Genomic DNA, 72,089 nt, shown 5'->3' with positions numbered 1-72,089 from the left:
ATTAGAAAACGGTTCAGGAGTAACTGCTTGCAAACTCGTGACCCTTGTCCTCGCCTATACTGCCTTCAGTATGAGATTTGTCATTTATTATTAATACAGTACATACACTACTTACCTAATTAATGTTGTTAGAATATTTCAGTTCATTATGTACTATGCCATATGGCATGCTGGAAATCAATCATTATCGGCAACGCAATCTCATGTAAATGATTTAGTTATTGTAGTGTTACTCCACTCCCATATACAATACATACATAAGTGAATTGTGTACATGGTATATACTGTATTTGTGGGGCAACATTTCATATGATTGTGTTATCAGTTATCATTATTACTAATGGCTCCTTGGTGTTCACAATCACTCAAAGCACATAAACTGAGAATCTTGTGTCCTCTTTATACTGACAAATTAGTTTGCTTGCACTACAAAACCATCCCCGAAAAATGTATGGGGGGAATACATTACAATACAGTTTAATGGAATTTAAGTTAGACGGTAGTATATGAATACTATTTATTTTTATTACAAAAAGTGTCGGACAAACACAAGCACAACTATTTCTAAACACATGAAGTAAACATTGAAATGTTTAAGTTTTGGAGGAGAGCTGTGTGGTTTGAATGAATCCAGGGTGAAGTGTTGAGTTTTGAAATTGACTTATTTAAACACAGTTGTGCAAACTGTAACCACTTCACATGTGCAAGGAGGGGAAGGTGTCATTAAAGAGAAATCCAATTAAACTATTGCTAGGATTGTTCTTGATTGTTATTTTATTGGGTAAAATTGCATTTTCAACCTCACACCTCTTTCAACATGGAAATTTTGTGTGTATTTTTATGGGTATCAAATGATTTTGACTTTCATTGCTTCATAAAAATAGAGCGTTTGGCCCCAAATCATTAAGTTATTAAAAACTAGTTTTTGGGTACTGTACTATAACCGTGTTTACGTAAATAAATGATTTAATTTCCAACACTATTATACATTTGCGACGAAAATGGTATAGAAGAAAAGTTTTTATAATAGCCTTTTAAGTATGTTACACAAATAAAAAATTATTGATTCTATGGTTGTGAAAAACTGCAATAATACCATTCACCCTATTTTGGGGCAAGAATACGAAAGAACACACACAAAAAGGTCTGTGATTAGGGGCAAACTCTCTAATAATACCCATTACTGGCATAAATCATGATCCTACACCCTTCTAAATAAGCTAACTCTCTGGGGCTAACTGCTATGGAACTATTTCTTGACCACGTAATTTACTATTCTAAACTAAACCTAACCTTGTCCTAATGGTAGGTAGGGTTAGGCCCTAACCTTACCTCATATGAATGATGCATAAGATAAAAATAATGTGGTTCAAAACGCAATATTACCATTTGTTTTCCCTGTTACACTTCCGTTGCTCCTTTGGGAAGGCTGAATGTTGAAGGCGATTATATATCAAAATATTTATACACTCAATTGTTTCACCCTACAAACATTTTATTCATGGATAACTTCTCTTTAGTACCTGTTTGCTAAAAACTGAATATAATTCCTATATTTAACATTAAAAGTTTTCTCAGGGATATGCTATACAGCTATAAGATAAACGATGGTGCTGCCATCTGTTGCTTGAGAACATTACTAAAATGGTAAAGTAATCAAACGCGAAATACGGCCTTTATTTTTACCTTCCACTCATTCTTAAACCCTCATTGGTTGTGTGTAAACAAGGCTGCCTACTAGTATGGCCCAATTTCCTTCATTATTATGTTCTTAAATTGAAATACATCCCAGAACACTCCAAATATTTTTTTTATTTACCGGTGTATATACTGTACTTGTACACTCGGTAAAAAAACTATCTTTACGATACTTGTGCGAAACAACTTTGCAAAACAAAGTAACACCATGAACAAAGGCTTTTGATAAAGGTCCATGAGGCATAACCTTGCATTGGTAGCTTGTGTTTTGAATTATTCAATTAAAAATTCATTAAAGCCATCATGAAAGATACTTTTTTTTTACCGAGTGTGCACACCCTAATATGCCTCTAATAATGATAGAGGTGAAATATGAGCTGAGAAACTTTAAATATTGAACTTATTTTTGCATTAGATTATCGTATCCACTTGCATAGCTACTGGACTTGAGGAGTAATGATAGTTAGGGAAGAGTAGAGACATTATTGCTTGGAGGTAGATGAGAGGTTCTCGGGGGGGGGGAGCTTCAGTTGACTTTGGTTGGAGGTCTTTCAATTCTTGAAGAATTTATGTAAAGAAAGTTGTTGAGTTGCCTATATGTTTTCATCATAAATAATTTTATAGCAAGTGATGTTTTGATGAAGACTGCTGGCAACAGTAGAGCTCCTTGTAACATTAGTGTCCTGCTGTTGTTTCTTCCAACTTCTTCAATAACTTTGGCAAGTAACTTTGGAAAATCACTGGTTGCCTTCATCATATCTAATAACTCTCCTGTCACTTTAATGTTATGTCAACCAGCTTGGGTTTTAAAGCTGTAAAACCATCCCAACCTGCATTAAAAGTGTCAACATTACCAGCACTGTTGTATGAGTTTATAGAACTTTCTATATGTTAATTGCCTATTCTTGAATCATGGATAGGCTGAGAGGGAGTAAGGTGCTGAAAGTGGTCATCCTTCCACAATTTCTAAAGCCTCTTCATCTCCTCCAGTCTACTGTACCATTATGTCCACAAGCTGGTGCCCCAAAACACCTCTTCACAAGTTTCATAGTTTGTTCCTTACCTTTCTTTATGTTTTAATAATGATCAAAACTCACAACTGATAGATGCCTTGCTCACACCCATCATAGCTTTCTATTACTGTACTGAATGTACTGTACTGTACTGTACAGGTACAGTTAGATTTTCTCATCAAAGGTACAGTAATAGTGGTGGTAAACTGTTCCTTGTTCCCACCAGGTGCAGTAACATCTCATAGTTTACAGTCCAGCAGGATAATATGAGGCATTCAGTCTCAGTACAGTATCCACAGCCAGTCATGTATCATACTGCACTACCACAACAAAAAATATCTCTTAGTGCATGTCAGTGGGCAGCCCCATCAAAGTCCAATGCATGTACAGTACAGTATCATCCAACATCCATATGGAACATTGAACAATTTGTACCATTGCAAAAGTATTGGTATGTAGCATCAGATGTTTGTGCAGTACAGTGCTGAACCTCAAACATACATTAAGTGTGTGCTATCTGTACCATATACAGACCTGTGGTGTAATGGTCAGTATTCTCGCCTCGCAAGCTAGCGGAGCCGGGTTTGATCCCCGTGCAGGGTGAAACTATGGGCAAGTTTCTTTACGCCATTTGCCTCTGTCTACCCACCAGTAATTGGGAACCTGGATGTTAATCGATTTGCGGATCGTATTCCGGGGTAATGGTTAGCCAGTGCAGTTGGCGAGTTGTCCGGTCTTCTCGGACTATTCCTTGACACTGGGTCACGCAACTCGTTAACTTAGGGTGTGGTTGTTGTGTTGGCGACGGCTTCTACACCTTAAACAAATTCACGCCTAGGTGGCCCTTGGGCCAGCCATCCTCGTTACATGAGGGGCAACCATTACATTATTATACAGTACAGTATGGTATATTGTTAAAAGTAAACGAATTGTGTTCGTTAACCGAGGGTTAACGAACACAATTCGTTCCACAGAGTCGTTCGTTAACCGAATCTATTATGTCAATGGGATATTGGGTAATTGGTTCCAGCTCACAGAAAAGGTACATACAAGGTATAAACAAAATGCAGTAAAGTACACTTACTTTGAGGTGTGCATGTAGAAGGCTCCTGGTTGATGATGATGGGAATTAGAATGAGGGTGGAGGAGAAGGGAGAAGAGAAGGCATTGGGGTGGAAGAGAAGTCACCCCATGTTGCCATTTCACCATAAAATTTTAGTTCACTTGGTGTAATTCAAGATTACTATTTTCTTTAAATCAACACTGCACTGCATTATATATTGTCAATATGTAAAATAAACTTCAGAATGATCAATAATTGTACCGTAAAAACATAAAAATAGTTTATGTTCAAGAGAGAGTGAAGCAAGAAGCTTCCTCCACTGAGCAGGGACACACAATGACGCCATTTTGGGTGTGTTGAGTGGCTGTTTGGCGTGCTAAAAACTAGTTCCCTGTACTTAAATTATGTTAAATAATTGTTAAAATGACTAAAAACTTTAATATAAGACTTTTAAAATTATTGAATAGTACAACCTTCTTGATATTTACTCAAATGGTAACGAATTTAAGCCCTAAAACCGATTACTGTATTGGCGGACTAATACTACAGCTGGTGAGCAGGCGAAAACATGTTGGGAAAAATTCGTAAGGAATTCGTTAACCGAAATTTTTTCGTTAACCGAAGTGAAGAATCTTATGGAAGGCAATTCGTGAACTGAGGGATCACTGTATGTATGTTGTGTTGTCAGTAGTAAGAGAAACAATTGAGACCCTGCAATTGTGTGTAAATGAGGCAGAAAGTTAGATCAGCAACCTGGGACTTGGTCAAAATTTTTGTGATGCCATGTGGCAGCAGGGTCCACCATTAGACAACACATAAGGCTTCCAATATCTTCCCAGGCGGTAGTACCTCCCTGTTTGGTAGCTGCCTACTACCTTAATGAGATAAGATTCAACAGAAACATTACAGTTATTTTATTGGGAACTTAAAATACACAATACATCTTCTCAGGAAGGACTCAGGGTGTGTAGTAAGACTCTTGGATCTCCTTTTCAGAAACTGAAAATCATTTGAAAATGTTTTATTTCCATAAGAAACTTAATTTGAAATTAAAAAAAATACAAATGTGGTGCCAGGCCACACAGGTATAAATAATACATAAATTACAAAGTTCTTCCCAATTTATTCATGAACAAACTCGTTCCAAGACTTGTACTGTACAGTACAGTATCTATGAGTAAATAGGAATTTCTGCTTCTGATACAGGTATAACTAAATACTGTACAGTACAGTTTGCAAATATCAATATTCAAGATTTTCAGTGTACACTATGGCATTTAAATAAAAGTAGCTAAAGCCAAATTGGCCAATCTTGTACAGTAGCTCTTAAGTATTGATATGTATATAAATCTAAAGATATAAGCAGTTTTAATTTTTTAAGACCATATTTACAGAACCAAGAAACAAAGACAGTACTATAACACAGTGACCTTACTACTAACTTACATAAGGATAAGAATGGAGGAAACTTCAGCGGGCCTATTGGCCCATGCTGGGCAGTCCCATTTACACCCAACCCCTATTGCTCATATATCCATCCAACCTATGTTTGAAGGTATCCTTCATATTCTAGTCAATAATGATGTTTGGTAACTTGTTCCACCCGTCCACTACTCTATTTCCAAACCAACGTTTTCCTATTTCGCACCTAAATCTAAATTTCTCTAATTTAAAACCATTGTTACGAGTTCACTCCTGGTTGGATAGTTTGAGTACCTTTGTTATGTCCCCTTTGTTTAGCCCTAACTTCCATTTATACACCTCTATCATATCGCCCCTCAATCTACGTCTCTCGAGGGAGTGCAAATTAAGATGCTTTAACCTGTCTCTGTACTCGCGGATCCTAATGCCTGGGATTAGTCTTGTTATTCTCCTCTGAATTCTTTCTAGGGATTCTATATCCATTCTGTAATACGGTGACCAGAATTGAACTGCGTAATCCAAGTGAGGTCTCTCAAGCTCAAGATATAGTTTCAGGATGACCTCTTTAGTTTTGGAACTAACACTCCTTTCTATGAACCCAAGTACTTTATTAACCTTGTTTCAAGCAAATACACATTGTTTACTTGGCTTAAGATTCCTACATATCATTACTCCTAAATCTTTCTCACATTCGGATTTCTCTATAACATCTTTGTTCATCTGTACAATACCAAGTTGATAAAATATAATGTAGCTATATTTTCATATATTATACCACTTTAGTAAATTATTGAAAGCAATATACATTACTGTAGTAGCCAAGTAGTATTTGAACTGAGGAGCTTATAATAAAATATTCCATTTTAGCTAATTATTGAAGAATGCAACATGCATATAGTACTGTAGTAGACTACCAATATTTGAACTAGAAAGGCTTATAATAAAATTGACAGGTACATTTTCTAGGATTTTTCAAACACAAAACCTTAGATTGGAATTAATGTATCAAACAAACAATTACAAGAACTTGAGTTACATAATTGTATTCGGTAATCAAAGTTGAAAAATTTCAAGTTGTTGTTTAAAAACATGAGTGTTACACCAGTGTCAACATTAAGGTGACTTGTATGTGGAGTGTATACAGTACAGTACCACCAATGGTGAATAATATTTCACTTTCCACTGATGATGATGGAGAAGAAAGATGGTTGTTTCCAAGGAGACTTAATGTTGCAAGTATGTACTGTATGTTCTTATTTGTTTTCCACCAATCTAAAGGAGTTCCATCACATGGTTGCAATTGTAATGTCTGGTATCTGCCCATTTCAGCTCTTGACAGTTGAAGTTGTTACACAATGTTTCTTACTCTTAGTGGAATTAGTGTTGAAGTAAAATTAGCTTCTTTAGGAATTTTGATTGTATATTTTTTACAGGTTTTCAATGGCTTTCTTGAATTTGTTAGCATGACTTGGTACCACAAAGATTTTTGGGAGAGAATCAATCTCTCTGTTAAGCTTAATGCAATCAGGAAATTTTGTTTTGTAATTTTGTTTGTACTCATTTTCTGTGTTGAAAATTTTGAAAAACCTTCACCAATGTAAGGACAAATTTTAATTTCACCTAGATTTATAGGTCATTATTTGTGAATACCGTAAGGACGAATTTCTGTAACCTAAATACGTGTTGGTAACGGGATGCCTGTATCAGGCATTGTTTTCAGCACACATATACTCAAGTTGTCTTGTAGTAACACCTTGCTAAAGCTTGGCTTCAGTTCTTACCCACAATAACACCCCTGAAGAATAGATAAGAAATGAGAAATATGTAAACCGGGACTTCATACAAATAAGAATCTTATTACTGTACCATTAATTTTATTTTAGTTTGCACAGTGAATATTTTACCCAGGCAATGCTGTAGTACTGTACTGTACTGTATTGTAGTGTGGGTAGGAAATGTGGGTTATTACTTGTCAACATAATACAGTACAGTAGAGGGACATTATCACCTTAACGTTAATATTCTGAGTGGGTGATGTGATTCAGAGGAGTTTTCTCTCATTAAACTTTGTTTAGATTTAATACTGTATGGTGTAGGCTCAGTACAGTCGCCGAATATAGTTTGCTCTCCTTGGTAAAACCGAGTCACGGAAACGATTCTCCTAACTTATCCTGACTGTCGTCTGGTGAGGTTGTGGTGTTTTATCTCATTTGGGGTCGATGCTGCTTCATTTAGGGAGGGAGCAATCTTTTGACCGTGATTATATTTGTAGTGTACTGATATACAGTACTGTACCAAGTCTTCCTTGGAGATAGAAATATAGACATTGTTTTTAATAACCTGATGCCAGTTTGAAATACCTTTTGAATATATATACTTGGTCTTTTCATTGTTTTCTTGATAAACTCCAAGGCCATGGTGATGTGTGGTCATCTAAAGATACCTCGCTCTAACAAACAACTCGATAAAAGAAAAGAGATATAGAGATTACAGGTCATGATTTGCTCTCTAAATTTTGGCCAGCCACTTTTCTCATCATTCTGACTAAACAGGTTATTTTTAATCACAATGAATAATAACACATTTGATATAGCTATGATAGAAACTAGTTCTTCTCTTTCTGAATGATTATAACACAAAAACCCACATAAAACTTCCCCATTGCTAACAAAACTCCAATTCCAGTTATGTTGTGTTTGGTCGTGTTCCCTAAGATGGCAAGATCATAAAATCAGGTGGTGCATTACAGCATGTGCAAAGGTCTGTAGGTAACTTGACTTTAATTAGACCTCCTGCCTCGAGAAGTCATCTGGTGCATCTGCTCTCTCACCTTTTTGAAAGGAAGGGATGGCCTTAACTGCAGTAGGGGGTTAAGGGTTAATGGACTAAATCCTACATTAGGCATGACCAGTAACATGGGGCTTATGGCTTCAGACTCGGTGATAAAATAGGATTTCAAGATCATACAGTACAATACAGTACTTTTAAATCTCAGGGCTTTTCTTCAAGCTGTTGTTTCATGTAAAGCATATCCTCTTCTATATATATATATTTTTAGATTGGGGGCTAGTTTATTGGGCACCCCTTCTCTATATTAACCAGAAGCAGACAGTTCAACTCCTTTCAGAACTGTTGAATGTACAGTAGTTGAACCCCTTGTGTATGGGGACCGCTCTATGCTGAATAAAATTGTCTGGCATTATCCAAATGGAATATTAAAAGTAGCATCCACATGGTGAAGGTGTTAATATGAATTGAACTAATTTGTTGTAGTTTTTGTATTCCTTTCTCTTTTCAGATATTTTATACTGTAATTTTTATGCTATACTGTACTGTAGGCTGCAGTGTTACAGTACAGTAAGTATAAATATTAAAAGCATTTTAGAGTGTAGGCAAATATCTTTCCTCCTCTCTTTAGATAATTTTGTTATAAATATCACCTTTAGCCATAAGGGAAAGTACTGTACAGTAGACTGCTGTTAAAAGTGTTTACATACAGCAATTATTTTTTGGGGCAGGAATTTAAGGCTTGATGTCTGAAAACCAAGTTTATTACTGATGGATTTTACTCATATGATTTAGTGTTCCAGTTTGTATTACAGTACAATACTTGTTGACTCACTGACCTTAGCAAACACCACCTTGGGTCATAATCCCTGGCTCAACTGGGTGAATGGCTGTTTATACAGTGTACATCATTTACATCTATTCTTGTCTCAGTGATACAAATTGCTCCTTGGACAAGGCAGGTTCAGCCTGGGGTTGTTTGGGAGAGCAGCCTCACAAGTCACTTGTCAAATGATGATATACTGTACTGTACTTTAGAGTATATTGTACAGTATATATATATATATATATATATATATATATATATATATATATATATATATATATATATATATATATATATATATATATATATATATATATATATATATATATATATATATATATATATATATATAATCAACACCTCAACCCGCCAGGATTGAACCCACGAGCCCATGACTGTGACCCGAACTAACCGTTGGACTAACTGGGATATAAAAAGCAGTCCTAGACTCTGTTATATTTCACACAAAGCCTGTTCAACGAGCTTATGGCTCCATGAACCTCTAATGGGGACTACCAGTATCACGTAGGTGGTCAGAGTAACGTTTTACTAAATCTGGCTGTGAAATATAACAGAGTCTAGGACTGCTTTTAGTATCCTGATGGTCCAGTGGTTAGCGCTCCTGGTCACAGTCATGGGCTCGTGGGCTGTGGGTTCGAATCCTGGCGGGTTGAGGTGTTGATTGTATGTAGAAGTCCGTTTATTGGGCTAATGAAATATATATATATATATATATATATATATATATATATATATACAGTATACACACACACACACACACACACACACACACACACAACACCATGAAAGGAATTTCATACAGTACTTTAGTTCACCATTTTAAAAAAATGATAAAAAGTTTGCTTTTAATGATAAATAATTATATTATTTGTATTTCAGGAAACACAATGGGTGACAGACAGCGTAATTTTATGCAGTATGCCACAGCCCTGAACCAGTTCTCAAGTAAGTCTCATGGCCTTATAAAGAATACAGTACTGTAGTTTACACCTTACCAGTACAGTACAGTACAGTACAGTACAGTACAGTATTAACACTTTCACCACACACACACACACACACAGTATTTTGCTTTCAAAATTGTACAGTGCAATCTGTCTGATAGTGAGTGTTACAGGCTGCATGACATACTGAAGTGTTACAGGTTGCGTGACATACTGAAGTGTTACAGGCTGCATGACATACTGAAGTGTTACAGGTTGCATGACATATTGAAGTGTTACAGGCTGCATGACATACTGAAGTGTTACAGGCTGCATGACATACTGAAGTGTTACAGGCTGCATGACATACTGAAGTGTTACAGGCTGCATGACATACTGAAGTGTTACAGGCTGCATACATACTGAAGTGTTACAGGCTGCATGACATACTGAAGTGTTACAGGTTGCATGACATACTGAAGTGTTACAGGTTGCATGACATACTGAAGTGTTACAGGTTGCATGACATACTGAAGTGTTACAGGCTGCATGACATACTGAAGTACAGGTTGCATGACATACTGAAGTGTTACAGGCTGCATGACATACTGAAGTGTTACAGGCTGCATGACATACTGAAGTGTTACAGGCTGCATGACATACTGAAGTGTTACAGGCTGCATGACATACTGAAGTGTTACAGGCTGCATGACATACTGAAGTGTTACAGGCTGCATGACATACTGAAGTGTTACAGGCTGCATGACATACAGAAGTGTTACAGGCTGCATGACATACTGAAGTGTTACAGGCTGCATGACATACTGAAGTGTTACAGGCTGCATGACATACTGAAGTGTTACAGGCTGCATGACATACTGAAGTGTTACAGGCTGCATGACATACTGAAGTGTTACAGGCTGCATGACATACTGAAGTGTTACAGGCTGCATGACATACTGAAGTGTTACAGGCTGCACATACTGAAGTGTTACAGGCTGCATGACATACTGAAGTGTTACAGGCTGCATGACATACTGAAGTGTTACAGGCTGCATGACATACTGAAGTGTTACAGGTTGCATGATATACTGAAGTGTTACAGGTTGCATGACATACTGAAGTGTTACAGGCTGCATGACATACTGAAGTGTTACAGGTTGCATGACATACTGAAGTGTTACAGGCTGCATGACATACTGAAGTGTTACAGGTTGCATGACATACTGAAGTGTTACAGGCTGCATATACTGAAGTGTTACAGGCTGCATGACATACTGAAGTGTTACAGGTTGCATGACATAATGAAGTGTTACAGGCTGCATGACATACTGAAGTGTTACAGGCTGCATGACATACTGAAGTGTTACAGGCTGCATGACATACTGAAGTGTTACAGGTTGCATGACATACTGAAGTGTTACAGGCTGCATGACATACTGAAGTGTTACAGGCTGCATGACATACTGAAGTGTTACAGGCTGCATGACATACTGAAGTGTTACAGGCTGCATGACATACTGAAGTGTTACAGGCTGCATGACATACTGAAGTGTTACAGGCTGCATGACATACTGAAGTGTTACAGGCTGCATGACATACTGAAGTGTTACAGGCTGCATGACATACTGAAGTGTTACAGGCTGCATGACATACTGAAGTGTTACAGGCTGCATGACATACTGAAGTGTTACAGGCTGCATGACATACTAGCTACTTTCATTGCTCTCTTTTGATTGACCATCTCTTGTTTTCTCCTACATTAAACAGTTAATCATAAATAGCATGACAATAACTTTGTAAATAAATAATGTGTATTACTTTTGTATCAAACAAATATTGGTGCATTTCAGGCTTTAATAATGACGGAGGTGTGAACGAAGCAGTCGCGATCGTGGAGATGGAAGCGGTGGGGTCTGCCCTGGCAGTAACAGCGGGCAGTGGTGGCAGCAGCGGTGCTAGTCATGGAGGGACAACAGCTGCAGGGAATGCTGCTCTGTGGGGGGAGCTGAGTAGATCACTCCAATACAACAACTACCCAGGGTTCGGTTCTGCTTGGCAAGGTGGGTACTGTTCCCTCACAGAAGATCACATGAGTGGCATTGTGGCTCTTTCAGGTTGACTTACTGTATAGTCAGGAATATAACATCTGACTCAGTCAGTAATGGAGGATTAAATATTATTATAAAATCCCAGTTCGTGGCTAAAGGCCAACTATGGTTTGTGACTACAGTAGTTAAGACTGGGCACACTGAAAGACCTGAGGGAGGGAATGTCACTGCTAAAATTCCATGAAATAATAATTCACTGATAGGCTGCAGTGTTCTAGTGAACAGAGGCAGTACAGTACAAGATTCTACTCCCACCACGTGGACTTTTTGAAGGTAAACTGTATGGTGATATGGTACAGTAGTTGGCTATTTGACCATTAATGATGCAGTACTTTGTCTGGACTTGCAGCTAGCTCTATTATATGAACATTCTGAAACTGTAAATATAGAACCCCACCCATAATTCACCAGTCTTAAGGGTGCCTTACACAGTCAGTATTTATTGACACTGTAATTGATGGTGTGAGGATATTGATGGTACTGACAATGCAGAATATTAATGGAATCTGGATTGATGTGTTTCAAGATATTTCTAATATTGTCAATAAGTATTGACTGTGTGAGGCTAATATTGTTCATACGTCAGGCAATCCCTACAAATGCCAGTACTCTTTGTCCTGCCCAATGCGACGGGTGTGCTTACCCAAACATAAAGTGACACTTGGGATGCGTGATTATGATTTATTCGTGCATATAAAGAATTGTCAATGTTATGGGATGTCACATCAAAGTATTATATGGACAAGGTAAATAAAAATGCAGCTTATGACACGTTGTTAGTTATTCTCAAAGAAAGTAAGAAAGATGCGGTTCGCCACTCTTTCACCCACTTATTCCATTTATTAAATTTTTTTCCCTTGTGCAGAAGCCAAGATTAAAGCTTCACAAGTTTTATGAGCCGACATTTTTGTCTGCACTCACTTGATGACGGGTTGACAAGATTGTCCAAAATATTGAACATGTATGGTGACTATAGTCAATAATAAAGATATTGACTAAAATATTGTCAATAAATATTGACCGTGTAAGGTGCCCTTAATGCACTCTACTGTAGGCTCTAACCGTTTGGCAGGTGGGATTTCACACCTCAGTTGGCTGCTGACTTTTATGGAGTGAAGAACTAAGATCTGGAATGGTTAATAATTGGAAGGCAGAGGTGAGAGAGTAACAGGATGATTGATTGTCCCTCAGCTTGAAATAATGGCCACCTGTCATGACTCATACAATTGAAGACCAACCTCATTTTTTCCTGGGATCACGCAACCCTGGTCAGTGTAGTATCAATGAGATGTCGTGAGATAAAATTTTGTATAACGGTCGGAAAATTCATTCTAGAACGAATTTTGGGATGTTCCCTTCAGACAGTACAAGTATAAGATGAGGAACTGTAGGACAAGCACCTTTCTTGTGCAGTTTTATGGTGAGTGTACAATACTGTACAGTATAGTTGCAGACAACTTTTTCTGTTCCCTAGACAGTTGGTAGTACAGTATCTGGCACGTGGTACTGTACTGTACAGTACACTGTACCCTCGGTAATTCAGATTGTTATAATTTGGATTTCAATAATAATGATAATAATAATAATTAACAGTTTATTGAAAGAGCATGGCACGCTGAAAGTATACATTAATATGTAATTTTTTTTATTGATATGTTTTATATTTTCAGAAAACACCAAATCTTACCTTTTCTAGATTTTTTTTTTGACATACTTTATATTATATACTTGACTTGAAGTGTGACTGTGTGAAAAGTACAAGTTCAGATTAATGGTAAAAAATAATGTAGCTGCATTCATACTGCTCATGAAAGATATAGTGAAGAATGGAAACTTTATGACACACACACACAGTATATATAAGGACTTGCCTGTAGAAGGTTGTAAGTGCCAAACTGACATTTTGAGACGGGTATCTCTCAAGATCTGAACGTCCAAGGTACGAAAATTCACTTACAGTGTGTTTATGAATTTCCTAAATTGACACCACTACTTCCTGTTACAAAAGCTTTATCCGCTTATATGAATATGGGTCCCAGCAAAAATTCAAATTGCGTGCCTCCGGGAGTCAGCTGGGGCGGATTCCCCCTGGCGCTCTCTGTACCAGTTACATGCATACACATTACTATGGACAGAATGTTCAGAAAAATAATCATGAGGTCAAAAGCATAAAGGGAATGAACATTTCTTGGTGCAGCAGCGAGAGTTAGGTGGATGAGCTGGAGAGAGTTATGTTATGATTATTTTTCAACTCCTAGTGTCTGATAGATAAACTTAACTTTCTTCACTTTTTTACATAGTTACATGCACAGACAATCCTACATACATAATGTGCTAAAAAGGTAAAAGAAATAATTATCATAAGGTCAAAAACATAAAGGAAATAAACATTTCTTTGTGTGTGGAAGTGTTGCTGGTTGGCAGAGGTGGCCGGGCTGGTTGCTGTAGTGTTGCTTGAGGGTGGTCAAGCATGAAGCAGCCAGTGTATGCAAATGGCGCTGCTGGCGGCTGTGTTAAACTTTGATTTAAGCTGTACATTTTCAAATAGATAGTATTTTATTAATGTTTTTAATGTGTTAGTAAAATACAGTACAGTACAGTAGTTGTGTACTATTTATCATTAGGTAGGTTTTTCTTGTTTGTGAACTGATTTCATGTTTTGGGGATATGATATTGCGGTATTTATGTCACTGGGGAACCGAACCCCAATTTTCCCAATTCGAGATACGAAAATTCACCTAACGAATGTTTTTTTGATCATAACCTATTTATATCTCGAGGGATACCTATTTGGACGTTAAAAGATTAGGTTGACACAGCGTCTCGCACAAACTGACATCCGTTGCTTCTCTCATGATATATTTTCATGTTTATGTTGTAATGTGTCAAGTTATGCCTTCTGTATATGGTACAGTTTGTACACATGTTGGTATTTGACAAGATGAACGGTAGGGCAGAAAAAGGGCCAATAATAAAATGAGCACCATTGACATGGTGAAAATTATTTTATCATTAATACTTGTGAGAGACTGAGAGTGGAGAAGGATGGTGATCTGACACTAAGAAGAACCAGAATCACTGGCTCTCATTCTTCACATTTCTCATTTGTTTTATTTGTCCCATATATGGTGAAGAACTCTTCGTGGTATCGTTGCAAACTTATCTGGTGAATGGTGACTTTTTTTTTTTTTAGTTTCCTGGACGGCTCTCTCTGTCTCTTTCCCTGTCAACATTTGCCCTATGTTTGTGGAGATAATCATTCTGCTGATTGAAGTTGTTTAACTTTAAAACATCACCTTGCTGTGAGCCTCTCCAGGCCACCACCATCCTCTGTGTTGATAGATGTGCCTAGCTGAGACTCCACTGCTTTATGATCTTGTTTACAAGCCAAGTTTCAGAGTTGCATGGGCATTTCTTGGCACCAGATGGTGACATGATGGACGAGGAAGAATATAAGGCCCTGGTATTGATTCACTAATCCACTAACATCAACAATAAACGAACAAAAACAGACGGTAATATCCCTTCACTTGCGTGTGGGAAGATACAGCAGTTAACTGGAGTGGTTGGGCAGCATGGGTTGGGACCACAGTGCAGTGATTGGCTGAAAGCAGGGTATGGGGTTGATGCTGAGCATTCATTAGCTGATGTGAGGATTGTACATTCCTTTAATGCAGCAACTTGAACCCTTTCATAATCCTGGGACAATTATTTAAATCTAAATTACATAGTTCCAACATGATACAGGTGTTAGTACTGGAAGGTATTCTAGTCAAAACATAGAAAACGGAAATAGCACACTCTCAAAGTGGCCTTTATGGCACGTACATCCATCATATAGGCAAAGTCTATAAAATACATACCAGAGGTACAGAGACAGAGAGGTAAATATTAAGTGTGTCTGTGTGCATGCATGCACGCAGACATAATAAAAATTTTATGCCTTTGAAATAAAATAAAATTTCCACATTTATCCACTTTGTTAACTTAAGTTATGATTTTATGAAATTTTCATTTTAGGAATTTAGTTTTGCTACATATTTTTTTCACGTTTTTTGTCTGATATATGAACTTGATAGTTTTGGGAGGTAAAGCCCAAATAAAAAGAAATAACACCTTTGTTTTTGGGTGGAGAATGGAAACTTTTTATGAAACTCCCTGATATGTACAGTATTGTACAGTAGAATCCCGGTTATCCGGTATCCATGCAACCGGTAGACTTAACTAACTGGCACCAAAATGAAATCATAATAATAGAATAAAAAATTCTCCAAAATTAACTAGAATCATAATTTTGAATACAGAGCAATGGGGATGAGCTGCCACATTTATTGTTATGATAAAAAATATAATTGATACATAGTGAATCATAAAATACAAGAGCACATATTTTATGTACCAAAAATAACTCCTTCCAAACTTAAACCATCATCTAAGTGACACCACAGGCAGTCAACCAGCCGACTCACGGATGTGCGGCTGCTGCCGCGGTTGTGTCGTATACCGTGATGGGAGGGAGTGTGGCCACGCATTTATAGCCCAGTAACCCTCAACACACATTCACTTCCCACATATACACACTATGCTCTTTATTTTATAGTTTTATATTATAATTTCTTTATTTCTTAGCCACATTAGAGTATTGTAATGATTTTTTCACAAATTTTTATAGGTTTAGTGCAACAATATACGAGGCGGCTGGGCTAGCGAGTCGGCAGTATAGTTATAGCCCACCGCTTCCACACACGTTCACTTTGCATGCACATACAGCCAAGCTCTTAATTTTTCTTATTTTAAAGTGTTTTATTATACTATATTTTATTTATTTCTAAGCTGCAGCTTTTATATTGAGTGGAATAAGTGTTAAAGAAGTCTGGTTTTTTTTTTAGATACAAATTTGTGAGGTCAGCCTGTAGCACTATGCATTGTAAGATTTATTGGGGGGATCCTAAGAGTTAGATTCAACTAACTGGAAAAACTGTTTATCCGACACCTCTCAAATTCTCATAGGTGCCAGATAACTGGGATTCTACTGTACCATTCAAAAGGTTAGGAAAATAATTAATATATTAGATCTTTAAGCTCAGATGAGCAGCTGTACTTGCACAATGCCAGATAAAGGATTTTGAGGCTTCATTTGCCACTCACTAATGGAAAAGTCATCACTTTTGGTTCTCTTACATACCTTGGTACAGTACAGTAATATGCTATACTGTACATTATAATTTATTCACAGCTTTAAGGACAGCCCTCCTTCAGATATTTTCTGCTACTGGTCTATAATTCTCATTGCAATCATTGGAAAATGGATGTAATATGAAAGATTTTATATATGAAGAGGTTTTATCAATTGTCTTGTACTGTTCAGTGATCCAAGGATGATAAACCCAGCATAATATGAGTGTGAACAAGATATATAAATATCTTATGGGGTTAGGATCTATAGCATGACAGAAAGATGAAAGGTTTATATATTAAGGTCACTGTTTTTTTAGCATGATTGTAATAAGATATTCTTAGTCTATAATTTTTAGTAAAGTGCCCATCTTAAGGTTGGAAATGCTGTACACATGTGAGTTATGTGTTTATTGTGTACCAATCTTACCATAAGGCTACTTACAGGTGGCAGTGGTGACATGCGGCTGTACGGCTACGGTGGCTACGGAGAAGGTCAGGTCGATGGCCGCGCCGAGCCCCGATCGGAGAGTCGTGGAGAGGGTCGGCGGGTACCCAGCAAAGGGGAGACAAAAGCCACACCGCCTTTGCCTCCTGGGATGACAGCTGGTGTTGGGTCAGCTCTGGCCTCATTGCAGCAGCTGGTGGCTGGTGGTGGGGATGCTGCTACTGTGTACCGCAACCTTCTGGCTGCACGCCAGTATGCTGCCGCTGCTGCTGCTCTTGGGGCACTTCCAACCCCTTCTTCAATTAACCCAGCTGCCTTACATGCTGCTGCGCCACTTACTACTCATCACCAACAGCAACAGCAGCAAAGAAGACAGCAGCAACAGCATCACCAACAGCAACAGTTACAGCAGCATCATCAACAGCAACAGCAGCACCAACAACAGCTTCATCAACAACAGCAACACCAGCATCAACACCAGCAGCAGCAGCACCAACAGTTGCAACAGCAACAAGCAGCTGCATTGGTTACTGCAGCAACTGCTGGGCTCAATGGTGAGGGTTTAGCAATGCATGGTGCTTCTCGCATGCAGCAGGTCTCTCCACAAGGCAGGAAGCACAGCTCTGCTGTCCCAACAGAGATGAGACATGATGACCCACAGCCTTCACCGGGTAGAACACGATCTCATGCTCTGAGTGTCAGTAGTCAGGAAGTCCTGTGCACTCCTGTGAAAGGAAAAGAAGTAAATGAGGTTGCAGGTGTTGTTGATGGTAGTGTTGATGGTGGCAGTGATGGTCGACGCGGTGCAAAGTGGAAGTGAAAGTGAGGGCGATCAGCGAACCAGACACCGGCGTAAACAGGAACAGCCCAGACGTCAGAGTGTCATATACCCGATCACGGCACAGTCTGAAGGGGGAGGCGGTGGGGCGGAGACTCCAGTTCAGATGATTCTCAGGGGTATGATGTCTTATTGACTAGGAGTACCGTGGACCACAGGGATTCTCCTCACGATTCACCCAGCAATTCTCCAGCTGATCCTGCCGTGCGGCTGCCACCTTCCAGAGAGGCATTTCCCAGTCAGGGTATGAGTCAGGCCATGAGCCATGCCCTTGCCCATCCATTCTTAGCAGCTCATCTAAATGCCAATCAACTTCTGCAGATGACTCAAACTCCAACAACAGGTAAGGCAGATGCCTCCCTCACTCCCAGCCTTTGCATCAGTTGCAAGTCCGGACAGATCTCCTTGAGCCGCATCCCAAGGAACCGGACACCTACCCTACACAGGAGCCCCAAAGACCTCTTTCTCAATCTCAAATAACAATGCAAGAAGTTGAAATAAATTGTGTAAGGACTCCTCCTAGTAATGCTTCAGTAGAAGGCACTAATGCACCTGTCAAGAAGCGGAGATGCTCTCCAAGGTACTTGGAAAATGATACCACCAGTGTAAGTGATTCGTTAGGGAACAGCACAAGTGAGTTAGGAAGGAGTGACAGGGGGGAAAATAGTGTACCAAGTGTAAGTGTTAACTTGTCAGGTGAAAACAGTACTGCACATACTTTAAGCCCTAGCGTAGAGAGCACTCCTGTGAATGGTGTTAGTGCAACTAGTGAGGATGTGGTGAAGAATGCCAGTAGTAGCAGTAGCAACAGTCAATCTTTGTTAAGTGTGAATACAGAAAATTGTGATTCTGAAAATGTCATACATAAAAGTTTAGGTAAAAGTGAGCAGGATTATTTTAATGGTGATCATGAAATGTTTGATTGTTCAAGGAAAAATAATAGAAAAAGAAAATCAGAAAGTGATTCAGTGACAGAAATGGATTATCAAGTTGTTGATGGGCAGCTAGAGGAGTGTGGGGATACTAAGAGAAGGACTAGGCAAAAGAGGGCAATTTCATATGTGGAGGATGGCACAGATCCTGTACTGGAAATGAATGAGGACTCTTCACCCGATGCAACTCCATTGAAAAAGAAAGGTCGTCGATCAAAAGATGCAAAGGATAGGTTGGATGGGGAGAGCAATCCTAGCCCAGAGCAGCAGGTTCCAAGTGAACCTCCAAGTTCTCCTTCAACCCACTCCTTAGATGATTCACCTGGAAAGTCATCTCATAACTCTCCTATGGGTATTAGGCGTGGACGAGGAATCCTTCGTGGAGTTCCTAGAGGTAGCACTGATGGCATCGAGTACCCAAGAATTCTCAAGTGTTACTGAACCACTGCATGTGGACACAACATTGATTCATGAACCAGATTTAAGAGTGCCTGGCCCACCACCCATTACACCCTCCTCATGTAGCCCAGATGTTTATGACTTTAATGACACTGACAGTGATGGTGTTGGTCGGGGAAGAAAGCGTGGTAGAAAGAAAGGAAGCAGCCCTAAAAAAAATGCAAAGTCTCCACTTGAGATGGCAAAATCAAGTATAAGTCCCAGACCAAGAGAACCACATGCAAAATCTCCCAGGTCGCCTAAGTTTTTTTCTAGTTCTCGTAGTCCCATTACAGAGAGGAATAAGGAATGGCTTCGAGGCATCTCCCCGCCTATCAGAGATTTGTCAAAAACTCCTGCTGATATCCCAGTGCCTGATGGCACTGCAACACCCAATCTTTTGCAAGAGAGTGTTGTAGATATCAGCAAGACAATTTCCTTGTCTGAAGAAGTTCTTATACAAGATTCTCCAACTGGTGACACTCCTGTTGCAGATAATGCAACAAAGCCAGATACAGATGTAGTATCTCCAAGAAGGAGTAGTAGGAGGAATAAGACTAGAGATCAGGAAATTGTAAGTGTTAAGGGTAATGAATCCATGGACTCTAGCCTTCCATCTTCTCCGTCTGGCAACTCAAAAAATAACACATGTTTCTCAGGGCTCATCTCGGGCAATGCACAAAACAAGGAAGATAAGGAAGAAAAGTTTTTTGATATGGCAGCTGTGGAGACACAACCAGTTGATGGAGTAGGTGATTCTCCAAGTAGTAGAATGAGAAAAAGAAATCGGAGAAGTACAGAACAAGCTCCTGACCAGCAGACAGATAATAATGAAACACAAACAGTTCCCACACAAGAAAATGATGAACCAAAAACTGCAGTGGAGCCTGTCAAACTTCCAGAAGAGGCCCCAAGCAAGTGTGAAACAGAGTTAGCAACAACCTTAGATAAAAATGCAGAAAAATCAGAAACGGCTTCAGAGGATGGAGTGAAATCTTGTAAGGGAACAGAAATGAAGGATTCACCTTCAAAAAATGTGGGAACAAAGGCAAAGGCCAAAGGAGGGGAAGGGAAAAAAGAATGCTGGCAAATCCTTTAAGGGCAAAGGTGCTCTAAAGAAGAATGATGTCAGTAAAGTAACCAGTGTGCTTCCACATGAAACCAAACAGTATCAACATGTACCTGAAGATGCATTTGACAACAGTAAGACTCCTAGTGGAACAACAACCACTGAAGGAGAGCATTCATATATTAAGGATAAAGCCCCTGTTCAAGAATCAGGCACAAGCATACCTATATCTTTAGTCAGTGATGCTAAGAAATCTGATACTACTCCACGTAAAAGTAGGCCTAAACGGGGTGCCGACTTTCAACTGGTACAAAACAACTTCCTATCTATTGATGGGACTTTTAATGGACCTGATTTGGCATCTTGTCACAATTCCTCAGAAGAAACTACAACTGTGATAACACAAGCAATGGAGGAGATGGAATCTCGAGGAAGAAGACTGAGAACTAGAAGGGCAAGTGCCAAACAGGATGCAAAGTCTGAAACCCAAGATGCAAAATCTGAGGCTCAGGATGCAAAATCTGAGACAGTGGATGTGAACACTGAAGCCAAAGATACAAAGTCTGAGGCATCAGATGCTAAATCTGATGCCTTAGGTGCAGAGACAGAAACACAAGTTGCAAAATCTGAAGTTAATGACACAGTTTTGGAGATGGGGGAAATAAAAATAGAGACTCAGAATACAAAAATAGAAACTCAGGATGTACAATCCAAAACCCAGGATGTAATATCTGAGACCCAGGAAGCAAAATCACAGACCTCAAGCACAAATTTAAATACACAAGAACCATCAGACAAACCAGAGATGTCATGTCCAGAGAACAATTCTGATGTAGGCCCAAGTGCTGTAGAGCCAAGTAAAAAGTCTACTGTTACATTAGATACTCCAGAGGTATCAAGTATGCCAGTTATTCATCCAGAAGTCTTGGAGGTCCCTCAGGGCACTGATGTAGATGTAGATGCAGAAACTGTTGAGAATATAGCCAAGTTTCTGGAGGAGACTGCTTCAAGCATTCCTGCATCTACTGAGGAAAGTTATGTAGACAAGCGCCCCAAAAGATCTTCTCGTCCACCAAGGAAGATGGATGAAAATGAGATGAATGATCTTTTGATACTTCTCAATATGGAGGATGAAGAGAGTGAAGATGAGGATTATGTCCCTAAGGACTTGGAGAATTTTGACAGTATGGCTGAAAGTGATGATGGGGGAGATAGTGAGGGTAATGATGACGGAGAGTTTGATGACTTTGATTCCAGTGATGATTGTGAAAGGGAGAGTAGAGGAAGTGGTACCTTAAGTAATCTCCTGACTATGGCTAGTGATATTGGTGATAATGACTTTGTGCCAACAGCCCTGAAACATGGTAAGGGGGGCCCTACCAAGCAGAAGGGACTCAAAAAAGACAAAGGTAAAAAGATGAAAGCTGATGCTTCTAGTGCCAAGAAAGGAAAAGTAATTAAAGGGAAAATTAAAAATAATAAGTTTAGAAATGATGATGTAGAAGTAAGAAAAGAAAACGAAGAGGGGAGGAAGAAGAGTGAAGTGTATGAGAAACGTGGGCCATTTATTCGATTAGACGAGAGTAGATGTAGAGAGGTAATTGTCAACGCCCCTCATAGAGATGAGGATGAACTAGAAAAACCAATGAGGAAAACAAATATCCAATTTTACTGCAAAATTGAAGCTAAGCAGAAGACTGCCAAAGTAGGTTATAACAGTACACTTCATAACAATTATGATGCCTTCTCCAAAGATACCTCCTGGTATTGCTCACTGTGCAAAAACTTTAGTCATTCATGTAAGCTTGGTGACTTGTATGGCCCTTATTTCATCGAAGGTCTGACCCTGTTGAAGAAGCAGTACCCACAAGTGCTGGAGGGACAGGTGGTGGAGTCGTCCTCGCCGTCTGAGTTGGGCAAGCTAAAAACGACCCAGAGACGAGAGTCCACATCTGACGGCTCACTGGAAAGTAGGAAGGTGAGTTTTCTTACCCATTATATTTTGCTGCTTGCAGTTTGTCCTCACTTCACTGGTTGCTTGCTCAATCACTTGTTTGAAATCTTCTTAAGTTGAGCAAAACATTTGCTTTAGTCACTTGACATAATGCTTGCTCAATCACATTTTATTGGTGTGGTTATTCACAAGTCTAATGCCTATGTCATCAAGAATATTGATGTGCAATGGACTTATAAGTTTCTACCAATTGTGTGTTTTAAGATTACAGTCCTTCATAGATGAATTACTTCAAATTAAATAATATGGCCATGTCTTATAAAGCTTTTGATTACATATAGAAGTTACTTGGGTGTTAGTTAAGGTGTGTGCCAGTGGGAGAGAGAAAAGTTACTCTGAATTGGGACAAAATTTGCACCTAGGTTGATTATGATTTTGATGTCAGTGTGATTTACAGGTATATGTTATATTTAAAGATTGGATTTTTCCCCCTGTATTTAGCTCTTGGCATTTAGCATAGCACATATGCATTAACATGCATATGGTCAAAGTTTACAGTTGGCTCTTATAGTATGGGAGGAGTTTTCAGAAATGATACTAAATAATTTGCATTAAGTAAAACTTTTTTGTCAAATTTAGTATTTTGTCTTGTATCTTCTTGACAGTTCCCCAGAATATCCTTGATAACAAATGAGCTTTATCTTGGTTTCCTTATTTATTTCCTCTTTTCATCTTTACTTGTTCTTATAAATTAGTAAAGGTAATGGGGATAACAGGTATAAAGAAGGTTTATGGTTGCCATGAGGTCCAAATTGACTTTTCTAATTTTTGGACTAGAAAACAAAAATGGTCTGTATTGTTACATTGACATTTATTTATTTAATAGTGATGAGCACTGAAGTTTTGTTAGACCATCTCCTTAAACATGAGTTCATATATAACACATTTGGAGGGTAAAGGAAGATAAAGGAGTGTGTGAATAGGTAGTTAAATTTGAAGGAAGTTGTGGCTTTACTGTTGACATATGAAATGTACAGGATACAAAGGGGCCACTTCCAGAATATTATGGATTAAGCTCAAAGTAGGGTATGCAAGATGGCTTGTGGAAAAGCCTGAATACCTGTAATGAATATTTAAATACGAGGAGGAGATGTAGAAGTTGATGAGGAGAACTGTACTGTACCAGGACTTAAAAGACATGTAGAGCAATTGAAACAATATTGTGTGCCAAAATAGGTTCTGTAGAAAAAACTAAGTATTATATATGGAGTACAGTACTGGAAGTGGGAATGATAGAAGGTGGTTAGACTACAGTAATACCTCACTTGACACTTAGGATGCCAGGTTGTGTAGATAATGTGGAACATATTTTTTTTACTTACCCTGACAAATGTATTGTGTGTATCACCTCACCAATCACTTGTGTCCACCTAAAGGCCGTTTACCCTCACCTGGTTAGTTTTCCTTGCCCCTTATTCATGTTCAGTGTGTCACAACACTGTTTACACAGCAATCAGTGGCAGCTTTTTTTTATACTGACTTTGGTTAGGTCATTGTGAGAATAGACCAATAGAAAGAGAAGGAATAAGCTGTGATATCACTGAGGCTATATCACAAAATTGGGTCAGGTCATTGTGAGAACATAAAAGTCCAGGATAAACTCAACTATGACATCATAATATGGCATTGAGGTCTTCACAAGCAAAGGCTCACCTTTCACCAGGGGAGAGTGGGAGTAGGGGTTGGTTAAGTGAGGGTTCTAATCAGTGAGATATGGAGGGGTGTCCACATTATCATTGCTGTCTCAAGAGTCACAGCCTTTAGTATTTTCTTCAGTGTAGTACTTTGCCAGTAGCCTAACTGTGGCCCACAAAGAGGTGGTACAGTATTTGGAAACATCATATAAAAGCTGTATTAACTCAATAATTTGTTGCTATGGTTACTAATGGACAGTAGTACAGTACCACCTTACTCAGCTCCAGTTACCTGGTGAAGGGTTTTCTGGATTACTCCACGTTTTTGCAGCTACTGGCTTCTTATAACATATTATTGACACTTTTATGGGTAGACAGGTTACCATGCAGTGTTAGTATGGAATTATATTTTGGGTGTTTTTGTTGTGTTGCAAGAGAATCACAGTTTGTTAATGGCTTTAGCGATAAATTGTGGGCAGGCTGTGTTGTGACCCACCCAGTCCTTGGCCATGGTCTCACTTCAAAACACTTAACTTAGCTTCACTTGGGGTCTAGTTTAAGGCCACTAAGAGGATATAATGTACTGGTTCCCTTGGAGGGTATAGTATACTCTAGTCTGAAAAATAATTTCAGAAAAGTTATATTTCTGAAGTGCACACACTGTTATCCTCCTGAGGATTAGTCTTGTTTGCACATAATATCCTCTTATGGGGGATTATTATATTCTTCATTATATTCAACAATACTGTATATCTTAATGGAGTCTTTCAAGGGTTTCTGACAACCACATGAAAGATGTTGAGTGCAATATCTCCCAACAGGTCTTAAGTTCCCCTATCCAACAGCGTCTGTTTTACTGTCGACTCACTCCAGGTCATTATTATCCTTATTTACTCAGACCAAGGAAAGGGGTAATTAGTCACTCTTGGAATGGCTCAGGTGATATCTCCAAATTTGTGTTGGAGACTACAATATTATTTTTAATTATCAGCAATTCTTGTCCGATTATGAACTCATTTTGGCCTTACACAACCACCACAACTATTTGCACCTGCCACTGTGATAAAGGTGATAAGTATTTCCAAATTTTATAGTTTTTCAACAAAAGTGTGGATGGGGGAGGTAGGGTGTGGGTATTCTGATTTCTGGTTTAGTAGGAGTTTACTGTACTTAATTACCATCTTCCTCCTCTGTCATCTCCAGATGAAAATTACTCTTTTTTAGTGACTCCCATAGGTTTTAGGACAGATGTTTAATGATAAGGGGTGAATGAAAAGTCCACCCAGGCACAGGTCATCGACCCACAATTGGGCCGGGGGCAAAAAGACTATATTAATCTACATAATGAAGATTCATGCAGGTATAACAAGTAGTAACTACAGTACTGTATAGTACATACTGTACTGTATACTGTTAATGAAAAGCATTTTTTTTTTAATTTGATTGAAATATAGTACTGTACTGTACTGTACTGTGTATAGTAGAAGAGTTACATAATTGACCTGTTGCTATGAAGATAACCAATAGTGTTGTTAAGAGAAAAGTTTGGACTAGAGAAACTCTTTATTGCAATTATTTTTAAATGTAAAGTTTGTAACTGATGAAGAGGCCTCTCTAGAAGGTATAAAAACATTGTCAGAGATACTGTATGTAGTCCCATGTGTTATCTTTTCTCTCAGCCATTCTTACTCTGTGCCTTTATTAATTTGTCAAGTTCCACTCTATCCCATGATTTCTTTCATTGTCCATTTTTCTGTCATTTCTTGCACTTCTGTTTCTAGTTGTCTTACTACTTCAGAAAGTTTCTTTCATACTTTCTTTAAGCAGTAGGTAAGTGATTCAGTAAAATAATTGTTAGCCAAGTTGCAGTTATTTTATGTCATTTTAGTCTGGAAATGTCAATATGTGTAAGTGCCAAGTATTCAGTAAGATTATTTGTTCATCACCTTTTGTTGTGACTGTTGAACAATAGACAGATGTATTCATACTGTAGTGATATTATCCATTTAACTTGTTATATATATTCAAGAGCCATGCTTCTTAGTTGTTCTTTTTAAAACTGATGAAAGGTTTTTATCAAGACTTTGTGAATTAAGCCCTGGATTTGAGCAGAAAGACCTTTTAAAATTTCATTATGATCACAACCCCAATGTAATGATGACCATGTATGTGTGACAATAAAAGGAAAAATGTCAGTAGGGACTACATACCCAGGTGTCCTGTAGCTGATTCATTGTTTGTGTAAGGTAGTATAACATTAACTAACTGAAATTGACTCCATATCTAGGCTGTTTATGATAAATTTGCACTGTACTTTGACAGTTGCAATACTAACAATTAATTGTGCTATATTCTTTAGATAAAGTACTGTACAGTATATGCCTTTTGAGTTCTGACTAATTTTAAAGCTTGCTGATCAGTGACTTTGAACCTGTTGACTTTTTCATGTGGAACTTTATGGACCCATTCAATGATACAAGATAGAGAAGACTATACTGTGGTGTACCACATGTCATTACCACTGTAATTAGCACAGCCTTAGCTGCTCTTGATAATTGACTGGAATAGGATGTTCCACATAGCTGTGTATATGAAGGCTTATATGTCAGTTGCATATTGTCATTTGAGTCTTGTAAAATATCACATCATCTGGCAGTTGTACTGGTGTATAAGTCTGACAGTCATGAGTTATGGCACGTTTGTTTGGTATACTGTATGTGGGCTGTCTTTTGACCAGTTGGAACTCGGAGGATCGTCCCCGCCGTGGAGGTTTGTTCCAGCAGCCACCCCGGCTCGGATGTTGGTAAGGGTAATCTTGATTGTGGGACAGCGCATGAATGTACGGCAGCTTCCCGGGCTAGTGCATGATATGTACCTTTTAATGCTTCATAAAAACTCCAACATATAAATGCATGATCTTTTCATCTAATTTATCTTGTATACATATTAACACTTAGCTAATTTTTGCTTTTAACATCTTTGTGTGACCATAGCACGTTCTTAGTTAATAACATTTGTACCATATAATGAAAACATCAGAACATTTATATATTTGCATGTCCGTCCTTTTATTTGTAATACTATATCTCGAGTCTACTTGTATTTTTTTTATGTAGTACAGTACTATGTGGGAATAATGTATGCTTGGATTAGTTAACTGTAGTGTCAAGATGGTCCTCTTTTATTATGTGCTGTATATTTTACCTCATATAACTACAAGTTCCTTCAAGGTGATGGGTCACAAAGAGGTGACTAATATAGAACATTCAGAAAGAGGTGACTATTACAGTGTTAAATACAGTATAACCTGGATGGAAGTTATTTTATTAATTCTCTTAATACAGTACAGCCAGTCCTTATGGTTGGGTTCTTGTAAACCTCAACGTTAACGGAAATGGCATTAACGGAATAAATTTTTCCCCCAAGAAATAGATAAAATACGCTAGTTACATTCCTCAGCCTCCATTCACCCCATAAAATACATTACATATACCCCTGTATATAAATTCAATTTAATTATAGGAAATATATATTATACATATGTACCAGGTACATAGTAGATAGTAGGCAGCTACCAAACAGTGAGGTTCTACCACCTAGGAGGATACAGTACAGTGGTCCCTCGGTTAACGAAAAGTCCGATTAACGAAATTTCGGTTAACGAATTACCTCCCATAAGGATCTTCAATTCGGTTAACAAACAAAACTTCGATTAACGAAATCCTTACGACAAACATGTTTTGTTGTGAGCATCAGCTGATGGACTAGTCTACCAATTCAGTAATCTGTTCTATGTTTATTTTCGTTTCCAGTGGAGTAAATATCAAGAAAGTTGTGCTCTTTAATATTTTTGCATTTTTTATATTAAAATTATTAGTCATTTTAAAATTTAGTTAACATTGATAATATATGCAGTACAGGGAACTAGTTTTTTGTGCGCCCATTACCCCCTTGACTCACCCACCAGGCATCATATTCAATATCATTAGTTTGGCTTTGTATACAGTGGAGTGAACATCGATTTTGTTGGTGTCTTGAATATTTAGTTAACATATGATAATATATAGCACAGTGCAGTGTAGTGTTGATTTAAATAAAATAATCTTGAATTACACCTAGTGAACTTAAAATTTTATTGGTGAAATTATTGCATCAAGCATGGGTCCCCTGAAAGGTGACTTCTCTTCCACCCCCACTTCCTTGTCTTCTCCCTTCTCCTCCTCCACCCCCCACTTCTAATTCCCATCATCATCATCAACCAGGAGCCTTCTACATACACACCTCAAAGTAAGTGTACTTTAATGCATTTTTTTTTTTTTACTTTGTATGTACTTTTCGGTGAGCTGGAACCAATTACCCAATATCCCATTGAAACAATGGATTCGGTTAAAAAAATTTTCAGTTAACGAACAACTCTGTGGAGCGAATTGTGTTCGTTAACCGAGGGACCACTGTATTGGAAATATAATGTGTTGTCTAATGGTAGACCCTGCTGCCATATGGCATCACAAAAATTGTGACCAAGTCCCAGGTTACTGATCTGACTTTTTGCATCATTTACACACAATTGCAGGGTCTCAATTGTTTCTCTTACTGTGACAACACAACACACTCATACAGGGGGTTCCCGACTGACGAACGCCCTCCGATATGAACGGTGTTAAACTTGAAATTTACAGGGTTTTTTCCGTGATGACTTATTTTTTCTTTCATTTACTTTATTTTGCCATTCTATTTCTTCCAATGTCTTAAATTAAGTGATTTTAGTTGTTCAATATATAAGGACTTAGGCTATGATATACCCTGTAGTGGGATTTTAAATATTGTTCTGTAAGTACGGTGAGCACAATAATAGCATGTGTTCTGACTTAAGAACGGCCTCAGGAACAGTACCCATTTGTAACCCCCCCCCCCCCAAATATCATTTCTCACTATTGATCTTTTTTTTTTTAGTTTTTGTATTTATTTATGTTCCTTTATTATTATTATTATTATTATTATTATTATTATTATTATTATTATTATTATTAATTTTTATTTAATATTGTTTATAGTTTTATAATTTTTTTATTAATTATTATTATTATTATAATTATTATTATATTATTATCTTTATAATATTTTTGCCCCAATGTTTAATTAATAAGATAAAACAATAATTTTGTATTGTACTCAGTGATGGGCCTTAATCTTGTCTGTGTTGGTCCAGATACTATGCACTGTTAGGCTCAACTCTGCACACAATGTTCACCTTAATCAAAATGGATTAAAATATCAATTTTTTAGCAAGTCTAATGGTCTTGTGTTCCTTCTTCACAACAGTCACACCGCTTGATGGTCACTAGGAAGCCATTTCGATGGTTTACAGTACAGTACTGTACAGTATTTAAAGCAAAATCACTTAAACGCATTTGTACACTTTGCAAGTTTAAGAAAGGCTGGGAAGAAGATGCTTGGAGATACCTTAATGCTCCGAGACAGAGAGCATAGCACCGAGGCACAAGAGCCATATTCTGCTCGCCTTACAAAGTAGTCCGTGCTGGTTCACAACGTTAAGGCAGCATTATAATTAATTGGGTGGATCGTAAAACAACATTCCCAGAATCATGGGCATCTAAAGGATAGGAACGTCATAATAAAGCAACATTATCTGGGAGAACATTAAGCAATGACTTACTGGTGTGGCAGTATACAGCACAGTATTTTAGTTATTGATGTTCGACTTTTTACAACATCCATATACTACTGCACTATTTCCAGTACATGTCTAAAAGTAAAACTTTTAATGGGAGTTAATGAATGTATCTGTTAATGAAAAGATGTAAAGTACAGAATTTAAATTTCCAGATATTTATCCACTTCATTGTTACCTTGTTTTAGTACAGTATTTATCAAATGTTGCCCTTAAGTAATAACATGTGGCTGAAGACTTAAAATGTAGCCTTTATTCTAAAACCTGTGTACTGTGTTGTATACTGTAGCCAGGTATGGGATGAATAACATTTGGAGAAAAAGAAACTGTACACAGTAGTGAAACTAGATTATTTCATAATGCACAGTACAGTACTGTGTTATAATAAAGATGATTGGTGTAATATTTGGTCACAGTTCATCATAGTACTGTGTTATAATAAAGATGATTGGTGTAATATTTGGTCACAGTATAAGTTCATCTCATACAAATTTAAGACCACCTGAGAAGATATACTGGACAGTATTATCCTTACTGTTTTAAATAAAAAGTTTTAATATTATTGGTTTTATCAGTGTTGGGCTTCATAGAGTTGTTTATCAGTGTTGGGCTTCATAGAGTTGTTTATCAGTGTTGGGCTTCATAGAGTTGTTTATCAGTGTTGGGCTTCATAGAGTTGTTTATCAGTGTTGGGCTTCATAGAGTTGTTTATCAGTGTTGGGCTTCATAGAGTTGTTTATCAGTGTTGGGCTTCATATACTGTAGTTGTTTATCAGTGTTGGGCTTCATATGATTGTTTATCAGTGTTGGGCTTCATATAGTTGTTTATCAGTGTTGGGCTTCATATAAGTTGTTTATCAGCTTCATATAGTTGTTTATCAGTGTTGGGCTTCATATAGTTGTTTATCAGTGTTGGGCTTCATATATAGTTGTTTATCAGTGTTCTTCATATAGTTGTTTATCAGTGTTGGGCTTCATATAGTTGTTTATCAGTGTTGGGCTTCATATAGTTGTTTATCAGTGTTAGGCTTCATATAGTTGTTTATCAGTGTTGGGCTTCATATAGTTGTTTATCAGTGTTAGGCTTCATATAGTTGTTTATCAGTGTTGGGCTTCATATAGTTGTTTATCAGTGTTAGGCTTCATATAGTTGTTTATCAGTGTTGGGCTTCATATAGTTGTATCAGTGTTAGGCTTCATATAGTGTTAGGCTTCATATAGTTGTTTATCAGTGTTGGGCTTCATATAGTTGTTTATCAGTGTTGGGCTTCTTTGTTTATCAGTGTTGGGCTTCATCTTCATATAGTTGTTTATCAGTGTTGGGCTTCATATAGTTGTTTATCAGTGTTGGGCTTCATATAGTTGTTTATCAGTGTTGGGCTTCATATAGTTGTTTATCAGTGTTGGGCTTCATATAGTTGTTTATCAGTGTTGGGCTTCATATAGTTGTTTATCAGTGTTGGGCTTCATATAGTTGTTTATCAGTGTTGGGCTTCATATAGTTGTTTATCAGTGTTGGGCTTCATATAGTTGTTTATCAGTGTTGGGCTTCATATAGTTGTTTATCAGTGTTGGGCTTCATATAGTTGTTTATCAGTGTTGGGCTTCATATAGTTGTTTATCAGTGTTGGGCTTCATATAGTTGTTTATCAGTGTTGGGCTTCATATAGTTGTTTATCAGTGTTGGGCTTCATGTTGTTTATCAGTGTTGGGCTTCATATGATTGTTTATCAGTGTTGGGCTTCATATAGTTGTTTATCAGTGTTGGGCTTCATATAATTGTTTATCAGTGTTGGGCTTCATATAGTTGTTTATCAGTGTTGGGCTTCATATAGTTGTTTATCAGTGTTGGGCTTCATATAGTTGTTTATCAGTGTTGGGCTTCATATAGTTGTTTATCAGTGTTGGGCTTCATATAGTTGTTTATCAGTGTTGGGCTTCATATAGTTGTTTATCAATGTACAAAAAATATATCCTTCCACAAGCAGACCATCCTCTGGGCAATGCTACACAGTATGCAAATTACTAACTATATAAGTAATATCTCCATTAGCCGGAATTCCTCAAACCAGGAATTCTATGATAGTCGAAATTGAAATATTTTCGGAAAATCGTTCCCTAAGCCGGAATTTTCTGAAAATTTCCAGCTTTGGGAATGATTTTCCGGAAAATTCTGAGAAATTTTTCCCAATGCCCAGAAAATTCTGGGGGTGGAGTATTTTTTTTTTTACGGGTTTGAGAGATGAAAATCAGGCTCATTTTCTGGGAATTCTGAGAAAAATTTTCCGGTCCCCAGAAAGTTCTGGAAAATTCCGGGGATGGGGGATATTTTTCTGGGTTCGAGATATGATGTAATGGGTAATTTCTGGAACTTCTGAGAACTTTTTTCCGTTAACCTGAAAATTCCGGGGATGGGGGACTTTTTTCTGGCTTTGATAGAGTCGCTCATTACCCGGAAATCTCTCCTTCCCGGAAGTGCTCTGCACCAATTGTTCCGGCTAACTGAGATATCACTGTACAGGCATCCCCCGCGTTACGGAAGCCCAGGATACGGAATTTGTAAATTATGACCAATAATTTCGCGTTACTGCCCGTAAATCTGCCCTTATGGAAATTGGGGTAAAATTTAACAATTTAAAAAAAAAATCACTAAATAAAATTATAATTTTTTTTAAAAATGATAATTTGTTTGGTGTGGATTTCTTGGTGTTTGCTACCGCCAAGCGTGACGTCGCCACGTGGAGTCAGTCCATTGTTTACATCCAGTGTGTGCACATGTTTCTCGCCCCAGCAGTTTGACTTAACTTTTACAAACATACAGTAAGTACAGTACAGTGCATTACCCTTACTCAAGTTGACTGGAAAGAGGCCATCAAGTGGAAGTGACCGCAGTAGTGCAAAAAGAAGCCGCAAAGGCATTACATTGGATATTAAACTTGATGTTTTAAGAAGGTATATCATAAATTATTTAATGTACTGTATTGGATGTGTTTATAAATGTTTATAGTCATTCATAAAAGTGCTTGAATTACTTTTTGGGGGCCGAAAAAAATTCCTTAGGAATGCATCTCCAGTTTTATAATGGAAGTCAATGGGAAAATAGGTTTCGCGTTTTGGAATTTCGCGATATGGTCAATTTTCCAGGGACGGAACCCATCCGTAACGCGGGGGATGCCTGGGTTGTATTTTTTCTTTAGTAGTATTTAATATTTTATATTATCAATGATACAACATACACCATAAGAGGCCGATCATATTAGAATATATAATAATAAATGTATGATAAAATGATATGAGTTATTAAGGATGTCACCCAGGTTGGTGAGTTCCGAGGTGACTAAAGAGGCCGATACGGGACTGGCAGTGTCAATCACAGATGTTGCACATGTGGGGGCTACATCTAGTGCGGGAGGGGAAGTGGCAATGTCTTTTCGGCGTTGGCGCTTGTCTGCCTCGTTATGCAGTTGGGTTAACTCGAAAGTATTGACACCTTCTTGTATGTTACGGTGTGGAGTATCGTCTCCCAGGTGAGTGGGTCGATTTTGCACTTTTTCAGTTGCCCGCCAGCGTTATGTTTACTATTCGTTAGGTGAGTGTAAAGTAGCTATTTTGGCAGTTTACTGTCATTCATGCGGGTAACATGGCCAGTCCAGCATAGTTGTTCATGGATAATGGTAACCTCGATGCCTCTACAGTTGGTGTCAGCAAGAATACTGGCATTTGTTCTCTTGCCTTCCCAGTGAACAAGCAGGATGGATAGTAGACTACGTTGGTGAAAGTTTTCAAGTGCGTTGAGATGCCTCCTGGTTGTGACCCATGTCTCGCTGCCATATAGCAGGTTGGGGAGGACAATTGCTCGATATACGTCTTAATTTTGTAGGTAATTTCAGCTCCCTACAGCTGAAGACATGGTTTCGGAGTCTACCAATGTTTTGAGATGCACATCTGATCCGATGATGAATCTCTTCATCAATGTCTGCGGTGGTGGACGGGTGGGAGCAGAGATACTGAAAGTGAGTAACATTGGAGAGGGTAGTACCGTTAAGCTGGATGGATGGTGGAGGTGTGGCTGAACCAAGGGCAGGTTGAAAGAGAATCTGAGTCTTACATTCCTTCACTTCAAGGACGAAGTGTGAATACCCATATGCGTAGGTGTTCAGGGTCTCCCATAGGTCGCATTCAGTGTGAGCGACAAGGGTGAGGTCATCTGCATACTGAAGTTCAATAATGGAAGTTGCCGACACCTTTGTTCCTGCATGGAGTGGTGTTATGTTAAAAAGATCCTTCATCCAGTACTCGATGTTCACCCTGCCGGCTAAATTGGCCCTGGCACGAATAAGGAAGGCAGCCAAGAAAATGGAAAAGAGAGTTGGTGCCAGTACACACCCTGTTTATCCCCCGTTTGGATGGGGAAGAACTCGGACTGGGTGCCATTGTGTAAGACACTGCTGTTCATGCCATCGTGGAGTGCCTCACAATGGCGATGAATTTTGGTGAGCAGCCAAAGCGGCGGAGGGTCCACCAGAGGGCTTCCCTGTTGACCGAATCAAAGGCCTTGGTTAGGTCGATGAAAGCCATGAACAGGTTACGACGCTGTTCTCAGCACTTTTCCTGTATCTAAAGCAGCACGTTTATCATCGATGAGTACATTTATTGCTGGGTCATTTTTATCAAACCAGTCCTGGTGTATTCTTTCGATCTGACCTAGGATCTCTCTGCAGGTTTTTGTCATGACAGTGTCGAGAATATCCCATTCGACACACACACACAGTGAGGGTCTTGTTGTGTGACTGCCTGGTGGTAAACCCTTCTGGTTCTTAACCAAAAACACCTGTAATAACTTCTGCACTCCCTCTTTTCCTCCTCTCTTCCGACCTTATGACTATAGCCAACTCTTCCATTGATTAAAGCCAATCTCTTTGGCACCTTATTCTCCTCTAACTCCACCTTAGATGATTCCAACTCTATCCCTCCTACTCCTGCTCTTCCTACTGAACCTATGCACTTTCCTATAATCTCCACTCGTAGGGTTACTGGTGTGTTATCCAGGTTGGATGTGAGTAAGGCGCATGGACTGGACAGAATACCCCCTTGTGTTCCGAGGGAGTGTGCTGAAATTCTAGCCCGTGTTTGGTCACCTCTTTCGCCTTTGCCTAAAAACCCAAACTTTTCCTTCTTCTTGGAAGCATGACTCGGTTCAGCCCATCCCAAAGAAGGGTGCTATCCCCATCCCTCTACCTATCCCCTATTGCCTTAACTTCATCCCTCTCTAAGATTTTTTAAACTATCTTAAACTCTCATTTTCTCCGTCACCTAGAGCACCTTTTTCTTTTGTCGGATCACCAGTATGGCTTTTGCCAGACGAGATCTACTGGTGATCTGCTGTCCTACTGCACCCGTCTTTGGTCATCCTCTCTTACGGATTATGGGGAAACTTTCGTCGTGGCCCTCGACATCTCCAAAGCATTTGATAGTGTATGGCACAAATCTTTGCTTTCTAAACTTCCCTCTTATGGTTTCTCTCCCCCACTTTGTTTTCTAATCTCTATCTTCCTTGAGAACCGATCCATGGCAGTTGGTGTCGAGGGATCGATCTCTCGCTCTTTCTCTACCAATAGTGGTGTCCCACAGGGCTTTTGTTCTTTCACCTACTCTCTTCCTTCTTTTTATCAATGACTTACTTCACACTACTACTAATTCTATCCATTCTTATGCTGATGATTCTACTCTTCACTCTTCTTCACACGTTTCCCTTCTCTCTAATTCTCAAACTAGATCTGTTTCTAGAGCTGATATCATTTCATCTATCAATATAGATCTGTGCAGCATCTCCGAATGAGAGGGTAGAAACTTGGTTAAATTCAATAGCAATAAAACAGTATTTGCCAATTACACTTTCCTAATTAGATGATCTCCCACCAATCGATCTCCCACCAATCACATTTCAGGATGCAATCATTCTGACAAATTCTATAATAGATATGTTACGCCTCACCATTTCCTCTAATATGTCATGGAAGCCACACATACACACCATTGCCAAAGCTGCCTTCCGAAAGATGGTAATGCTGTACAGATGCCGTAGCTACTTCACTCCTGAGCAGTTGGTTCAAGTTTATAAAGGATTCATTTGTCCTAACTTGGAGTACTGTACTGTACTGCTCTCATATCTGGGGTGGCTCTTCTTCTGTCCAGGGCATTTCGTCTTTTTGACTCTCCTCCTTTAGTTGATAATCTCTCTTCCCTTTCTCTTTGCCACAATGTTGCTTCACTCTCTCTCTTTTACAGGTACTTAAACGGGCAATGTTCGGTGGATTTGGCTTCCTGTGTACTGCCGGCAAGGCCTTGGGCTTGTAACACTCGTCTTGCTCGCGGTGCCCACCGTTTCTGTGTGGATGTGGGTCACACTATAATAACCCATTATAGTACATCCTTCTTTCCTCACACAGCCAAACTGTGGAATGCTCTGCCTTCTTCTGTATTTCAATACTCATACAATCTGTCTCACTTTAAAAAGCTGGTTTTCTAGCATCTTCGTGGTGAAGATTAATACAGTACTGTATAATATTTTTCTTTTCAATTTTTAATTTCTTATTCCAATTTTTTGCCTCCTAGGCCCCTTTGTGGGTCGATGACCTGTGCCCGGGTGGGCTATTCCCCGTAAAACATCGTTTATATAGAGTGGAATATTTGTTAAAGATGTACGTTTTTCTGAGACAAATTTGTGAGGTCAGCCTGTAGCACTGTGCGTTGTAGGATTTATTGGGAGATCCTAAGAGTTAGATTCAACTAACTGGAAATACTGTTTATCCGGCACCTCTCAATACTCATAGGTGCCATTTAACTGGGATTCTACTGTAATTAATACAAAACTAAGTAGAGTATTATACTGTAGATAAAACAGGAAGACATTGTTTGAGAACAATGTATGGTAAACTTCTGAAATACGTAACAGACAAATAAATACTGTATAATATGGCGGATTAGACGACCTTCGGATAAGTCGAAGCCCAAATTTCATTCTAAATTTCAGGGTTTTAGCTCATATCTGTGGTATAAGATAACTCCTCAAGCTATCAAACAACCTGTGGTAAAGTTATGTCAATGACCACCAATATGGTGATGTATTTAATGTATTAAATACTCTGAATGTTTAATGTATTACCAGTAAATAATTTGAATTATGTTATGAGAGAGGCATATAATAAGGTAAATACCATGTGTATGACTATGTACATACCTACGTGTCGTGGTGATGCAGTCAACCGGATTCTCATTGGGACCCTACGACGACAACGAGACTCAGGATGTGTTTGATGAGCTCTGTGCTTCAGACGATGAAGCTGGTGAATTTTTAATGTATGTGATTTTTTTATATTTTACAATGCTTTCATTGGTTTAACACCATATCGGTATATGGATTTTAGTGAGAAATACAAATTGTAAACACTACAACGGCTGTTTCAAGATTGACGACCACGGCTACCTTCGCTGACTCACATCATTAAGGTAATTTGTATGGAATTTTGAGATCACTTTTTGTATTTTGATTTTTGTATCTGGCCTATAAGACGGCCCCTGATTTTGGGGTGGGTTTTTTTATGATTTGAGTCTCGTCTTATCTGCCAAAATATACAGTAAATTATTCATACTTGGATGATTATTGTCCACTCAGGATATGGGAGAGCATACATGTGTACAAAGGGGACCATCACTTCTTCCAATATCTCCAGAGACTGTACTGGTCGATGGTAAATTGCTCTGTGATTCCAGTCACTTCACCCATGCTGCACAATTGCATCCATACATGACATGCTCATTGTGTGTTACCTCCTAGGTGTTTTGGCGTGCACATTGTGTGTTATTTGATCACCTACCGTGGGTGGTAGACGTAAATATTTTTTTTTTCCTCCTTTAACCCGGCCCAGTAATCAAGACCCTCATTCTCATGTTGTACAAATTCAAGAATTGCCCGTCGATGATTATCTTCTCATTTTCCTGTTTTTGCCGGAGTCCTGTGGTGAACCCCTACCTCTTGAAGCTTGTTTCAAATAGTTCCAGGTGAAATGTCCAGTTACAATCAATCTCTCGAGGCAGTTTGCATGTATAATTGGTTGCTGTCTACTTCCAAAAGTCGTCTGTATTCTTCCAGTTCCCGTCACACCTTGGTTGGTCTCGAAAATTCCCCAACTCTTCCCATCCATCACCAAAGTCTGACCATGGTCTTGGAAACTCCAAGTTCTCTAGCTATGCCAGCAATTGAAAGACCGTACAGTATTGTCTTTTGCCAACAATTCTTCCCTTTGTTCAAAACCTTTCCTCTTGAGGATTCATGCTGAAGGTGTGTACAGTGGGAGCTGGAGAATGAGGTCAAAGTGGTGGATGTTGTGCTGAAGGAAATTAGTAAAATATCCCCACCCTTCCTGCGGGCTTTTGTTAGTTAATTCTGGCAAATGCCAGACAATTTTATTGTGGTTAACGCCAGATGATTATATTCTGGTTGGTGCCAGACGATTATATTCTGATTAGTGCCAGACGATTTTACTAGCATAGGAAGACCGCTGCCCCCTAAATGGCTAATGACTTTATTAAGGTTTACTGTCTACATTTCATTTACTTTAGATTGTATAATAAAAAATATGGGCACATAGATGCTTATATAGGAGTACAGTAAAGCCTCCGATAACGATGGTTCTACTAACGATGATTCATATTTAACACCCTGGTTAATTTAGGACCCAATTCAATTTACGCCATTATTTTCTTCGTACTTACAACGAAATTAGAAGAAAAAAAAAAATTTTTTCGCTTAATGCGGTTTCACTTAACGCGATTTCGCATTGGGTCGCCCTTTGACAGTCTTCTAAAGAGTTTCCCACAATCAGCCAATAGTCTAGACAAGCAAAAGTTCTCATGCCCTCCGTCGCAAGGATCTCCTTGGGGATGTTTGCCAGTTTTGTAAACGCTTTTGGCGCAATTGTCACAGACCGAATGGCATTACTGTGAATTGATAACTTACATCCCCCACTGAACACTAGAAACTTTCTGTATCTGGGAGCAATAGGCACATGATAATAGGCATCCTCCAGATCCACCCAACTGTCTGGCTTCAATGGGAGGGAGTGGTCGCTGATGTGGTGGAATAAGATCTTCCACCTCTGAACAAACGGCCACTCCTACTACGTCTCAAAATGTTTCCTCCTCTAAAGTTTCCTCTAGGTTGATGACTGAACCTAGCAGCTGCTCCTGTTCCCCTGTTAGACCTTCCACTTTGAAATTTCCGAAAGGTCTGATAACTTCTGGGAACAATTTCACGAGTGATTGCTTTATTTGTCAACTCTCAAATTGCAAGGATGAGTTACAATTACATGGATTGAATTGCCAAAATCTGTGGTTTAATTGGCACAGAATTGAAAACACACCAAACCAAGAATTAAGGGAGCACAATGCATATGGTTGATGCATGGTCAGTCCACTTAAAGTATTTGCATCATTAACTAGACATCCTGTTTGCTATACTGTATTGTACTAGCATAATGTCACTGCCGCTTAAGCAAGTTGCTCCTAACGAGAAAGCAAGATGCCATATTCTGTACTGTATTTTGGAATCCAATTTATAAACATTCCCCGACTTGAGAGTGGGGAGTCCGCCACATCACTTGGAAGCACCTACGAAGTCCTGGTGGTGTTCATGATGGTGGGTGGGCAGGAGCATCCAAGATTATTTATTTTATACTGTCCTTCCATACTAATGAATACGTACTCCTGTTTTATGGTGTGGTAATACAGCGTACACTACACTACACTATATAAGCTTGTGTATTTAAAGGCATGCCATTTTTCTAGGAACAAATGAATATTGGAAATTTTAGTAAATTATAAACTACAGTACTGTGTGTATCACCCATATGTACTGTAATGTCATTGGTGAAACACACAAGAAATAAATTACTATGTAAAAAATCATTGTGGTGGGCTGCAGGGAATGAATTATATTACATTACTGTACAGCATTGATTTGAATCCTTTTAATTGTACAGTATTTATTTTCAAAATCTTAATTTTAATGGTCATACTGTACAATATATAGAGCTGAAAAAAGAAGTCTACTATTTAATTCATGGAACTATGTTAATAATTTAGTGTTTGTTTATTGTAGGGTCGTCCTGCAGCTAAGGAGGGTGGACCCCAGCAAACACCTGATCATCCAAATTCTAGTAACAGTAGTGTGAAAGAAATTACAAGTGAAAGTACTCCAACCACCTCTACTACTCCGGCCGTGACAAGACCTCCAGGGACGGAATGCTGGGTGCACGAAGCTTGTTTACTTTGGGCCCCAGGAGTTCATGTTAGTAATAGCAAGCTGTGTGGATTGGAAGAGGCAGTTATCCATGCTCAGGACAGTGTAAGTAGGAGAAGTTTACCTGGTGTTGGTCATGTAGTCTTGCCAAGCCTTTAATTTGTGTTTAAGAGCAATTTACTTGTATGGTTCTCGCATCAACAAGGCTGTTTTTGGGCATGATCAGGCTGTGCATATTATGTAGAACATATATACAGGGTGTTTCAGATGGTATATGTTTCATAATTTGGGGATGTATTCCTGAGACATACATGAGGATAAATGACTCAATGATGATAAGTGTCAATACCCGATAGTTTCGGAATTATCACATAAAATTGCCTAGGGGAGAACTGCAACACATTTATGGATGATTTAAAACATAACATATCTAAGTCCTGTTTAAAGTAAGTAGTGACAGCTGAGTGGGTCTGTTGACAATCCACAGTAACACGTACATCTCATCAGGTACGATTTGCAATCAATGTTTGGGCTGTAATTATTGGTGATCGCCTTATTGGCCTGTATCTGCTACCCCAGTAACTGACAGGTGAAACATACACACGTTTTCTTGAGGACACTTTGTCAGTGATGATTGAGGATGAGCCCAACAGGATACATCAACAAAACAACTGTGGTACAGGCATGATGGTGCCCCAGCTCATTTTGCTCAAGTAACAACGAATTCCTAAATGTTGGGTATCCCGGCAGGTAGATAGGGCGTGGCAGCCCTGTTTCATGGCCACCTCGATCACCTGACTTAAATGCCCTTGACTTGTACTTGTGGGGTCACGTAAAAGGCAAAGTGTATGCTACAGAGGCCCCGACTCGTGAGGAATTGTGGCGCCGAGTGCAAGACAGTGCCACAATCATTCACAACACCCCTGGAGTCTTCCAACATTTACAACAGTCATTTTGTGACAGGCTGAAGCCTGCATTCAGGAAGAGGGCTGGAACTTTGAACATTTACTGTAATATCCTTATCAGATTGCATATGCTTGTAAATAAATTGTACTTGCAACACTGAATATTTCATTTATACTCTGTAGATTTTATCACATTGTAACCCCAACTGTCATGTTATAACTCCAAAACTGTGGAGCTTTTAACACAATGGTCAGGAAATCATTTATCCTTATGTATGTCAAAGGGATGCACCCCCATTATTATGAAACATATTTCTGAAACACCCTGTATGCACTGTATATTTGTCCCAGACAAGTGACTTGAAATTTACTTGCCCTGACAAATTTTGGAAGAAATTTGCTTGCCCATTTTTTTTTTAATAAACATTTTAAAATGTCAAATATACTGTGTATCAACTCATACATCACTGTGTCCATCTAAATGTCTTTTACCCTCACCCTTCTCCATCCAGTGGCAGTTGAAGAACCCGGTCAATTTTCCTTACTTTTTATTCATGTCAAGGTTTTCACTTAAATTTGTATCACAACTCTGCTTGGAGCCTTACACACCAATCAGTGGGAGCTTTTATATAGATTTTCAGGTTGAAGTCATTGTGAGAATAGACCAATAGAAATAGGAGGTATCACGTCACTGAGGCTGTAGCACACACCTATCATGTCAGGTCATTTTGGGAAAAGAAAGTCGAGGGTCAGCTAAATTGTGATGTCACATTGCGGTGTCAGGTCAAGTACACACACAGCTCTCCCCCCTCTTATCACCGTACTGGTTGACAGACCTCAGTTTAAATATGTGGGGTCACACAACAGCTGACAAATTCCTGTCTAGGTATTTTCCTCTCAAAATATTATCCTGTCCACCAGGCAAGTGTTGTGTGAGTTGACATGAAAAATCACCTGTTTAGCCCCCAAATCTGAGCATGTCTGGGTTGCCAGGCACTGCTAATCTGCACATCCTGGGTGTAACCTTAAAATCACTTTATCTTGGTCATTGTCATCATCATCTTCGCTATATTTAAAAAAAAACTTAAGTTCTTGTAGGATGGTCCATAGTCTTTGTGACGATTGACCGTCTCATAAAATTGCGAGTGTGTTATAACGCGGTAGAAAAATTTTGCATAATGATTTGATATGATAAATGAAGCTGTAATCACATGTTTATAGTAAGAAGTTAATAAAGTGATATCCCTGTTAGCTGAAATAATTGGTGCAGAGCTCTTCTGGGAATGAGCGATTTCTAGGTAAAGAGACGACTTTCTCAACCCAGAAAAGTCTCGCATCCCTGAATTTTTCCAGGTACGGTAAAGCCTCGAGTTATGGTGGTAACGTGTCCCCCAATATTGTCGTGTAAGGTGAATCGTCGTATTGTGAATCATTAATTACCATTAAAATAAAGCGGCTAAAATGAGATGCACCTCTTTTGTGTGGCTTTTTGCCCCCTTTCCCCCTAAACAGTGAAATTAATGGAAAAGAGAAACAAAATACAGGTACTATACACCAATTCCTAATTAACGTCTTTGTTAGGTTCCCGAAAACCACGACTTTAAGTGAAACCAATTTTACCATAGACACAACGCTATAAATAGGGGTTATGTGCTTCAGGTACGTTTATGGTAAAAAATTTCAAATTCAGTCACTGAATAAAGACCAAAAACAACACTACAGTCATTCCTTGGTTATAGTGCACTTGGTTATTGCATTTTTTGTTATCACGTCTCCATCAAAATCTGCACACCTGCTGTTATAGCGCATTTTTCAAGCCAAAATTTCTTTTTCATGCAGTTGCCTCCAGGTGTTTTTACCCATTTGCTTCACCTACATCTATTGAGGATAAAATTTTTCACCTACAAATTGACAATAAAACATTTGCTGTAATCAGATATATCTAAGTTGCCTCAACAATTGCAACCCCATTTTCAATTTCAAATTTTGGGTCATTACTAAGGAATAACGAAGTCTCGGGTGCACTCTAAGATTGAGAGAAAACGTATGACTCAGGTGTCCTGAAGCGTTGAGAAAATGGACTCCTCAGACGGTGGACTCAAATAAAGAAAGCATAGCTACATGTTTTGTGGACTACAGTATTAAGCGTACCCTTTTCATCACTTTGTAATAAACCTAGCCATTCCTATGTGTGTTTCTGATACTTACCATAACACTATACTGTATATACCTGTATATTTAGTGGGTCTCAATAGTCGTAAAATGGGAAAATTGGGGTTGGGTCTTGGGTGCCTGGAACCAATTAGAATAAATCCCATGGGTTCTGTACTTTCGTTATCATGCACTAAACGCGGTCCCAATTAGGCGTGATAACCAAGGGATAACTGTACTATACGGGGTATTCTTAATGTAAATAAATGTGTACTATGCATACAAATAAGATTAATAAACACAAATAAGATAATATTTACTTGATGCAGTAGTGGACGGGAAGGCTACTGGGGCCCCACTTCCACCTCATCATCAGAAGATAATCTGGGTGATCATCATCATCCCTGGAGGTGTGCTTGAGTAAATCAATGTCCATTTCAAATCCCTCAAATGTGTCGTGAGAAATGGCCGAGGTGCTCGGTATTGCCTCAGGATGGGGTGGTGTTGCTGGTACTGGATCTTGTTGTTTTTCTTTTGTTCAGATGGGCATTTAAAAACATGTCCAATGTTAGCTGACGTACATTCTTTTTTTCTGTTTGTACAATTCCCTGTAACAGTTGTATCCACGTGTTATTATTCTATTGGCTTGTGAACTTCTTTCTCTTTGAGTGTCCTTTTCAGTGAGAATTGTCATAGCTTTTTCCAAATACTTACTTAAAAGCTTCAGACAAATTATTTGTTGATAAGGATCATGCTGATAATGCCTCATCACTTTCATCATTCTCTTGCTCAGCTGCTCGTTGTTGTTCCATTTGCACAAGATCATTATTTGATAATTCTTCACCATATGATTCAAGTAACTCCACTACATCTTCTACTTCTACCTCATTTAATCCAGCTTGCTGTACCAATCCAGCAATCTTTTCATGAACTTTGTTTACTGGCTGGTCAAATCCATTGAAGTCACCAAAACATTCTTGCCAGATTTTACTCCAAACACAATTCATTGTTGTTTCCACTTCCTGCCATGCTTCAGACAGATTGTTGATAGCTTTTATGGTGTAATAGTCACACCAAAATTCCCTTACACTGGGCCTGTTTTCACCTTTTGTGAACTCATTTAATAGGCCTTGAAGATCGATATAACCCCCTAATCCATTGGTTGAATCATGAAAGTTATGTTTGGAGGCAGAAAAATGACAAGTCATCCAGGTGTGGTGGTTGGCTTGGAGCATTATCTAAAATCAGCAATGCATTGTGTTCAAGGTTATTTTTTGTACAATATTCCTTGACAGCTGGGCAGAAATATCCAGTAAATCACTCTTCAAACACTGCTCTAGTGACCCAGCCCTTTTTGTTTGAGCCCCAAACAACAGGAAGATGAGTGTCTCAGCATGATAAACAAGCAATGGCTTCAGTTTCAGATCTCCTTCAGCATTACCCCCAAGCAGAAGAGTCAGGCAATCATTGGCCGCCTCGAACCTAGGTGCACATTTCTCTTCCTTTGAACTGTATGTTCTCACTGGCATTTGTTTCCCACGTTGGCGGGCCGTTCAAACCCGTCGAAATTCAAGTTTCCGCCTTCAAAATTTTTATTTATTTATTTTTTTTGTGTTCCAATAAAATACGTTAAGAATTAAAAACTCGCGAAATTTGGGAAGCTACTATACGACATTTAACCCTTCAATATGTCTTCAAAGAGACCGTGATGCAGAGAAAGTGGTGCTAGTGCTTCCAACCATAAGCACAAGTCACTATCTATCCAGGAAAAGGGTGAATTTCCATGGTCCGGCACCGGTCAGGTCCTGAGGTTGCCGGACTAGAGAGGTACAACCTGTATTATTATAATTATATTTTTGCCCCCCAGGCCCCGATGTGGGTCAGTGACCTGTGCCCGGGAGGGCTAATCCCCGTAAAAAAAAAAAAAAAAAAAAAAAAATTTGCTCTAGACGTACAATTTTTAGGAATTAACTTAGTCCATTTGAGTAAAGGTTGGCCCTTAGGACAATTGTATCTTTTACTATTTTTCACAATATGTATTTAGGATGGTGTGTGCATGTAAATGAGTAAAAATAAATGAAGAAAGTTACATATATCTACCCGAAAATACAAGATGAAAAACAACCATAACACCTCACAGATTGGCCCAGTAGCCTGGTGGTTACAGTGATGAGTCTAACCCGGCTACAAAGTCATGATTAATCACTATTAAGTACTAATATATCAGTAAACACTAATAATAACAGTAAATCAAGTGAAATATGGCAGGGTTGAGGAGAGTTACAAGAGTAGACGATGCTCAATTAGCGGTCACTCGACTCACTCCCCTTACTCACACCTGTTACCAGGCGTACGATCGAAATGCGTATGGGAGAAATACATATCTTATAATCTAGAGTGTATAAAATATTCCCACAAACAACAATTGACAACTGTTTATGTTTCCCACCTCCTCGGGCACCTGTGTCCAGCGCGACCAACCGGCAACCAGTGTCCACGAGCCTAAAATGTTCCTTGCTCTGTTTTGGAAATGCTTCTTAGATATCTTGGAGTATGAAAAAAAAATTATATAAAACAAACAAAATGAAATTCGAGGTCATACCCATAGCCAAATTCAAGACGGCACCATTGAAGGTCGACGGCGAAGAGATTGAGTACTCTAAAAGAGGCAGGTTGCTCGGCCTCATCATCTCTCGGACGGTCATCATTTCCCACGTGAAGGACAGACGAAAGAAAGCCAAAGTCGCTGCAGCCAAATTAAAACATTTTAAACTGATGCCTGAGAAGATACAAGTCCACCTGTACAAGGCACTGGTGAGGCCTGTGTTGGAGTACCCACACATACTACTCGTCACATTCGGGAAGACCGGACTACAACAACTACAGAGCTTCTAAAACAAGTGTTTGAGGTCAGCCAGTGGCCAAGTGCCACCCTACCAGGAGACAGTGGAAACCATCCACCTGAGAAATAAAACAGAGGCCCCTCAACGTCAGGTTCCATCGCATAGGGAAAAAGGTATGGTACAAGCTCCAGGACGATCCTCACCGCCCAGACCACCTACGCGGGGGAGACAGCAACGGAGGGTGACCCCACACCTGGTGGCCCCGGAGTCTGCCCACATTGCAACAACCCAACCTGTGACCCATCAATGTCCGTCACAATGATCCAGCTTAGATTAAAACTTAGATGAAAAAGATCACATTTAACAAGTCATAATCTATTGAGTCTATAGCATAATACAGTAATAAGATTTTAATAAACATGTAATTGTAAAATCAAACTAGTCATTGCGAACCAAAGTAACCATTGTGCAACCTCATCCTAAATCCTAGGTTAGCTTAGTTAGCCAACAAACTCGGTAAAACAAGGGGTGTCGTTCCCCTCTGTAACTCATTGAACTTCTTTTCCAACCTTTTCCCCCACTACTATCTGTCGTGATTGTTTTATCCTTCATATCTGGCTGTGCCTTGAGCCCCAGCATGCCTTCCATCCTTTCTCCACCAATTAAAAAAAAAAAAAAAAAAATTCAGAATCTTCCGAAATCCAGATTTACCGGGTCCAGATCTTTGAGGGTTCGCTGTACAGTGGTCCCTCGGTTAACGAGCACAATTCGTTCCAGAAGGTTGCTCGTTAACCAAAACCATTGTTTCAATGGGTTTGTGGGTAATTGGTTCCAGCTCACCGAAAATTGCCTAAAGTCAACAAAAAAGGTAGTAAAGTACACTTACTTTGAGGTGTGTATGTAGAAGGCTCCTGGATGATGATTCTGATTTGAATTTGAAGTGGGAGGTGGAGGAGGAGAAGGGAGAAGAGAAGGAAGTGGGAGGTGGAGGAGAAGCATTTTACTGCTTCTTGGAAGGTGAGTCACCTTCCATGAAAATGTCAGGAACCTCTGGACTGACAGATTCTCGAGCAGGAACATCCTCTCACCTTTTTGAAGTGGAAGGCTGAGGGCTAGCATCTTATTCCTGCTGCCTTTTAGTGAAGAAACTGTCAATTTTTGTTTGTGGGGCATCTCTCCTCCTCATCATTAACTGATGTTTGAAGGAGACCACTGTGTCCTCAACATTATACAAAGCAAGTTCTAATTTTTCCACAGTGGTGAACAACATCTTTCAAATCTGAAGTAGACATATGGTCATCACTTTCCCTTTCCTCCTCACCACTGTCAGCCTCTAACATCTCATCCAGTTGCTGCAAGTCTTCAGGAGTAAGTTCCTGCTCATGGGACATCACAAGCTCTTCTACATCATCCTCCTCCACTTCAAGGCCCAATGACTGACCAATGGACACAATCTCCTGGTCCAACTCTGCTTCTTCCTCAAATCCCTCAAAATCATGGACTGCTGATGGTCACAGTGCTTTTCATGCAGAATTGAGAGATCTAGTGGAGACTTCTTGCCATGAGGACAATCAATTTTACAGCCTCCATGATGTTAAATTGTGTCTTCCAGAACTGTGCCAGTGTTAGTTCAGGATCAGTGGAAGTTGCCTGATGACACCTCCTGAACATTTTCTTCATGTACAGCTTCTTAAAGTTGCTGATGACATTCTGGTCCATTGGCTGTATGATTGATGTAGTGTTGGGAGGCAAAAACACCACTTTGACAAAGTCAAATTGAGACTCCAAAGTTCTGGCAAGTTGAGGGTCATGACCAGGGGCGCTATCCATAAGGAGAAGAGCCTTTAAAGGGAGTTTATTGGTGGTAAGGTAGCTCTTCACAGAAGGGCAAAACACTTCAACAGCCCATTCATTAAAGAGCTGTCTTGTTCCCATGCCTTACAGTTGGACTTCCAATAAACTCCAAGCCGTCCTCTTACCACTTTTTGTTGCTTGAACACCCTGGGGTTCTTAGAGTGGTAGACAAGCATAGGCTTCAGTCGGAAATCCCCTGAAGCATTGGCACCAAGCAATAGAGTGAGACGGTCTTTCATGGGTTTATGCCCAGGTAAAGAGGCTTCATGTCTGGTGATGAATGTTCTTTTGGGCATTTTCTTCCAGAACAGCCCAGTTTCGTCCACATTAAACACTTGCTGTGGAAGATAAATTTCTTCATCCACCAGTTCTTTAAAGTCCACTAAAAATTTTGCTGCTCCTTCCTTATCAGCACTGGCAGCCTCACCATGCCTAACAACACTGAAAATGTCACTTCTTTTCTTAAATTTTTCGAACCAGCCTTTGCTGGCCCTAAACTCTTCAAAGTCTGTGCCTGAAGAACCAGGTTGATCTGTCTTAAAATGTTCGTAAATCTCCCTGGCTCTTTCAGAAATAAATTCGGTCGAAACTGAATCACCTTTCATTTGCTTTTCCCTAATCCAAATGAAAAGTAACATCTCTGTTTCTGCTATTAGGGATCTACCTTTAAGCACTCTGGTAGATTTGTCTCTCACTTTCACTTCCTTGAATTTGTCTTTCTGTGAAAGAATTGTCGACACACTTGATGTCGACATGCCATATTCTTTGCTAAGCACATTTGTTCTAATGCCTTCTTCATGTTTCTTAATAATTTCCTGTTTAACCCGGATTGAAATCGCTTTTCTTGATTTCTTGGGACCCATGCTGGATTCAAAAACAATTTCGACATGTGATATTTTAAGTTTAATTGCTGTAAATAAAGAATATTTTCTTTAAATCAACACTGCACTTTCCTATATATCATCAATATGTAAAATAAATTTCAAAATGACCAATAATTTCACTAAAAACGGAAAAAATCGTTTATGAAGAGAGTCTGAAGCAAGATGTTACCTCCACTGAAAAGACACAGAGACTGACGCCTGTTTGGTGTGTTGGGTGGCTGTTTGGCGTGCTAAAAACTAGTTTCCCTGTACAGTCGACCCTCGTTAAAACGGACTAATAGGGGGGGAAGGGTGTCCGTTTTAGCCGATTGTCCGAATTAACCGATTTAGGGGTTAATATTGCATAATATTGCATTATACAGCTATGTGTATGTTTATTTGAATGCCCCGTCATAGGAGTCCGTTTTCTCTCATCTCAGGACGCCCGAGTCCTCCGTTTTCTCTTAATCTTGGAGTGCAGTGCACCAGAGACTTCGTTATTCCTTAGTAATGACACAGAATTTGATATTGCAACTGGGGTTGCAATTGTTGAGGCAACTTAGGTATGTCTGATTACACTTGGAATATTCAAGATCCATTGTGAGTGATGTTTAAAGCTTCAACTGTCTTTATGTTTGGTAAAACTTGTCAAGTCTGTCAGTCTGAGTGGCATGTGTGAGGCCTTGTGTTTGTACAACCGCTAAATATATAAATATATAATGTTATGGTAATTATCAGAAACACACATAGGCATGACTAGGTTTATTACAAAGTGATGAAAATTATATAATCAATACTGTACAGTGGGTAGTCCACAAAACATGTAGCCATGTCTCTTTATTTGAGTGCCCCGTCATAGGAGTCCGTTTTCTCTTACTTCAGGACGCCTGAGTTGTCCGTTTTCTCTTAATCTTAGAGTGCAGTGCACCAGAGACTTCGTTATTCCTTAGTAGTGATACAGAATTTGAAATTGCAACCCCAATTGCAACTGGGACAATCCCAGAACCAGAAATTTGATACGGACAGTTCAGATTTCGTCCGATTTATCTGAAATCCGGATTAAAGGGGTCCGAATTAACGAGGGTTGACTGTACTTCAATTATGTTAAATCATTGTTAAAATGACTAAAAAATTTAATATTAGACTTTTAAAATTATTGAATAGTACAAACTTCTTGATATTTACTAAAATAAGGTTTAGTCCTTGATAGAGGAAGCGGGATCCTAGTGCTGTCACAAGGTACCCCTGTACAATAACACCAGAAGCATCTGGCAAGTGTGACAAGTATAAATATTATAAAGGGGCTTACTAAAGCCTAAGGAAGGAAGGAAGGAAGGAAGGATATTCCTTTAACACATTGTCAATATTATTTACATAGTATCTGGCCAGCATGGGGAGGATCATCGTGTCTCCATCAGGGGGTCGTGGAGTGGTGGTCCAGCAGGCGTCACAGAAGCGTTGTGTGTGTGGGGACATCTTAGGAGGTAGTGGATAAGGGTGCGGCTGTCGGGTCTTCTGCATAATGCACAAGAGTGTTGCTCAGGGGATGCGGGGATACCAATCTCCCAAGCAAAGTCATACCCAATGATGATACAGGCAGCAATCACGTCCATTTTCCGCGACCCTTTCCCATAGATTTATGCCATTTGCCTCTTTCTACCCAGCAGTAATTGGGGACCTGGATGTTAATCGATTTGCGGATCATGTTCCAGGGTAATGGTTAGCCAGTGCAGTTGGCGAGTTGTCCGGACTTCTCGGACTATTCCTTGACACTGGGTCATGCAACTCGTTAACTTAGGGTGTGGTTGTTGTGTTGGCGACAGCTTCTACACCTTAAACAAATTCACCCCTAGGTGGCCCTTGGGCCGTCCATCCTCATTACCTGAGGGGCAACCATTATTATCATTACCATCACTTGCTCTCTTGCTCATGTTAAATAGGGACTCAAAAGTGCTGTAAGAAACCTGAGAAAGTTTTTCTCCTGTTCCTGTATGAAAACAAAAGGACTGCCAAGCTCTGACTCTTGTGTACTGGTGATGCACATTACCACTCATTAGCCCAGCAGTTTCCCTTGCCCGGCAGCTTCTTTGCTCAAGGCGCTCTTCTGTTTTTTTTACAGTATTTTTTTTATATATATATCGGGATTTAGTTATTATTTATATGAAAATAATATTTTATTTTATGATTATTATATTTTCGTCGTAAATACGAATAAAATAATGATGTAAATTAAATTGGGTCCTAAATTAACCAGGGTCTTAAATGTGAATAGTCGTTGGTCAAACTGTAGTTATCGGAGGCTTTACTGTATTTATGGACAAAATATATTAAAATTATTCTTTCTTCAATAATCAGGGATTTTAATAACATACTTTTAGCATTAATGAAGGATTAATATTAATATTTCATTATTAGAATTATATTTTGAATACGGTATACAATACAGGTGCTCCCCGACTTACGACGGGGTTAGGGACCCAAATCCAGGTAGTAAGTCCGACATAGATAAAAAAATAAAATAAATAAAATAAAATAAATTGTTTATTTATTTTTCAAAAAAAAATAAAAAATCTACAATGAAATACAATACAGTAAAAGTAATAAATAAAGAGGAATGGATACAGTGTGACTGAGCACTTACCTTTAATGTAGTCAGCTGAATGCACATGGGGCCCCCATAATTTTCTAATTATACATGGAGACTACATTAACTGGAAGAAGCAGAGGAGGAGAAAGGGCTGGGTGCGTCATCAGTGTCGCTTTCTTCAGACAGGTTTATGGACTGGAAACTTGCTGGTTGAAGGTATTGGATCATCTTGAGGGAGTGAAGAGGCAGCACTGGTGGGGCGTGAGGAGACAGCACTGGGGGACTTCTTGAAATAGATGTCCAATTTAGACTGCACAGTTTGCTTTTTGTTTTCATTATAAATTTCTCTGTAGCAAGCAAGTGTATCTTGGATCATTCTGTCAACTTTGGCATAACGCTCATAATTTTGATCCATGCCATCAAACATTTGCATTCCTTAATTAATTGTAGAAAATGCCTCTGCCATTTGTTTCTCTGAAATCATTTTGGGGGTGCAGGTGGTTCTTCTACATTTTGTCTCTCTTCTTCCTCTGCAATTTTCTGTGCATCTAGTTCAATAAGATCCTCGTTACTGAGCTCTTCTGCTACACTTTCAACCAACTGTTCAACATCTTCATTATCAATTTCTAACTGAAGCTGTTTACCTAACACCACTATCTTGTTACTAATATCCGAAATAACTTCATTTTCATTAAATCCTCTAAAACTGTGCACATATCTTTTCAGGATTTTCTTCCATATTCCATTCATGCACTGTTTTGTAACCTGATCCCATGCTGCACTAATGTTCTTTATATATGACAAAATGTTGTACTCCTTCCAAAACTCTCTGAGCGTTTTCTCACCTTCAGTAGCAGCAACAGCCTGAGCGAAGGTCGTACGTAAATAATACGCTTTAAAGGCAGCAATATCACCTTGATCCATGGGTTGGATGACAGAGGTAGTGTTAGGTGGAATGTACACTACCTTAAACATCAGGGTGCATGTCGTCCAGGTGTGGTGGGTGTCCAGGAGCATTATCCAAAATCAGAAAAATCTTGAATGGAATCCGTTGTTGCAGACAATACTCCTTGGCTCATGGAATGAAACAAGTTATGAACCAATCCTCAAACAGTACCAGGGTCATCCAGGCTTTCTTATTACTGCGATAAAACACTGGCAGTGTGTGCTTGCTGACATGTTTTAAAGTCCTGGGGTTCTCTGAATGATAGATCATGAAAGGTTTTACCTTCAAACCAGCAACATTCCCCCCCAACAGAAGTGTAATTCGGTCCTTGAATGCCTTGTATCCCGGCATTGTTTTCGCCTCTTTGTGGATGTATGTCCGTTCTGGCATGCGCTTCCACAATAATCCAGTCTCATCCACATAGAATATTTGCTCAGGCAAATAATTCCCTTCCACATTCACTTCATCTAACTCCTCATCAAAAGCTTCGGCAGCACCAACATCGGCACTAGCTGCCTCTCCACTCACCTTAACATTGTGTAGACTGTAGCATTTTTTAAATCTATCAAACCATCCATGACTTCCTGTAAAGGTTTGATCACATTCATCTCCTGCCTGCTCCTTCAGGCTTTGGAACAGGCTTCTTGCTTTAGCCTGTAAGGTTAGAAGGCTTAAGGGTACACATTTCTGTATCTGGTCTTCTGTCCATATCACCAATAATTTTTCCATATCGTGAATAGGACCTTGTCTTCTCTTTGATATTATAGTTCCCTTTATAGGTGTTGTTCCTTTCACTACTTCACAAATACATTCCTTGTCCTTCAGAATAGTGGATATAGTCGAGTGTGAGAAACCTAGGTCGCGTGAGATTGTTGCTACTGTTTTACCATTCTCATGCTGTGTTATTATCTTCATTTTCATCTCAAAAGTAATTGACTGTCTCCTTTTCTTTGGAGCACTCTCACTTGTACGCTTTCCAGTCATTATAAAGTCAATTAAATACGATAATAACTTAAGTTCACAGCGCGATCAGTATAGGATACGATAGCCAAACACCAACTAAGCGCAACACTGAGTGGAAGCTGTACCCACGCGGTGACCCGAGCCAGCCACGCTCTTGCCCGGACCGAAACGTTTCGGTATAAAAAATGCGCTCATCATTTGAAAATATTTTTGGTCACGACTGCGGCGGTCGTATGTCCCGACAGTCGTAAGGTCAGAGCAGGTCGTAAGTACCGATGGACGTAAGTTGCTGCAGTCGTAAGTCGAGGACTACCTGTAGTAAGTAATAGAACCCATTCCTATTTGGAAATACAGTATCTAATATTTTGATCCCCCCATAAGTTAGAAATAAAAAGATTCTACTGTATACCTGTCTCATTTAGTACTATAGTCTTTATTGTTAAGTGTTCACAAATTTCCCTGATATACATCATGCTTGAATGCTTGTGGAGATTTCTTTTGCAAATTAAATTTTAAATGAGTTTTATGGTGAAACTGCTACAAAAAAGAGAAAACCATTTATATTTATTTTATGTAAAGCACTTGTGCTGGCAGTAGCACTGAAACAAATAGGTTTGGAATTAGCCCTTTGCTTTGGTATGTAGCTGTAACCTCAGAACCACAGTCTTGTGAAATGCTGAAAACTTATTTTTAAAATTGTTCACTACCTCTTGTGTAAGTGAGTGTCATTATGCTATATTATAGATTTCATGATAATTTTGTTATTTTCTACTTCTTTGTCAACAGATATGTAACAACTGCAGTGAGGCTGGGGCGACGGTGGCCTGTCTAGGAAAAGGGTGCTCTCTCATGGTGCACGTACCTTGTGCCACCCAACTCCAGTGGACCCTGGATCATTACACCTTCAGGTCTCTCTGCCCTAAGCATACTGTGAGTAGCTACAAGACTTAAGTGAGAGTGTTCCAGCCTGCTGTGACTAGTGCTTGTTAGGGAGTATTGCCTGTACAGTATTCAGTAGCCAGGAGAAATACAAAGAAATTCAATAACCATTTTCCCTATGTTCCTATGCAATGTGGCATGGCTTCAGGAAACTCTTGAACTGTCATCTGGTCTCCCTCTCACACTGACTTTGTTCCATATTCACTTGGAGCTTGGCTGGCCTGATTATGGTGGTTATTATTATTAATGGAAATGTCTTCCGTTTAGATATATTATTTTGTGTTGATATTACAAGCCCTACAGTACAGTACAGTTCATTACATCTGAACTAGTTCGTGATAAGTGTCTTTAGTTGGGATTTGATATTTTTTTGTTATATTCAGATACTGTGGAATGCTTTACTAATGATCCTTGAAGTATGTTAATTTCCTGTTATTTATTAAAGACCATAAAATATCATTAGAAATATAGGAATATGTCTCATTTCATATTCTACATGCATGAGTTCTCAAGTGGCAGTATTGTGAGCCATGAAGACTGTTGAAGTTAATGGCACTTATACAGTATTCTCATTGAGATGATGGTAATGCATTTCTTGGGTGCTTCTATTAAAGTAAGACTAATGTCAGTCAGCATTTACAAATCGGATTTATGTTGCATGTCTGTTTCTATTTATTTAACTATTGTGGCATATTGTCATGACTGCAAATGGATTATATTCCCAGTTGTGTTATATGTGAGGAATTAGAAAGTAAACTTACTCTTTGTTGAATGTGACATGTTTGACAGTGTATAATACTTCAGCCTTCAAAATATAAGCTTCTTAAATATTTCTTCTTTTATCTGCACACTGGAGTATCCCGGTTACCCCCTAGTTTTGATTATATCTGTTTCTCCCTAATCATTGTTTCTCAGACTTCTCTCTTAGACAAACATTTTGCATTTATCTTTCCAAGCCTTGGGGGGAGTAACAGTGTGGCAAAAAACAAAGAGCAAATGTCATTTATTCATTCATTTATTCTTAATGCTATATGTTCAGCTATGATATGGGGACCCTTCCACAGCAAGGTCCCAGAAACAGTTTATCTACCCTGGTCACTTAATATATTTGAGTATCACCAACATCCTCTGTGTGTCCATATTTCTTTCTCCTTTGACACAGTTGTATACTGTATTATATAAAACACACACACACACACACATTGACTCTTATTAATTTTGAATTTTTATATTATTCAAGTTTTGCATCATTTAAACACATAAGCAAATACGTACCAGTGTACTGGTTGACAATCCCTTATCCGAAGTCCTTGGGGGCAGATGTGTTCCGAATTTCGTAATTTTTCGGATTTCATAATGGTCAAGTTATATATATATATATATATATATATATATATATATATATATATATATATATATATATATATATATATATATATATATATATATATATATATATATATATATATTTTTTTTTTTTTTTTTTTTTTTATTATACAGGATTAGCCCACCTGGGCACAGGTCACCGACCCACATTGGAGCCTGAGGAGCAAATATATAAGAACAATTCATAGGTCTAGATGGTGTTTCTCACTTTTGATCTTTTTTTTTGTTATTATTATTATTATTATTATTATTATTATTATTATTATTATTATTGCTATTATTATTTTATTATTTTATTTTTGTTTATAGTTTTATTTACTATGAATAATAATTATTATTATTATTATTATTATTATTATTATTATTGTTATTATTATTATTGTTGTTATTGTTGTTGTTGTTGTTGTTGTTGTTGTCGTTGTTGTTGTTAAGTTGTTGTTGCTGTTGTTGTCGGTCAGTCGCCGTGCTTGCCGTTGTTATAATAATTTTGCCCTCCAGGTCTGGCATGTGGGTCATGACCCATGCCCGAGTGGCCAATCCTGTATAATAAAAAAAAAAAAAATATATATATATATATATATATATATATATATATATATATATATATATATATATATATATATATATATATATATATATATATATATATATATATATATATATATATATATATATATATATATATATATATATATATATATATATATATATATATATATATATATATATATATATATATATATATATATATATATATATATATATATATATATATATATATATATATATATATATATATATATATATATATATATATATATATATATATATATATATATATATATATATATATATATATATATATATATATATATATATATATATATATATATATATATATATATATATATATATATATATATATATATATATATATATATATATATATATATATATATATATATATATATATATATATATATATATATATATATATATATATATATATTCAACCCTCACTTTACGCAGTCCCACATTCCGCGTTTCCACGTTTACGCGGTGCCCTGCCAGAACCCAGGATGCTCACATTCCGCGGTGGGTGTACCCCTTTACACGGTGAAGTATAATTTTTTTTTAATTTAGCTCATAAAATTCATACAAATTATCCGGCCAGAATATAATTTACATTGCTGGAATTCTTACAATTTGATGATCATTTTGAATATAAACATCATAGATTTTGCATTAGACATACAAATTTTAGATATAATGTTTACTCTTGAGTAAATATGTTATCTTTTATGCAAAATATATGATATTTATATTCAAAATATTCCTGGTCTTACAAGGAATCCAGCAATGTCAATTATATTATCCTAACTTTAGTTTGAGGTATTATTTATTACTATACCTGGTTTTCTCCCCAAAATTTCTCAGAGGGAAGAGCCAGCAGTGTAGTGTGAGAAGAGGGGGAGGGAGTCGTGTCCATTATTTGAATGGACATTAACTTGGCGACTGTATTTCTCTATTTCTCTTAAGTATTAATTGTGTGCATGTACCATCATAAAATTAAGATGTTATTTTTACTAGAACATAGTTATGTGTCGTCAAAAAGTGGAGTTTGGGGATCGGCCTGGACTCCATTTCAATTAATCCCCTATGTTATGTTATTCACTTTACGCGTTTCTCGCTTTCCGCGGTACCCTCCGGGTTACATTAACCGCGTAAAGTGAGGGTTAACTGTATAGAGACTTGCTAGTGGGCTCTTGTAATATATAGAGACTTGCTAGTGGGCTCTTGTAATATATAGAGACCTGCTAGTGGGCTCTTGTAATATATAGAGACCTGCTAGGGGGCTCTTGTAATATATAGAGACCTGCTAGGGGGCTCTTGTAATATATAGAGACTTGCTAGGGGGCTCTTGTAATATATAGAGACCTGCTAGTGGGCTCTTGTAATATATAGAGACTTGCTAGGGGGCTCTTGTAATATATAGAGACCTGCTAGTGGGCTCTTGTAATATATAGAGACCTGCTAGGGGGCTCTTGTAATATATAGAGACCTGCTAGTGGGCTCTTGTAATATATAGAGACTTGCTAGTGGGCTCTTGTAATATATAGAGACCTGCTAGGGGGCTCTTGTAATATATAGAGACTTGCTAGTGGGCTCTTGTAATATATAGAGACTTGCTAGTGGGCTCTTGTAATATACAGAGACTTGCTAGTGGGCCTTTGCACATATAGAGACCTGCTAGGGGGCTCTTGTAATATATAGAGACCTGCTAGTGGGCTCTTGTAATATATAGAGACTCTGCTAGTGGGCTCTTGTAATATATAGAGACTCATAGTGGGCTCTGTAATATATAGAGACCTGCTTAGTGGGCTCTTGTAATATATAGAGACCTGTTAGGGGCTCTGTAATATATAGAGACTTGCTAGTGGGCTCTTGTAATATATAGAGACCTGCTAGGGGGCTCTTGTAATATATAGAGACTTGCTAGTGGGCTCTTGTAATATATAGAGACCTGCTAGTGGGCTCTTGTAATATATAGAGACCTGCTAGTGGGCTCTTGTAATATATAGAGACCTGCTAGTGGGCTCTTGTAATATATAGAGACCTGCTAGTGGGCTCTTGTAATATATAGAGACCTGCTAGTGGGTTCTTGTAATATATAGAGACCTGCTAGTGGGCTCTTGTAATATATAGAGACCTGCTAGTGGGCTCTTGTAATTTATAAAGACTTGCTAGTGGATATTAGCTGCCCCTACTACAAATTTCATAGTATAAACATTCCAAACAATATTGGTATTATTTTGGTTTTGGTCATCTGGGGAACCTTAAGATTCTAGCTATGGGATTAAGTACTTCGGCAAATTACCTCTATGGGATTTATGTCGCTAAACTTTTTTCTGTCGCATAAGAAAATACAGGTCATGGGTTAGGCTAGGTATGATAAGTTACATTAGAAGTTATAATGTTAGCTTAACATACACCAGTAAGGGGGGGGGGGGTGTAGTAACTCAAAACTAGTGATTTCCGATAGAAATGAAGGTCTAAATCGTTCATAACACATCACAAACCATCGGAAAAAAACCATAATCTGCATGTCTAAGTACAGGGAGGACCAAAACTTAAAATTTATCCAATATAGCCTATCTCAAATCTAAGCATCCAAATATGTATGTATGTATATATGTATACTGTATATATACATATATATACACAGGGATTTCTGTTATAACGCTGCTGTTTTGACCACTGTGAATTAGCTCTAACATGATTGATGAATAGAAGGAACTAGCCCCCTTGTAAACGTGTTTTGCTTCCTATAGCGATTCCAGCGATTCCCTTTCGAGCGGTTGTTGTGAGCAGTGTGAGGGGTTATGCAGTGTTTGATTCACGTTAAGGCATCCATGTTCAATTGATTTGTATGTGTTTTGGCAGCGAACATTGCGAAATAATTTACCTGTGCTTGGCCTATAAGAAGAATTTGAACCATAAAAATTAGCCCAAAGATTAGGAGGTCGTCTTAGGCACAGATGTAAAATTCTTACCTCTTCAAATTTTATTGAGTTTAGCGTGTCAAAGGTGGTGATGAAACATGGTAAAGCCCTCTGGAATCCTACCTAATTATTTTTATATGAAACTTACGTTTGAGGCTGGATTAAAATAGTGCAGAGTATATTAAAATAATAAAAATGTATTATATAAACCAGTCTAACATACCATAAAGAACAATAATATGCCCGGTAATAATACAGCTGCTATCATCACCCCCCCATTTGCCAGTGACAAGAAAGTGGCCTTGACTGTGACCGCCTGTGGCTAATACTAGCCGTCACTTGTGTTCGGAAGTGGTCAGTAATGCATATCACATATTTACTGTTGATAATACTTATCTCCAAAAATAAATTCATTACATTTATTTTTTGCAAAGAATTTCAGTAAAGCCAATAGATTAATTCTTACTTCCGACAGTGGTAAATTTAGGATATGAATGATGAACAGAAGTCAAGTCATGGATTAGCGTTTTGGTCATAGTAGTCACCATAAATGTCTGGGGTCAACTACCTACCAGGTATATCAAGTAGCCTCCTTTTTTGCAAAAACAAGTATATAAATTAAAAAATACTTGCAGTGTGTTCAATATGTTACAGTATATTATAAATAAATAAATAAATAAATAAATCGACAAATCTATTTCAGTAAAATGGAAGCTTTTACTCCTGCCGACATTAGTTCAGTTAAATAACTGGCAAGTAGTCACTAGTGCAACCATTAGGTGATCACCAATACTTTAAAAGTGAATTGGCCTTTTAAATAACCAATATAAATAAATGCAAGGAAAAAAAAAAGATCGGGTAGAAAATTTGCATATTGTATGTATGTTGTGTTGTCGAAGAAAGCCAATTGAAACTCTGCAATTGTGTGTAAATAGAGCAGAAAGATAGATCAGCAACCTAAGACTTGGTCACAATTTTTCGTGATACCTACCACCCTTAGTAGGATCTACATTAGACAATACCCTTGCATTATACTTCAATATCTTCTAGCGGTGATATCTCCGTGTTTGGCCTTTACCTACCTACCATAAATTTTAGTAATAATGTGCTTGGGCCTGACATGATAGAATTAGACAAACAATGAAATAAACAAAACAAAAGTTATTTAAAGCGTTCTCTCTGAGAACGAAGGTAATAGATGGAAAGGGAGATAAGAAAGGCTATTTATAGCCCGTCTTTAATGTGGAAATCGACCACACTATAAATAATTCATTTTAATTTTTATTTTTTACATAGAATATTCAGTACATGACTGTGATTATAAATAGGCCGAGATATGCGGTATATAATATTTATATTATTAGGTATAAACAGAGCAGCCTCTCTGTATGGATGAAATCAAGTGGTTTTAGAGTGGTAATCACAATGTAAAGTAGCATTACTAGGCTGGGCGCTGGTGCTTAAACTACATCAAAATTATGTTAATTGATCACTGTATAATATTCGTTCACTCATAATTTCAAGTTCATATGTCCTGTGTCATATACAGAAATACTTGGTCTGGTAGATACACAAAAAGCGGAGGACTAGGACCTCACCATGGTGGATGAAGCGGACTATCTCTGGGGACTGGCGTTTCTCCATGTTTTTGTGGGCGCTCTAGCATATCTGAATAATATGTAAATTATGATTTACATATATATATATACTAATATATGTAAATTGTAAAAATTTAAATAAAGAAAAAACTAAATCGTAGCGTTAAGTCTTTTGTATGCAGTGTTGTGGCTTGGCGAGGTTTATGCAGTGTTACAGTTCACGTTAGAGCATCACATGTTCATTTGATTTATGTGTTTTGTTTGTGAACAATTGCGAAATAATTTATGTAATATTTATGTAAACAGTAATACCTGTACAGTATAATGAATTGTAAAATTTTTAAATAAAGAAAAACAAAAATACATAGCGTTTTTAGACCATGGCGCTCATATTTCCTCTACGATTCAGTTTAAAAACGATGTGAGTTTTTAAGCGTCCTCAGTGAATTCTGGTGCTGTATCTCCAATTTTGTGACTATGGAAAGAAAATATCTCTAAGGGGCGTTCTGGTGATATCCCATTTCGATTGGTGATAAATAAAAAAGAAAATATAACTTGAAAAAGCTTGATGTTCATAATCCCTCAACATCTTATCCCCCATCAAGTTATATTCATATTTTTTCCAGGTAAGGGTCTTAACATTTGCTGTATGGTTCATTATTAGTCTGAATGTAAACATTTATTTGGAACTATTGCTATCCTTTGTGTTAAGGCTAACTCTGAATTTTTTAGATTTGGAGTAATCTGCACCTAACCTAATATTTTCTCCATAAATATAATCATTTATTTCTATTACAGCAATTTCTATAACACGATGTTTTACAAGAACACAACTATCGCGTTATAGCAGAACTACCTGTACAGTATTATAGTTTCGATTTACGCGGTCAATTGAACCCGTCCCCGTAAAACGAGAAACGCGTAAACGAAATAACAACATATGGGATTAATTGAAATAGAGACTGGGCCGACCCCAGACTACCCTTTTTCCGACACAATACGTACCTTGTAGTAAAAATAACATCTTAATTTTATGATGGCATGCAAACACACATAATACAGGTGGCCTATCAAAAATCCGGCAACCGATAAACCGGAACCTTCAGTTTTCCGGCATGGATTTCAGAGCGCATTTTCAAATATTTCTTTGTTTATTTAATGAAGATATATGTTTTAGCTCATAAAATTCATACAAATTACCCGGCCAGAATATAATTTACATTGCGGAATTCTTACAATTTGATCATCATTTTGAATATAAACATCATAGATTTTGCATTAGACATACAAATTTTAGATATAATGTTTACTCTGAGTAAATATGTTATCTTTTGTGCAAAATATATGAAATTTATATTCAAAATATTCGTGGTCTTACAAGGAATCCAGCAATGTCAATTATATTATCCTAACTTCAGTCTGAGGTATTATTTATTACTAAAAAGGTAAATAGTCTGGTTTTCCCACACATTTATCTGGTAGGGAGGGATGGTGGGGGGTGGGGGGGAGGGAGGGACCGTCCGACCATCTGGCACGGTGTGAAGAATATTTTTTTTTTTATTAACTGAAGATATTTGTTTTAGCTCATAAAATTCATACAAATTACCCAGCCAGAATATAATTTACATTGCTGGAATTCTTACAATTTGATGATCATTTTGAATATAAACATCATAGATTTTGCATTAGACATGCAAATTTTAGATATAATGTTTACTCTGAATAAATTTGTTATCTTTTGTGCAAAATATATGACATTTATATTCAAAATATTCCTGGTCTTACAAGGAATCCAGCAATGTCAATTATATTATCCTAACTTTAGTTTGAGGTATTATTTATTACTGAAAGTAAAAATTAGTTTTTTCACCCAACATTTCTCTGGTAGGGATGGAAGGTGGAGGGTGGGGGGGAGGGTTGGGACCGACCGACCATCTGGCGCTGTTGGAAGAGGGGGGAGGCAAGTTGGGGTACTTTGATTGACAGATAGTGTCGTGAAGAATATTTTTTTTTTTATTAACTGAAGATATTTGTTTTAGCTCATAAATTTCATACAAATTACCCGGCCAGAATATAATTTACATTGCTGGAATTCTTACAATTTGATGATCATTTTGAATATAAACATCATAGATTTTGCATTAGACATACAAATTTTAGATGTAATGTTTACTCTGAGTAAATATGTTATCTTTTGTGCAAAATATATGACATTTATATTCAAAATATTCCTGGTCTTACAAGGAATCCAGCATTGTCAATTATATTATCCTAACTTAAATGTTTAATTTTCTTTGTTTAAAGGACTGTACAGGCAGTCATTTTCTGTTAAACTTATACAGCAAATATAACCATCAGTTTTCCGGCATTTTCGAAAATCCGGCACGCCTCAGGTCCCGAGGTTGCCGGATTTTTGATAGGCCACCTGTATATCAATAAGAAAATACACTACTGTACAGGTATAAGAGAAATATAAAGGTGTTTAACACTTACGTTAGTAGAAGAGATGGGTTGGCACACGGGGATGGCGGCTGGTTCCGAGGCAGAGAACAGATTAGTGGCCCTCAGGTGAATCACTTGTATCACTATTCACAGAGGTTAGCAGGGCCTCCCTGACAAACCACTCAAAGTCCATATTGTCACTGTCACTATCACTGACTTGGGGTGGTTGTGGTGGGTTGCGGGCGAAAAACTCGGTAATGTTACGTTGACAGCTAGCATTGATGTTGTCATGATACATCTCGACATACAGCTCCATAATTTTCGACAGAAGGTTATTAGACACTTCATACCGATGATTGACTGTGTCTTTGTCAAGGATGAGCTTGATTTTCTCCGCCAACTCGATGACTTCCTTCACATAACCATGGCTTGGTTAAGGTAGTTAAAGGTTTCTTGGGGGTGATGGGGGTCCAGCGGAAGCCATTGTGAGGGGAATAGCGGGCACAAGAACTGTATACACGGAGACTGAGAACAAAGAGACTGGCGCAGCTAAGGTCAGCAACTTATTCCCTCTGGTGGCAGGGCACGTCATGTTACATTAGACCAATCACAGCTAGCGGCGGAGGGAGGTAAGGATGCGTAACCCAATCACAGTCTGATACATCATATGATGTCAGCGATAACGTAAGAGCGACCTACTGCTCACCCTTCCCGCGTAAATGATGGAATGTACCTCGTAACTAATAATTGCCGCATAAACGACCAAACGTGTAAAGAGAGCAAGTAATGGTAGTGCTGGTTCAAAAGCTAATACTGTAGAAAGTGTATAAGCTTAGCTGAGAAACTAGATGTGTTAAAACGATATGAAAAAGGTGAGAGGTCTGTGGATATTATATGGAGAAAGCAACGGACATATTTTATGAAGCATTAAAATCAACAGGGACGTGAAAAATGCATATGGCCTCTACATAAATATGTATAACGAGAAAAGAAAGCGACTGTGAAAGGTTCTTTCAACAGCTTTATTATTCAAAGGCCTAAACCATCAACATCAGCTACACCATCAAATTTAGCATCATAAGCAGCTTCAGCAAAAACTTCATGTTCAGTAACAGTTTAAGCAAAGGTTTATGGAAAGCTACAGCTTCAGCCAGAATTGAACCTACAGCTTCAGCCAATCTGAGTAAAAACTCACGCAGCATTCATTGGCTGTCCTTATGTTTTAGACTTTACCACCATTTGTGAGTAGAATTTTTGTTTTACATTAGTAAGTATTATTTAAACCATACAGTATATGAACAGTAATAAATGTTGCTTTCATGTTCTTATGAAGAGAAATGATGATGTTTTCACATATATGCACTTACATACGATGACGTTCTCAATCTTTTTCGTTTTTTCTTTACCATTAATGGTTAGTTATTTCTATTGTTCCATTTATTAACATTAAATAACATTAGTACTTAAAAAATACATATTCATTTTTTACATTAATTTTACTACAGCTACAACCAGGGTCTTCTTTCTTCAGCTTCTTATGTAGAACCATCGTCACAGACTCACAGGTAAACACTCATGAAAACAATGCCATCTCATCTCCTCTTGTGTGATTTAATATTCTACTTATTATTAATGAATTGTATTGTTCATTTCGCATACAGTGGTCCCTAAGTTAACGAGCACAATGCGTTCTAGAAGGTTGCTCGTTAACCGAAAAACTCGTTAACCAAAACCATTGTTTCAATGGGTTTTGGGGTAATTGGTTCCAGCTCACCGAAAATTGCCTAAATTCAACAAAAAAGGTAGAAAAGTACACTTACTTTGAGGTGTGTATGTAGAAGGCTCCTGGATGATGATGGGAATTAGAATGGGGGTGGAGGAGAAGAGAGAAGAGAAGGCATTGGGGTGGAAGAGAAGTCACCCCATGGCGCCATTTCACCCATAAAATTTTAGTTCTCTTGGTGTAATTCAAGATTATGTTCTTTAAATCAACACTGCACTGCATTATATATTGTCAATATGTCAAATAAATTTCAAAATGACCAATAATTTGCTTGCAAACACAGAAAAAAAGCATTTAGTTGAAGAGAGTCTCAAGCAAGATGTTACCTCCACTGAAAAGACACAAAGACTGATAACTGTATGGTGTGTTGGCAGGCTGTATGACTTGATCAATAATTGTTAAAATTACTAGAAAATTTAATATTAAACTTTTAAAGTTATTGAATAGTATAAACTTCTTGATATTTACTAAAATGGTAAGGAATTTAAACCCTAAAACCGATTACTACTGGCGGACTAATACTACAGCTGGTGGACCGCCAAATGCAAGCGAAAACATGTTCAGGTCAGCTCGTAAGAACTTGTTAATCGAGGGATTGCTCGTTAACCGAAGTTAAGAATCTTCTGGAAGGTAACTCGTTAACCGAAATCTCGTTAACCGAGGGACCACTGTATATAAACATTAATTCAATCAAATACATATTCAGTAATAAACAATAATGAATATTTTGTTAATATTCCTTGAGGGCGCAAGTATACATTGCCGTTCAACTATCACTCTCTTTTTTCTTTAACATCAGTAGTTACCTTTACTGTACATTAAATAACATTAATTAAAACATACATATTTTTACATTAATTTTACTACAACAACAACCAGGGTCTTATTTTCTTCAGTTTCTGATGGATAACTGACATTATGGGTGTAAACACTGACAACAACAATAGCGTCCCATCTCCTCTTGTGTGACCATATTATTATTATTGATTTATATTGTATAAGGTGCATTCATAAACATTATTTAACGAATATAGTTTGCATTTTTCATTAATTGTATTGTTTTGAAGAGGGTAAAAAGCCACACAAAATTTTTGAAAAGGTCACACTTTGGAATGCATCTTATTACAGTATTGTTGCTTTATTTTAATGGTAAGTATTTATTCACGATACAATGATTCACCTTACACTACAATATTGGGGGGGGGGACCAATTACTGTCGTTATTCGAGGCTTTACTGTATGAGTTTCGGCCTGGATGAAGCTTTAAGGTTGTCTCAGAGAACAGGTGATGTGTTCTGTCATTGTCTAACTTTAGTAATCACTCAGTCTCCTCCCTCTGTTTCAGAGGGAGGAGACTTGCTATTAGTTTCTCCATGTTTATGGGGAGATTACTCCTTTATGTTAGTTCAAACCATTAATGTCTACATCTCTTGGGTCTGAGATCAATAGCTTTGTGAGCATAAACAGTATAATATATATCCAAGCCACCTGGTGTTGGTTGTGAAATGGAATTTTTTAATCAATCATGAAATTTTTGTATTTTGATCATAAGGAAAATAAAACATGGTACACTTTTGAAAACTGCCGCTTCTTTTATCTGAAATTCATAGAACTTAATCCTTTCCATTGTTTTGGATATTTTTTATAAAAAAGAAGTCATGGAATGTTTCCAGTTTCATAACCATAGTAAGAAGTAAAATGAGGAAATATACTATGTTCAGTACAATGCAAGGTACTACATCAGTGTTAATAATCTGTACAGTACAGGTACACCACCAATTTTCCGGGAACTTATGGTCCGGCACCTTCTTTAGTCTGGACAAAATTACGAGTAGGCACTTAACTTCCCTCCCAGCCAGGGTGAAAGTATTTTTTGGCTTAAAGTTTTTATCTTATAAGATATCACAGATTAAACTTAGCAGAATATAACTTACATTGCTGGAATCCTTATAATATAGTGATTAATTTGAGTATAAACATCACATAGTTTGCACAAGAGACAAAAATTTTAGTCCTCTAGTGTAGTACATTTGAGTACAAAGTGTGTACAGTGAGTTCTGCTATAACGCGTGTTTTGATAACGCGAATTTGCTCTAACGCGATTTATGAATTGGGAACGATATTTGTATAACGCGAACGCTTGTTTGCTATAACGTGATTTTTGCTTACTATTTCTCCAATTTTGTGAATATAGTAAAGAAGAATATCAACAAGAAGCATTCCGGTGATAAAATTCTCGGTGATGATCGTAAAAGAAAGGATATAACACTTGAAGAGAAGCTCGATTTTATCAACCTCAAAATCACCCTTCTCCCCCATCAAGTAAAGTGTTACATTTACTGTATGATTTCATTATTAGATATGAATGTAACATTTATTTAGACCGTGCTATCCTTTGTGTTAGGCTAACTACTAAATCTTTTCGATTTCGAGTAATCTGCACCTAACCCTATTTTCTCCATAAGCCCTGTTATTTCTATTGCGCGATTTTCTATAACACGATATTTTACAAGAACACAATTATATCGTTATAGCAGAACTACCTGTACAGTAATATGTTGCCAAAAATTATGGCAATTTCACATTTAATTTACTTAAAACATTTGTTTACTTTACGTTTCTAGCAGTTCTTGGTGCTTCAGAGACACGGGAGGTGTATAATTAGTGGGTCAGAGGTTTATTGTTGAATTTTTATTACGTGACCTCGGTTGGTCAGGCAAAACCGATAATTCGGCAAGGCTTTAGAACCAAGGATGCTGGAAAATCGGTGGTGTACCTGTATTAACCTATAAAAGGAAATACACTATATTTCTGTATATATATGGTACTATATTATAGATTACTATACAGTAGTAGATGAAGTATAAAGGATTATGAACCACAGTTTAGCACCATCCTTGATCCCTGGGAGCAGCCAGGTGTCACAAATATGTGTAGACTTGTGAAAAATTGCGCCCTCTCCTGAATTCTCATCTTTCATTGAATTTATTGGCATTTTCTTTTAACATCAAACTAGTTAAATCATTGCTAGGTTTCACCTTGAATCATTCATAAAGACCTTGGAATATTTTAATTTCTGCAATATCAGGTCTTCATTTGGTCACTGCTGGAGTGTGAATTCAGATAAGTATTTTTCTATGCATGACTCATAGATAGTAATTAGTCCAGTTCCTTCTTTGTGGGCACCTGTACTTGCTGGTGTTTTGCTTCCAAATTTATCTGCTATTTCTTTGCAGTTTTTACCGATACCAGTGTTCTTATGTGTTTAGTGACCTTGAAGTTGAATATCCACTCATTAAAGTTTTCACTATGCTGGGATTATTTTCAAAGATTGTACAGGATATTTGTAATTAAATGGATACTTCACTCACAGAATCTTGCCTAGAAGACAAATTCATAATGCAGGCAGAAGCACTCAGTGTATTCCGAGTAAAATTAGTTAGTATCCTCTGCCAAGCAAGCATAGTGGCAGCTATTAAAACCATCTGTATGTTGTCTGTGCACCACTGCTCAGTGTGCTTGATATATTGTTCTGGGAATTCCAGTCATTTTTTTATTTTCCTTAAAGGTCTCAGGTCTGCTAGTTGCTGCAGTAGAGTGAGTATTCTCGATTTTAGATTTTCAGATAAAAGGGATTTATTGTATTTTTGTACTTTTTTATTAAGAGAATGATATTAGAATTTTATATTAATCAAAGCCTGAATGCTAGATGATTGGTTAACTTTTTAATAATTAATAAGTTGTGTTCAGGACAAAAAAAAATATTGACTTAGCTGGTTCTTAGATCGTAGAACCACAGGTTTAAAGTTTATGAAGACTGCCAGTAGTCTGATGAGCAACATTCCCTGCTTTCATGAAGCTCAGACTTTCATATACCATATACAGTACAGTATTGACCTAAGATTGTAAAATTAGGTTGTTTTTGAAAAATGAAAAAATTTCTTGATACCCTTGTTATTCATGTGTGTGTTAAAGATTTTGCCTGTCTTTTATTATCACTATACAGGTATCCGTACTTATGATTTTATAATATTAGAGCCATTGAATATTTATGGAATCATTAATTACATTTTTGACAGTTTCTAAAAGTAGAACGTTAATGTACCAAGTGCCTACAGGTAGTTCTGCTATAACGCGATAATTGTGTTCTTGTAAAATATCGTGTTATAGAAAATCGCGTAATAGAAATAACAGGGCTTATGGAGAAAATAGGGTTAGGTGCAGATTACTCAAAATCGAAAAGATTTAGTAGTTAGCCTAACACAAAGGATAGCACGGTCTAAATAAATGTTACATTCATATCTAATAATGAAATCATACAGTAAATGTAACACTTTACTTGATGGGGGAGAAGGGTGATTTTGAGGTTGATAAAATCGAGCTTCTCTTCTAGTGTTATATCCTTTCTTTTACGATCATCACCGGGAATTTTATCACCGGAAAGCTTCTTGTTGATATTCTTCTTTACTATATTCACAAAATTGGAGAAATAGTAAGCAAAAATCGCGTTATAGCAAACAAGCGTTCGCGTTATACAAATATCGTTCCTAATTCATAAATCGCGTTAGAGCAAATTCGCGTTATCAAAACACGCGTTATAGCAGAAATCACTGTACTTTATACTATTCAAGAAATATTTTGATTTTTCCTTTACTTGTTCAATAGTATTACCTTCTGTCATTATTATGGATTAACCTGAGGAAGATGGGTAGGCATGTTCTATTAGAATTTATTGACATTTATTTTGCCATATTGTTTGTAATTCGCCTCTACATGAACAACACTGTGAGGTGGTGCCAAGGTTGTGTAATGCTTGTATCTTTCTTACTTTCAGAAGCTGACTTAATAGTGAAGGAGAGGGGCCTCGTGTAGGCTTAGTTTTACTGTCAAGATACAAAACATTTATAAATCTCATTTTATTTTCAATTGTAATATATTGTACAGATATTGTTTTGTATTTTTGTCCAGTATACAGTAATATGTATGTTTTATGCAAAAGACCAACCGTTGCAAAATTTTATGAGTCGTAAATGTCATTATTAAAAAATCTCTTGAAAATTATCTTGTTTATATATCCTAATGATGTAGCATGTACTTGTATTCTAGATTAATCCTGGTCTTACCCTCTATCATACAGTATTACCTTTAACATATATGAAACCTGTTTATTTACCTGAGCTATATACTGTATAACAAAGATAAACAACAGATTACAACAGTAATATTGTATACTGTACTGTATAGATATCCCTTGCTAGACGAATGGGTTAGGTTCCTTGAGAACCATTTGTTATGTGAATATTTGTACAGTACATACAATATATTGAATAACATAACTTATGGAAAAAATAGGGTTCAGTTCCCCAAGAAAACCTCAATATTATACCCCCAAAAAATTAAAGCTGTTGTCGAACAACAAAAAAGCTACCTAGCTATTGAAAAATAGTACCCAACTACCCTGTACTGTAATTTACTCCCTAACATATTAATAAAATACTGTAAAGTATAACTTGGTTACATCACACCAGAGGAAGAAGCAGTAAAAGAAAATCCATTGGTGGAGAAGTGTGATTGGTAGTTAAAGATGCAGGAACTGTCTGTGGTTTGGAGATGGATCCAAATCTTTTCTAATCTTCATAGTGCCTCACCACATTAATGACGCTTTATTACCTCCAGCTTTATCTCAAGTAATAGCCTTATACCTCTAAATTTTTTTCAGTGTAATGCGGGTCTGATGATTTCTTGGATGCCATGGCGAACAGAATAATGAAAGGATGACACAAATACAGATGAATAATAAATGAGCACTTCCCACATGATGAATGGCAGAACAAAAGAAGCGGGAGGGATTGGAGTTTGTTGTGATCAATGAGTGAGAATACATCTCTGCGTATCTCTTCGAGATAGCAGATTCCCGAGAGTGCGTGATTTGAATTTTTTGCTGAACCAAAATTTTTTTAAATACGGGTAAAAAAAACAAGAGGTGTTAAATTAGGTATTACATGTAGGCAAATTGTTGTAGCTCGAATGGGTTATTATTCGTCCATTGGCTGTCTGCGGGTTTTCAATTTTCAATATTACAGACAAAGACTATAAAAAAACAAATGTACGACTTCATGTCATTTCTTGTGCAAAATCAATATTAACAATTTCACAAGTTTCTAGGTCTAAATTTCTGTTTCCGCCAAGTTGCCAGTCGCTTGTCTCCTCCTCTTTGTGACATGACAACCAATGATCTTCAATTATCGTTTTATGTGACTTGGCTGGTCAATCGTTTTGAAGCAGCCTTCCAACCATGCAATTTCGAATTATGAAGGCTCGTGATGGCGTATGTTAAGCAATCCAAATATTACAAAATCACAATGTCCTACCAACATCAAGACTGTGTCCTAAGTGTGGAAATTGTTTACTTTTAAGAAAAGGCAGAAATTCTTTTGTCTGTAACCATACGCGAACCAGATTGCCAAGCTGTATCCTCTACCGCAGTAGCAGGTAAGCTCCAGAAAAAATGGTTAGTTTAGGTTTTTATTGTGTGTGTTTTACTCCAAAGTGACGCCATTTTGATGCAAATTAGCGGTTTCGGTTACAAATGAATTTTTTTAGCCTAAAATGTGTAAGGAGTCTTTTTTTTTATCCAGAAAAAATTTGCAAAAAAATATTTACTATTTATTTACAGCATTACCCCGCTTTACGCGGTTTCACTTAACGCGATTTCTCATATACGCGGTACCTCGCCAAAACCGAACTTTCACTTAACGTGGTTCATCTACTCATATACGCGGGAAGCGGCGCGGGCACGATGCGCACAAGGTCGCCCAGTCATCAAAACATTACCGAGTTCTTCACCCGCCACCCACAACAGCCGGCCCAAGTCAGTGATAGTGATAATTATAGTGAGGATATGGACTTATAGGGACTTTGA

General features: G+C 37.8%; 1 protein-coding gene across 4 annotated transcripts; it reads left to right on the top strand.

The window, feature by feature from the left end:
* Positions 1-11,629: 11,629 nt before the first annotated feature.
* Positions 11,630-70,225, top strand: LOC121879956 (uncharacterized protein CG5098-like). 4 transcript variants are annotated; one of them, XM_042386802.1, is made up of 6 exons: positions 11,635-11,816; positions 17,487-22,742; positions 27,150-27,215; positions 40,264-40,509; positions 54,303-54,446; positions 70,002-70,225. In XM_042386802.1, the coding sequence occupies exons 2-6, from the start codon at positions 20,730-20,732 to the stop codon at positions 70,011-70,013; spliced, it is 2,481 nt and encodes an 826-aa protein (XP_042242736.1). In that variant the 5' UTR covers positions 11,635-11,816; positions 17,487-20,729; the 3' UTR covers positions 70,014-70,225. The 4 variants fall into 4 exon arrangements, with proteins under 4 accessions (XP_042242735.1, XP_042242733.1, XP_042242737.1 ...); XM_042386799.1 differs by lacking the exons at positions 54,303-54,446; positions 70,002-70,225 and adding an exon at positions 41,159-41,485 and having other exon boundaries at positions 11,631-11,816; XM_042386803.1 differs by lacking the exons at positions 54,303-54,446; positions 70,002-70,225 and adding an exon at positions 41,155-41,318 and having other exon boundaries at positions 11,633-11,816.
* Positions 70,226-72,089: the final 1,864 nt, after the last annotated feature.

The sequence above is a fragment of the Homarus americanus genome, unplaced genomic scaffold (assembly GCF_018991925.1).
Source record: "Homarus americanus isolate GMGI-L3 unplaced genomic scaffold, GMGI_Hamer_2.0 scaffold29478, whole genome shotgun sequence".
NCBI lineage: Eukaryota > Metazoa > Arthropoda > Malacostraca > Decapoda > Nephropidae > Homarus > Homarus americanus.
Note: the sequence above shows the minus strand (reverse complement) of the source record. Positions and strands in the feature narration are given on the sequence as shown.

What these genes read in the sequence shown, in the direction of transcription:
- LOC121879956 (XM_042386799.1), top strand. Translation starts at nt 20,730, where the DNA reads ATGTGGGAACAAAGGCAAAGGCCAAAGGAGGGGAAGGGAAAAAAGAAT. An exon ending in CCACCCCGGCTCGGATGTTG is followed by an intron (nt 27,216 to 40,263) that starts GTAAGGGTAATC and finishes TGTTTATTGTAG; the next exon opens with GGTCGTCCTGCAGCTAAGGA. An exon ending in TTATCCATGCTCAGGACAGT is followed by an intron (nt 40,510 to 41,158) that starts GTAAGTAGGAGA and finishes CCCGGCAGGTAG; the next exon opens with ATAGGGCGTGGCAGCCCTGT.